Source organism: Dendrobates tinctorius, unplaced genomic scaffold (assembly GCF_039654945.1).
Source record: "Dendrobates tinctorius isolate UK_male_01 unplaced genomic scaffold, ASM3965494v1 ptg000011l, whole genome shotgun sequence".
Classification (NCBI taxonomy): Eukaryota; Metazoa; Chordata; class Amphibia; order Anura; family Dendrobatidae; genus Dendrobates; species Dendrobates tinctorius.
The window spans coordinates 11,036,913-11,109,001 of record NW_027361679.1 but is presented as its reverse complement, the minus strand read 5'-3'; positions in this window follow the sequence as shown (position 1 = coordinate 11,109,001).

The following is a 72,089-nucleotide window of genomic DNA, read 5'->3' as shown; positions in this document are numbered from 1 at the left end:
TTACCGCTCTTTGAATTTTTTTCCTGCTATCCAGTGCATCATATGGTAAAATAGATGGTGCTCAAAATTACAGCTCGTCCTGCAAAAGACAAGCCCTCACATGACTATATTTATGGAAAAAAATGTTATGGCTACAGGAAGAAGGGAAGCAAAAAACAGAAATGAAAAAATGGAAAATGGCATGGAAGGGAAGGCTTTAACATGATAGCGCAGATGATTTTTCTGCCACTGTACTAAACTGATCCACTCCAGCAAACAGGTAAAAACTGTCTGGACAGGCAGGTTCACTCATTTCTGGACTGTGTTCTTTCTCCGGCAGCTACCCATAAAACCATTGGCAATAACCAGTGTATTGTCAGAGAGTGTATTCAATGTAATCAAGTGGGCATTTTCTTCTGCATATCAAAATGAATGAGGCATGGCTCAGTGCAGACTTCCATTTATGTAGAGCTGATGCTATTGACATAATCAGTTGTAGCCAGTATCATGATGGTCATTTCAGGGGTTAACTTTTCTCACCCTCAGTTTGGTTTCAGGTTTGCTATTTAGCTCCGCTGCATCATGCAGGCAGTGTCAGCTATAGTTCTGCCTTAGGCGTGTGTATCTGACTCTGGTATATCCTGATTATTCCTGCTGTGATCCCTGACTTGCCCCGTGCCTGTTTATTCCCTCCGTCTGTCCTAACTCAGTGTTTCTCTGTTAGTTTATTGACTCTCTGGTTTTGACTTGGCTTGCATTCAGACCTGCTTCTATCTTCTGTCTTGCCTTATCCGCTTCTGACCTTTGCTGACCCCCTGGCTTGTTCCTGACCACGTGTACTGCTGTGACTTCTGGTACTTTTGCCCCTGACTGTTTTTTGACTTGGCATGTCTGACCATTCTTTCACCACCTACTTGCACTTTTGCTACTGCTCAGTGTTGCTATGCTGTGTGTGCAACCTCTCTTCCCTCACCAACACCTTCTGGTGAAGGTTGCGTTATACTGCACTGCAGTAGCATGACAGCCGGTAGGTCCGTTGTCTTCTACACTAATCTGCTATCACCAGTGCCATTTTCCATATCCAGCAGGGCACTTACCACTTTTACATCATGTTATTTATAATGTACTGCTGCTGCCTGAACAGACAGAGCTAGATCTACACCACCTTTACCTGCTCCACCATATTCTAAACTGTGAGGTTGCACCATTGACACTTCTGCTGCCACTTCTGTTAGATGCCCACAAGCATCTCCTTTGCTTGTCCAAAACAGTGTATAGCTATACTGTACTGCTGATGGGAAGCATTGCCCTTCAGATTATAGAAACATGAAAATGCTCTCAATATAGGGATCATGCTTAACGATTAAGTCATTGCTTCTTCATTTTGAAAACAGCTTAACTTTTCCTGAACATTAACTTAAGTTTTAATTTTGGGATAAAAAATAATTGTAATTGTTATTCATGTTATTATTTACAAGCCTGTTCCACATTTAGTTGAGAATACATTGCTCCTTCCCCCGTTTTCCTGCTTTCCAAATGAAAGAATAATTTTTACATGACTTCACAAAATTCTCTTTTTTTTATATTGCAAATGGCAAATCCCTGACGTATCTCAAAATAGGTATCACTTTAACACGACTTGCTAAAAATTAGCCCTATCTTCCTCTCTTTCTAAGCAGTGAAGAGGTTGCTGTCTGCTGGTCCCAAAACAAAGATTTTTTTAGGATGGCTTGTGAAGTTCATTTCGTGAAGAACCAATCTCGATATAAATACCCAAACAGGCATTCATTTTTCCCCTCCCTTGTGAAAAAGCCATGGCTTCTTCCATGTGCCCTGCCTGAATATTAACACTTGCTTTGCAGGCACTTGCCCTCCAAAATAAATATTTTTTACACCAATTTTAAAAATCTAAAAGCAAACAAAGACTTTTACTGCTATATATGTGCAACAGACTGTTGATGTATTAAAAAAAATCATGGCCTCTGATGAATGCCAGCTGCAGGCTACCTTTCATAGGAGTAGCATTGTGACAGGCACCAAGGTCTTCAGTAGAATTCCACCAATCATGACAACCCATTGGCGCCATGATCAGCGCATAGAATGATGCACCTCCCTGCTGGTGCACAATAAATGCTGCTGCAACAGATTAACAGCAGCATTTAATAGATTAACTGTTGTGAGCGGAACTCTGTTCCACTCTCGGTTGTTAAAGGCGGGCAATGGCTGAATAACACAGACATAATCTTCCAGGTAAGACGCAAGCTCGGTATTTGTATTATTATTCAAAGGGTGACTACCACTCCCATTTTAAACCTGCTTCAACACTACTGCAATCCAGTATGGGTCTTTTGCTATCCTTTTGTGAATTAGATGTGTTCTCTGACCTCCTATCTCTACCATGCAAAGCATAAAATGATGTTTTTTGGCTATCCCACAACATTTGTACTAGCTGTGATAGTTCCTGCTGATTGGCTGCACTAGATCAGATTATGCGATAGCTGCAAGTTATTATGGGAAAGCCCATCTGGCTGCCACTGATGTCACTAGCCCTCTCAGCACTATGTAAAATGGTGTTGACTTTTTAAAAATTTTTCTTCTTGGATGATCTGTGAGAATCGAATCACAAACTATTTGAATTTCAGAAGCTTCTAATTTCAGGAAATTTGACACAAAGGCAATTCTGTGCAGATGCACACAGACACACACACTCACATAATAATTATTTTTTTTCATTTAGAATGTTCCTTAACAGATAATATATGCCTCTCTTTTTGCATATACCTAAATAATACCAAAACATCTCCAAATATGTAAAGTTCATTTAACAATTTTCCACTCGTAATTTTTTCACTTTGAAGTGAAAATTTGGATCCCTTGGAAAAAAAGGATAGCAATTGTTTTGTCCTGAATACTCTAGTACCCGGACAGAACAATGAGCCCAATGTAAGTCTATGGGAGACCCGAGCATTTTCACCGCGATCCCCCTCGGGGGTCCACTTAAGGTCTAAAAAAAAGTCTGAAAATGATGGAAACACTGCTCAAATGACACGGGAACATCATGGGGATCACCTCTGGAACCATTTCTGACTCCTAGTTCACAGTTTTAATCAATGTGGTCAGAGTTTCATGCCATTTTTACCGGTGCACCAAAAAAATACCAAAACGAAACCAAAACTGATCTCAACCCAATTGAGCATGCATTTCACTTGTTAAAGACTAAACTTCAGACGGAAAGGCCCACAAACAAACAGCAAACTGAAAACCACTGCAGTGAAGGCCTGGCAGAGCATCAAAAAGGATGAAACAGCGTCTGGTCATGTCCATGAGTTTAAGACTTCAGGCAGTCATTGCCAACAAAGGGTTTTCAACCAAGTACTAGAAATGAACATTTTATTTACAATTATTTAATCTGTCCAATTAGTTTTGGTCCCTTTAAAAGCAGGGTGGCACATGTTAACCCCTTCACGACCAATGACGCCACATAGGCGTCATGAAACCTGGATCAAATCTGACCAGTGACGCCTATGTGGCGTCATGACTTTAAAGCCCCCCTGCGGGTCGGGCGACCTAGGTCACTGAAAGGTCACCCGACCCGCAGATACAGGAGGCTTTGTAATTCACCACAGGGGGCGTGGCTTCACCCCCACGTGGCTACGATCGCTCTGATTGGCTGTTAAAAGTGAAACAGCCAATCAGAGCGATAGTAATATTTCATCAATGAAAATTGATGAAATATTACAATCCAGCCATGTCCGACGCTGCTGTAGCATCGGACATGGCTGGAGACACCGATTCCACCCCCCACCGGCGATCGCCCCCCCGCAACTGAATGACAGCGGCGATCTGCCGCCGCTGTCATGATCTGCCCCCCTCCCATTCCCTCTGCTCCCCGCCAGCCTCCGATCCCCCCCTCACCCCCCCGGTACCTCCTGAGTCCCCCTGTCCCCCCCGGTGTCCCTTGGGTCTGGATGATGGGCGCCGCCATCTTAGAAAATGCGCAGTGCGCCCGCCCGAATCTGCCGGCTGCAGATTCCATTCTTTCATTTTGATCACTCTCACAGTGATCAAAATGAAAGAAAAAGTAAATAAACCCCCCGATTATCACCCCCATAGGTAGGCAGAACTAATAAAATAAAGAAAATATTTTTATTTTTATTTTTCCATTAGGGTTAGGGTTAGGGTTGAAAAGAGGGTTAGGGTTGAAAAGAGGGTTAGGGTTAGGGTTGAAAAGAGGGTTAGGGTAAGGGTTGGACAGAGGGTTAGGGTTGGAAAGAAGGTTAGGGTTGGAATGAGGGTTAGGGTTAGGGTTGGAAAGAGGGTTAGGGTTGGAAAGAGGGTTAGGGTTAGGGTTGGAAAGAGGGTTAGGGTTAGGGTTGGAAAGAGTGTTAGGGTTGAAAAGAGGGTTAGGGTTAGGGTTGGAAAGAGGGTTAGGGTTGGAAAGAAGGTTAGGGTTGGAAAGAGGGTTAGGGTTAGGGTTGGAAAGAGGGTTAGGGTTGGAAAGAGGGTTAGGGTTGGAAAGAGGGTTAGGGTTAGGGTTGGAAAGAGGGTTAGGGTTGGAAAGAGGGTTAGGGTTGGAAAGAGGGTTAGGGTTGGAAAGAGGGTTAGGGTTGGAAAGAGGGTTAGGTTTGGAATTAGGGTTAGGGTTGGAATTAGGGTTAGGGTTGGAATTAGGGTTATGGTTAGGGTTGGGATTAGGGTTAGGGGTATGTTGGGGTTAGGGTTGTGGTTAGGGTTGGAATTAGGGTTAGGGATGTGTTGGGGTTAGGGCTGTGTTTAGGGGTGTGTTGGGGTTAGGGCTGGAGTTAGAATTGAGGGGCTTCCACTGTTTAGGCACATCAGGGGGTCTCCAAACGCGACATGGTGCAACCATTGATTCCAGCCAATTTTGCGTTCAAAAAGTTAAACGGTGCTTCCTCCCTTCCAAGCCCCGACGTGTGCCCAAACAGTGGTTTACCCCTACATATGGGGTATCAGCGTACTCAGGAAAAATAGCACAACAACTTTGGAGGTCTAATTTCTCCTGGTATCCTTGGGAAAATAAAAAATTGGGGGCTAAAAAAATATTTTTGTGGAAAAATTTTTATTTTTTATTTTGACGTCTCTGCGTTATAAACTTCTGTGAAGCACTTGGGGGTCCAAAGTGCTCACCAGGCATCTAGATAAGGTACTTGGGAGGTCCAGTTTCCAAAATGGGGTCACTTGTGGGGGGTTTCTATTGTTTAGGCACATCAGGGGCTCTGCAAACGTAATGACGACCGCAGACCATTCCATCAAAGTATGCCTTTCAAAACGCCACTACTTCCATTCCGAGCCCTTACGTGTGACCAAACAATAGTTCCCCCCCATATATGGGGCACCAGCGTACTCAGGACAAACTGTACAACAACTTTTGGGGTCCAATTTATCCTGCTACCCTTGTGAAAAAAAAATTGCTGGCTGAAAATCATTTTTTTTGAGGAAAAAAAATATTTTTTATTTTCACGTCTCTGCGTTATAAACTTCTGTGAAGCACTTGGGGGTTCAAGGTGCTCACCACACATCTAGATAAGTTCCTTGGGGGGTCTAGTTTCCAAAATGGGGTCACTTGTGGGGGGGTTCCACAGTTTTGGTACATCAGGGGTTCTGCAAATGTAACATGATGCCCGCAGACCATTCCATCAAAGTCAGCATTTCATAATGTCACTACTTCCCTTCCGAGCCCCGACGTGTACCCAAACAGTGGTCCCCACCCACATATGAGGTATCAGCGTACTCAGGACAAACTGGACAACAACTTTTGGGGTCCAATTTATCCTGCTACCCCTGTGAAAAAAAAATTGCTAGCTAAAAATCATTTTTTTGAGGAAAAAAAAATATTTTTTATTTTCACGTCTCTGCGTTATAAACTTCTGTGAAGCACTTGGGAGTTCAAGGTGCTCACCACACATCTAGATAAGTTCCTTGGGTGGTCTAGTCTCCAAATGGGGTCACTTGTGGGGGGGTTCCACAGTTTAGGTACATCAGGGGCTCTGCAAATGTAACATGATGCCCGCAGACCATTCCATCAAAGTCAGCATTTCAAAATGTCACTACTTCCCTTCCGAGCCCCGACATGTGCCCAAACAGTGGTTCCCCCCCACATATGGGGTACCAGCATACTCAGGACAAACTGGACAACAAATTTTGGGGTCTAATTTATCCTGTTACCCTTGTGAAAATAAAAAATTGCGCACTAAAAAATAATTTTTTGAGGGAAAATTTTTTTTTTATTTTCACGGCTCTGCGTCATAAACTTTTGTGAAGCACTTGAGGGTTCAAGGTGCTCACCACACATCTAGATAAGTTCCTTAGGGGGTCTAGTTTCCAAAATGGGGTCATTTTTGGGGAGCTCCAATGTTTAGGCACACAGGGGCTCTCCAAACACGACATGGTGTCCGCTAACGATTGGAAGTAATTTGCATTTCAAAAAGTCAAATGGCGCTCCTTCCCTTCTGAGCCCTGCCGTGTGCCCAAACAGTGGATCCCCCCCACATATGGGGTACCAGCGTACTCAGGACAAACTGGACAACAAGATTTGTGGTCCAATTTCTCCTGTTAGCCTTGTGAAAATTAAAAATAGTGTGCTAAAATTCTTTTTTGAGGAAAAAAAAATATTTTTTATTTTCACTGCTCTGTGTTATAAACTTTTGTGAAGCACTTGGGGGTTCAAAGTGCTCCCTACACATCTAGATAAGTTCCTTAGGGGGTCTAGTTTCCAAAATGGGGTCACTTGTGGGGGAGCTCCAATGTTTAGGTGCACAGGGGCTCTCCAAATGCGACATGGTGTCCGATAACGATTGGAGCTAATTTTCCGTTCAAAAAGTCAAATGGAGCTCCTTGCCTTCCGGGCCCTGCCGTGCGCTCAAACAGTGGTTTATGACCACATATGAGGTATCTGTGCACTAAGGAGAAATTGCTCAACACATTTTAGGATCCTGTTGCCCATGTGAAAATGAAAAAACTGAGGCTTAAAGAAAATTTTTGTGAAAAGAAAGTATTTTTTTTTTTTTAAAGATCAATTTGTGAAGTACCTGGGGATTCAAAGTGATCACTATGCATCTAGATAAGTTCCTTGGGGGGTCTAGTTTCCAAAATGGGGTCACTTGTGGAGGAGCTCCAATGTTTATGCACACAGGGGCTCTCCAAACACGACATGGCAACCGCTAAATATTCCAGCATATTTTCCATTCAAAAAGTCAAATGGCGCTCCTTCCCTTCTGAGCCGTGCCGTGCACAGAAACAGTGGTTTATGACCACATATGAGGTATCGTTGTACTCAGGAGAAATTGCCCAACAAATTTTAGGATCCATTTTATCCTGTTTCTCATGTGAAAATGAAAAAATTGATGGTGAAAGAAAATTTTTGTTGGAAAAATTAAAATATCCATTTTTTCTTTCCACATTGCTTTAGTTCCTGTGAAACACCTGAAGGGTTAATAATCTTCTTGAATGTAGTTTTGAGTAGCTTGAGGGGTTCAGTTTTTATAATGGTGTAACTTTTGGGTATTTTCTGCCATATAGACCCCTCAAAGTGACTTCAAATGTGAGGTGGTCCCTAAAAAAAATGGTTTTGTAAATTTTACTGTAAAAATGAGAAATCGCTGGTCAACTTTTAACCCTTATAACTTCCTAAAAAAAAAATGTTTTGTTTCCAAAATTGTGCTGATGTAAAGTAGACATGTGGGAAATGTTATTTAGTAACTATATTGTGTCACATAACTCTCTGGTTTAACAGAATAAAAATTCAAAATGTGAAAATTGCTAAATTTTCTAAATTTTCGCCAAATTTCTGATTTTTTGACAAATAAACGCAAAAATTATCAACCTAAATTTACCACTATCATGAAGCCCAATATGTCACGAAAAAACAGTCTCAGAATCGCCAAGATCCATTGAAGCATTCCTGAGTTATTACCTCATAAAGGGACACTGGTCAGAATTGCAAAAAATGGCCTGGTCATTAAGGTCAAAATAGGCTTGGTCATGAAGGGATTAAGGAGCTGAAACTCCTAAACCCTTTATCCAATTTTAATGTACAGTGGGGCAAAAAAGTATTTAGTCAGTCAGCAATAGTGCAAGTTCCACCACTTAAAAAGATGAGAGGCGTCTGTAATTTACATCATAGGTAGACCTCAACTATGGGAGACAAACTGAGAAAAAAAAATCCAGAAAATCACATTGTCTGTTTTTTTTTCATTTTATTTGCATATTATGGTGGAAAATAAGTATTTGGTCAGAAACAAGCAATCAAGATTTCTGGCTCTCACAGACCTGTAACTTCTTCTTTAAGAGTCTCCTCTTTCCTCCACTCATTACCTGTAGTAATGGCACCTGTTTAAACTTGTTATCAGTATAAAAAGACACCTGTGCACACCCTCAAACAGTCTGACTCCAAACTCCACTATGGTGAAGACCAAAGAGCTGTCAAAGGACACCAGAAACAAAATTGTAGCCCTGCACCAGGCTGGGAAGACTGAATCTGCAATAGCCAACCAGCTTGGAGTGAAGAAATCAACTGTGGGAGCAATAATTAGAAAATGGAAGACATACAAGACCACTGATAATCTCCCTCGATCTGGTGCTCCACGCAAAATCCCACCCCGTGGGGTCAGAATGATCACAAGAACGGTGAGCAAAAATCCCAGAACCATGCGGGGGGACCTAGTGAATGAACTGCAGAGAGCTGGGACCAATGTAACAAGGCCTACCATAAGTAACACACTATGCCACCATGGACTCAGATCCTGCAGTGCCAGACGTGTCCCACTGCTTAAGCCTGTACATGTCCGGGCCCGTCTGAAGTTTGCTAGAGAGCATTTGGATGATCCAGAGGAGTTTTGGGAGAATGTCCTATGGTCTGATGAAACCAAACTGGAACTGTTTGGTAGAAACACAACTTGTCGTGTTTGGAGGAAAAAGAATACTGAGTTGCATCCATCAAACACCATACCTACTGTAAAGCATGGTGGTGGAAACATCATGCTTTGGGGCTGTTTCTCTGCAAAGGGGCCAGGACGACTGATCCGGGTACATGAAAGAATGAATGGGGCCATGTATCGTGAGATTTTGAGTGCAAACCTCCTTCCATCAGCAAGGGCATTGAAGATGAAACATGGCTGGGTCTTTCAACATGACAATGATCCAAAGCACACCACCAGGGCAACGAATGAGTGGCTTCGTAAGAAGCATTTCAAGGTCCTGGAGTGGCCTAGCCAGTCTCCAGATCTCAACCCTATAGAAAACCTTTGGAGGGAGTTGAAAGTCCGTGTTGCCAAGCGAAAAGCCAAAAACATCACTGCTCTAGAGGAGATCTGCATGGAGGAATGGGCCAACATACCAACAACAGTGTGTGGCAACCTTGTGAAGACTTACAGAAAACGTTTGACCTCTGTCATTGCCAACAAAGGATATATCACAAAGTATTGAGATGAAATTTTGTTTCTGACCAAATACTTATTTTCCACCATAATATGCAAATAAAATGAAAAAAAAACAGACAATGTGATTTTCTGGATTTTTTTTTCTCAGTTTGTCTCCCATAGTTGAGGTCTACCTATGATGTAAATTACAGACGCCTCTCATCTTTTTAAGTGGTGGAACTTGCACTATTGCTGACTGACTAAATACTTTTTTGCCCCACTGTATATACCCTCAAATGAAAGCTGAAAGTCTGAACTTCAACTGCATCTGAATTGTTTTGTTTAAAATTCATTGTGGTAATGTCTAGAACCAAAATTAGAAAAATGTTGTCTCTGTCCAAATATATATGGACCTTACTGTATATTAAGGTACATTCTTTCCTGGTTAATGACTTGTATATAAGGTAAAATAATTAACCTCAGACCAAGATGTTCCTCCCCCACTTGGGCTATGTTCAGACGCAGGGTTTTTGAAGCATTTTTCAACTTTAACATTGCTTTCAACCAATACAAATGCATTTACTTGGAAATATCATTGTAACATTTAACAACCCTAGCTGGCCATGTGGTGTGTGACACATAAGCAGACACATCTTGTTTCATTTATGGAGGGACTCTTAAAGTTACAGAGCCTATTTTTACCAGGGCATCAGGCGGCATTAATATTCTTAAAGGGCCATTATTAAACAGTGTGTCTCCTAAACTGTTATTGCCTATGCAGTGTATGGATGGGCTGCCAAGAATTAAGACCCACCACAATACTACTTTCACGAGAGATACAGGAGGGCTTCCAGAAAATTTTTTGCATTGAATGCAAGGCCTGGCTTGCCCCAAAGTTACATGCACCCCAATAAGCTTTTCAAGCCACGTTGTTGTGAGTTCATTCTCTGGTTCACCAGTTGTGAGTTCCCCTTCTGGACTTCCTCTGGTGGTGACAGGAGGTGGTGTGGCTGGTTTGATCGGTGGAGATATGCCACCTGAGAATGAGGATGACAATTGGATCTCAGGATTCTCAGATTGGATTTAAGACAGCCGACGCCCTATTCCGTTGCTGGTGATTCCTTCTGGCTTGTCAGCTCTTGGTTTTCAGCTCTGTTCCAGTCATCTAAAGCTAAGTTTTTCTGCTAATGTTCACACTTGATTTTGTTGGTCTATTCAGTTTTTTGTGTGGTCTGCCAGCCCCGGCTGGGGGCTGAGCTGAATTTCCACTCTTATTTATCAGTATTTTGCCAATTGGCTTTTTGTCCATTACCAGTTTGGTCTCTTTTTGCTCTGTCTCAGAATATTTCAGAGTGCTGATATAGTGGGAGAAGTCTAGTGACTTCAGGGTTAATTTTGCTATCAGAAGTGTTGGACATTATTTTTGTAGGGTTTCTTTGCAGGTTGCAGACAGTGTCTTCCCTTTCCTTTCCTGTCTAGTTACTTTGGGCCCCATCATTTGCTCAGCTTATTTTCCTGCCTGTGTTTGTGCCTTCATCTTGTTTCACCGTCAATACATGTGTGGGGGCTATCTATTCCTTTGGGGTCTGCTCTGGGGCAGTTAGCTCTCGCTTTTCTTGCTTTAGGCTTATGTAGTCCTCCAGCCGTGACGAGGCATCTAGGTTCATCGTAGGCATGCTCCACAGCTACTGCTAGTTGTGTGGTAAGATCAGAGATCTACAATCTGCATAGTTACCAACCACTCTGGTTTTCTGTGGGTTAGCTTGTTTTGCCTTTTTCTCCTTGGTGACCCATTCATAACAGAATCACCAACCATACCGCAGATTCTAGGGTACTCAAAAGCAGGAAAGAATTGTAAAAAAAAAAAGTGTCAAAATTTTTTTTTCTTTGTAGATTTTTTCCTCTTTTTCTCTGGGGCCGTAGGAGGATTTTTTTTTTAAATGGAGATTAGGCAATTGTCTGATCGTGTGGAGCAGCTCACTGCTGAAGTGCGGGGAATTTCCGCCTATCTCACTCATTCACATGCTGCTGAACCAAGGATCCCTACTCCTGATGTGTTTTTTGGGGATCGGTCTAAATTTTTTAAATTTTAAGAATAATTGTAAATTATTTCTTGCTTTGAAGCCTAATTCATCAGGGAGCTCTGCGCAGCAGGTTAAAATTGTCATCTCTTTGCTGCGCGGCGATCCCCAGGATTGGGCATTTTCTTTGACACCTGAAGATCCTATTCTGACTAATGTGGATGCATTTTTTCAAGCCTTGGGGTTGTTGTATGATGAACCTAATGCTATTGATCAAGCTGAGAAAGCCCTATTGGCATTGAACCAGGGTCAGGATTCTGCAGAGTTATACTGTCAAAAGTTCCGAAAGTGCTCGGTCCTTACTACATGGAATGATGGTGCCTTGGCAGCTCTCTTTCGGAAGGGTTTGTCAGAAACCGTAAAAGATACTATGGTGGGATTTCCTGTTCCCTCTGGTCTTGACGATTCTATGTCATTAGCCATTCAAATTGATCGGCGTTTACGTGAACGCAAAATTACACAAGAGGAGTTGCCACCTTTTGGACAAATGTCTGAACCTATGCAATGTGAAACAACAATTCCAATTAACCTGGTTATAAGCAATACCACAAAAACACGGTAGAAAATAAATAATATGATAAGATAAGTTACCATTTCTAACGTGTTTAAGTGGGTGCTAATGGAAGAATGGTTAACCATTCGAGAAAGACTTCCATACTGAACCAAAAGAAAACCCGAACTTGTGGTCAAGATAGAAATAATAATAAAATAAATAAAAGATTAAAACATAAATGAGATTAAAATACCTTTATTAAACAATAGTGGTACATATACATATAGAAAAGCATTGTGTGCTCAAATTATTCAAAATGTATACCTATATTGGTTTAATAAAAAACACAGTGGTCCTCATGTATCTAACATGTGATTACACCCTCTATATATCCGCCCTATAAGGAAGTGACATAAGGTATAAAGAGCCAAATCTACTATATCTATGCTCAAAAAAGTGTCTGTGCACTAAAAACAAAATATATAAGGGTGTAATTTAAACCAACAATGATAAAGTTTCACCCAATTTTATAAAGTGCAAGGTGCTGAGTGCAAAATAGCAAAAGAGGTGAAAGAGGACAAATGAGGATATATATCTTTAAGGACCGCTGGTAAATAAGCAACACAGCCCCGACGCGCGTTTCGGAGTAAATCCTGATGAAGGATTTACTCCGAAATGCGCGTCGGGGCTGTGTTGCTCATTTACCAGCGGTCCTTAAAGGTATATACACTCATTTGTCCTCTTTCACCTCTTTTGCTATTTTGCACTCAGCACCTTGCACTTTATAAAATTGGGTGAAACTTTATCATTGTTGGTTTAAATTACACCCTTATATATTTTGTTTTTAGTGCACAGACACTTTTTTGAGCATAGATATAGTAGATTTGGCTCTATATACCTTATGTCACTTCCTTATAGGGCGAATATATAGAGGGTGTAATCACATGTTAGATACATGAGGACCGCTGTGTTTTTTATTAAACATATATAGGTATACATTTTGAATAATTTGAGCACACAGTGCTTTTCTATATGTATACGTATCACTATTGTTTAATAAAGGTATTTCAATCTCATTTATGTTTTTAATCTTTTATTTATTTTATTATTATTTCTATCTTGACCACAAGTTCGGGTTACCTATGCAATGTGATAGAGTTTTGTCTAGGGCGCAACATCAGGAGTTTAGAAGGCGTAATAAGCTGTGTTTTTTCTGTGGAGACGTCTCTCATACTATATCTGTCTGCCCAAAACGAGAGAAATGTTTTGCACACACATTTGCTGTGGGCAGTATACAACCTAAGTTTCTTTTGGCAATTACTCTGATCTGCTCCTTATCCACGTTTTCCACGAAGGCTTTTTGGGATTCAGGAGCAGCGTTGAATCTGATGGATTTGGACTTTGCTAAGCGTTGTGGTTTTTCCATGACGACTCTGCGGACACCTATTCCTTTGAGGGGTATTGATGCTACTCCTTTCGCGGAGAATAAACCTCAGTTTTGGACCCAGGTGACGATGTGGGTTGCCACAGACCACCAAGAAAATTGTAAATTTTTGGTGCTGCATAATTTGCATGATACTATTGTTCTGGGTTTTCCTTGGTTGCAAACTCATAATCCAGTTTTGGATTGGAAATCTGGGTCTGTGGTGAGTTGGGGTTGTCAGTGTGTTCTTAGGGACACTCCTGCTTTCTCCACCTCTCCTCAGTCTCATGATATTCCTGATTATCTAGCCGATTTTTCTGATGTATTTAGTGAGAGCAAGTCTGTGTCTTTGCCTCCTCATAGGAGTTATGACTGTGCAATTGAGTTGATGCCTGGGAGTAAATTTCCCAAGGGTCTGCTTTTCAACTTATCAGTACCCAAACATGATGCTATGCGATCCTATATTAAGGAGTCATTGGAGAAGGGTCATATTAGACAATCCTCGTCACCTTTAGGTGCTGGGTTTTTTTTGTAACCAAGAAAGATGGTTCATTAAGACCGTGTATTGATTATCGTTCCCTTAACAAGATGACGGTTAAATATCAGTACCCGTTTCCTCTGATGTCTTATTTATTCTCCAGAGTTAAGAGTGCCTGCTGGTTTACTTAGCTTGACCTCAGGGGGGCGCATAATATTATTCACATCAAGCACGGGGATGAATGGAAGATGGCGTTTAATACTCCGGAGGGACATTTTGAGTACATGGTGATGCCTTTTGGGCTCACTAATGCCCCTTCTGTCTTCGAGTCCTTTATGAATGATATTTTCTGTGACTTTGTGGATAAGTTTTTCATCAACTATCTGGATGATATTTTGATCTTTTCTAGTGATTGAGATTCTCATGTGGAACACGTCCGGACGGTGTTCTGGATTTTGAGGGAGAATTCCCTGTTTGTTAAAGGATCGAAATGCCTCTTTGGTGTACAGAGTATTTCATTTTTGGGATTTATCTTATCTCCATCAACTATTGAAATGGACCCGGCCAAGGTACAGGCCATTTTATGATTGGGTTCAGCCTACTTCTTTGAAGGCCCTCCAGAAGTTTTTGGGTTTTGCTAATTTCTATCATAAATTTATAGATAATTTTTCTGATATTGTCAAACCACTGACTGATCTGACCAAGGAGGGCGCTGATGTGCTGAATTGGTCTCCTGAGGCTATCTCAGCATTTCAGGAGCTTAAGCAGAGATTTACTTCAGCTCCAGTTTTACGGCAACCTGATGTCTCACTTCCATTTCAGGTGGAGGTAGATGCTTTTGAGATTGGTACATGAGCTGTTTTGTCCCAAAAAGACACTGTGACTTCTAAGATGAATCCCTGTGCCTTCTTTTCTCGAAAGTTCTCCCCATCTGAACGCAACTATGACGTGGGGAATCGGGAATTGTTAGCCATGAAGTGGGCATCTGAGGAGTGGAGACATTGGTTGGAGGGAGCTAGACATCAAGTTGTGGCCCTTACCGATCACAAGAATTTGATTTATCTGGAGTCGGCCAAACGCTTGAATCCTAGACAGGCTAGATAGGCCTTGTTTTTCACGCGTTTTAATTTTGTGGTCTCTTTTCTTCCGGGCACTAAGAATGTTAAGGCAGATGCCCTTTCTAGGAGTTTCTTTGCTGATTCTCTTAGTGTGACCGAGCCTACTACCATCCTAGGTGAGGGGGTAGTTCTTTCTGCCATTTCGCCCGATTTGAGATGCGTCATGGAGGAATTTCAGGAGGGTAAACCTGAGCGTTGCCCTATGGGAAAATTGTATATTCCTGACCAGTGGAGAAAGAGAGTGATGTCTGAAATTCATTGTCTGGTCATCCAGGTATTTTTGGTACCAGAGAGTTGATGAGTTGGTCCTTTTGGTGGCCTGCCTTATCTCGTGACATCAGGAATTTTGTACAGTCCTGTAGGACTTGTTCTCGGTCTAAACCCTGTTCTCGTTCTAGTGGGTTGCTGATGTCCTTGCTTGTGCCCAAGAGCCCATGGACCCATATCTCAATAGATTTTATTTCTGATCTTCCTGTCTCTCAGAGAATGACTGTTATCTGGGTGATTTGTGATAGATTTTCGAAGATTGTCCATCTTGTACCACTCCCAAAGTTGCCATCTTCTGCTGAGTTGGTGCCCTTGTTTTTACTACAGGTGGTTCGGTTACATGGGATTCCTGAGAATATTGTGTCTGACAGAGGAGTCCAGTTTGTTTCCAGATTCTGGAAAGCCTTTTGTTCCAATCTGGGAATTCAGTTATCCTTCTCCTCCACGTTTCATCCCCAGACCAATGGACAGACTGAGAGAACAAACCAGACCTTAAAGTTTTCTTTGAGATGTTTTATATCTGCTGATCAGGATGATTGGGTCTCATTTTTGCCCTTGGCCGAATTCGCACTGAACAATAGAGCTAGTTCTGCCACTTTGATGTCACCCTTTTTCTGTAACTTTGGGTTTCATCCTCGATTCTCTTCAGGGCAAGTGGAATTTTCATCCTGCCCAGGTGTGGACACGGTGGTTAAGAGAATGCAGCAGATATGGGACCAAGTGGTGGATAAGTTGTCACTCTCAGGAAAAGGCCCAGCGATTTTCCAACCGGCATAGGACCATTGGTCACCGGTTTAAAGTGGGTGATATGGTTTGGTTGTCGTCTAAGAATATTCCTATGAAGGTTGCATCTCCTAAATTTAAGCCAAGATTTATTGGTCCTTATAAGATTTTGGAAATTCTTAATCCTGTTTCATTTCGATTGGCTCTTCCAGTTACGTTGAAGATCCATAACGTATTTCACAAATCTCTGTTGAAGAGGTTTGTTGAGCCAGTGGTTCCTATGGCAGAACCTCCTGACCCTGTGTTGGCCGAAGGCAATGTGAAATATGAGGTAGAGAAAATATTGGATTCTTGTTTAGTTAGACGGAGACTCCAGTACTTGGTCAAATAGAAGGGTTATGGTCAGGAGGATAATTCTTGGGTCTCTGCCTCCGATATTCATGCCAATAGATTGGTTCGTGCTTTTCACCGGACCCATCCTGATCAGCCTGGTGGCGTGGATGAGGGCTCGGTGACCCCTCCTCAAGGGGGGATACTGTTGTGAGTTCATTCTCTGGTTCACCAGTTGTGCGTTCCCCTTCTGGATGTCCTCTGGTGGTGACGGGAGGTGGTGCGGCTGGTTTGATCGGTGAAGATCTGCCACCTGAGAATGAGGATGACGATTGGATCTCAGGATTCTCAGATTGGATTTAAGACAGCCGATGCCCTATTCAGTTGCTGGTGATTCCTTCTGGCTTGTCAGCTCTTGGTTTTCAGCTCTGTTCCAGTCATCTAAAGCTAAGTTTTTCTGCTACTTAATTTTGTTGGTCTATTCAGTTTTTTGTGTGGTCTGACAGCCCCGGCTGGGGGCTGAGCTGAATTTCCACTCTTATTTATCAGTATTTTGCAGACAGTATCTTCCCTTTCCTTTCCTGTCTAGTAAGTTTGGGCCCCATCATTTGCTCAGCCTATTTTCCTGCCTGTGTTTTTGCCTTCATCTTGTTTCACCGTCAATACATGTGTGGGGGCTATCTATTCCTTTGGGGTCTGCTCTGGGGCAGTTAGTTTTCCCTTTTCTTGCTTTAGGCTTATGTAGTCCTCCGGCCGTGACTAGGTTCATCGTAGACACGCTCCACGGCTGCTGCTAGTTGTGTGGTAAGATCAGGGATCTGCAATCTGCATAGTTACCAACCACTCTGGTTTTCTGTGGGTTAGCTTGTTTCGCCTTTTTCTCCACGGTGACCCATTCATAACACCACGTACTGGATGGCCACCAGAATATCCACTTCACATTACTCATTTCACAATCCCAAACTCTTCATTAATGCATTGACTGCAAGGCCTGACCTGCTACCCAGTAATATGCACCCCAATAAGCCTTTGAACCCACATACTGGATGGGCCCAGGAAACTCCACTTCATATTATTCATTTTGTACTCCCATTCTGTTTTCTTATGCATTGACTACAAAGCCTGCCCTGCTACCAAGTTATATGCACCCCAATAATCCCAATCCCCCCATTGGAAGAAACATGTAGGAGGGCTTCTTAACAAAAAATGTCCCATTAAAAAGGAGCGGGTCTCCTAAACTTGTAATGCCAATACACTAAGTGTATTTGGCTGACAAACATTTTCCCCTGTGGCGTACACCTCAACCTTTTCCATAGCAATTCTTTTATGCCCAGGAAAAACACACACCCTTGTTAGGATTTCAACACTGGCTGCAGCAGCACAGAGCACGTTAACCCTGTTGATCTAGTGGCGGTGGTCATGGATAATGAGACGTGGCGGAAGGTCTGATTAACCCAATTTCTAGGAGTGGGTCTCATAGACTTTTAATGCCCATGCACTAAGTGTGTTGGCTCTCAAACATTTTCCCCTGTGGGGTACACCTCAACCTTTTCCATAACAATTATTTAATGCCTAGCAAAAACACCCACCCTTTTTCAGAATTCAACACTGGCTGTAGCAGCATGAAACATGTCAACCCTGTTGATCTAGTGGCGTTGGTCGTGGATGATGAGACGTGGAGGAAAGCCTGATTAAAAACTATGCCCAATTTAAAGGAGCGGGTCTCCTAGACTCGGAATGCCATACGCTAAATTTGATGGCTGTCAAACATTTTCCCCTGTGGGGTACAACTAAAGCTTTTACATAACAATTCTTAGATGCCTAGCAAAAACACCCACCCTTTTTCAGAATTTGACACTGGCTGTAGCAGCATGGAACACGTCAACCCTGTTTATCTAGTGGCGGTGGTCATGGATGATGAGACGAGGAGGAAGGCCTGATTAACAAATAGGCCCAATTTAAAGGAGCGGGTCTCTTAGACTCGGAATGCAGATACACTAAGTGTATGGGGTGGCAAACATTTCCCCCTGGGGGTAGATATCAACATAGTGTGGCCTTTTTTGGGGAGCATCATAAACACCTTGCAAAACTGTTCCGTGGTTTCATACACAGTTGCTGCTGGGAAGGTGCAGGTTTTTAGTAAAAATATGGCGGACGAATCGTTGGATGAAGTGATCTGGAAAAGGGGCATGGTGATGACAGGAATGGGAAAGTACATGATTAATAACAGCAGTGGCTATGGGAGGTATGAGATAGAGGATACAGCCAACAATGATTCGTCTTTTAGCCACCATCAATTACCATCATCGGTTTCATGCTCGTCATAAGATCGGTGTACCAGATGCGCATGTGAGACTTGCGCCAGGAAATGCCTGTCCAAAATATGTTGCCAAACACGCATGTGTCTGTATAAAGGGCAAAGTGCAACATGTTATCAAAATGCTGAATTATAGAAAGCAGATCAGTGTAGGAGGAAAACCATAGAAACTGATGCATGCTCATGAAAAACTGAGTTTAAAGAGGAGTGACCGACCATAACTATAAACACACCCGTGCAACAAGCTTCTTCATCTTCACCCATACATATTACCAATAATATACAAAGGTCACAGTCTAAAATTATTTGTCTGAGTGTAACCAACACTGCTAAAGGAATGCCACAAAATGTAAATAACCACGACCCTTGGAAAAATCTCATTCCTCTTTACAACATATGGACGATGATGGTATTGATGACAACTTAGAAATTTTATATATCCACACCTAGAAGATGAAGAACACAGCTGCAAAAAATGTTCCAAAAAGGCAGTGAATGTCTTGAAAATCATTTTCTCTAGGTCAAAGTTTACCTCTTACTACTATTCTTACCTCTTTCTCCGCAGTGACCCATTCATAACAGAATCACCAGCCATACCGCAGATTCTAGGGTACTCAAAAGCAGGAAAGAATTGTAAAAAGAAAAAAAGAAAAAAAGTGTCAGAATTTTTTTTTCTTTTATATGTATATTTTTTCCTCTTTTTCTCTGGGGCCGTAGGATTTTTTTTTTTTTAATGGAGATTAAGCAATTGTCTGATCGAGTGGAGCAGCTCACTGCTGAAGTGCGGGGAATTTCCGTCTATCTCGCTCATTCACATGCTGCTGAACCAAGGATCCCTACTCCTGATGCGTTTTTTGGGGATCGGTCTAAATTTTTGAATTTTAAGAATAATTGTAAATTACTTCTTGCCTTGAAGCCTAATTCATCAGTGAGCTCTGCGCAGCAGGTTAAAATTGTCATCTCTTTGCTACGCGGTGATCCTCAGGATTGGGCGTTTTCTTTCACACCTGAAGATCCTATTCTGACTAACGTGGATGCATTTTTTCAAGCCTTGGGGTTGTTGTATGATGAACCTAATGCTATTGATCAAGCTGAGAAAGCCCTATTGGCATTGAACCAGGGTCAGGATTCTGCAGAGTTATACTGTCAAAAATTCAGAAAGTGGGCGGTCCTTACTACCTGGAATGATGGTGCCTTGGCAGCTCTCTTTCGGAAGGGTTTGTCAGAAACCGTAGAAGATACTATGGTGGGATTTCCTGTTCCCTCTGGTCTTGACGATTCTATGTCATTGGCCATTCAAATTGATCGGCGCTTACATGAACGCAAAACTACATGAGAGGAGCTGCCACCTTTTGGACAAATGTCTGAACCTATGCAATTTGATAGAGTTTTGTCTAGGGCGCAATGTCAGGAGTTTAGAAGGCGTAATAAGCTGTGCTTTTTCTGTGGAGACGTCTCTCATACTATCTCTGTCTGCCTAAAACAAGAGAAACGTTTTGCACACACATTTGCTGTGGGCAGTATACAACCTAAGTTTCTTTTGGCGATAACTCTGATCTGCTCCTTATCCACATTTTCTACGAAGGCTTTTTTGGATTCAGGAGCAGCGTTGAATCTGATGGATTTGAACTTTGCTAAACATTGTGGTTTTTCTATGACGCATCTGTGGACGCCTATTCCTTTGAGGGGTATTGATGCTACTCCTTTGGCGGAGAATAAACGTCAGTTTTGGACTCAGGTGACGATGCGGGTTACCCCAGACCACCAAGAAAATTGTAAATTTTTGGTGCTGCATAATTTGCATGAAACTATTGTTCTGGGTTTTCCTTGGTTGCAAACTCATAATCCAGTTTTGGATTGGAAATCTGGGTCTGTGGTGAGTTGGGGTTTTCAGTGTGTTCTTAGGGACACTCCTATTTTCTCCACCTCTCCTCAGTCTCAAGATATTCCTGATTATCTAGCTGATTTTTCTGATGTATTTAGTGAGAGCAAGTCTGTGTCTTTGCCTCCTCATAGGAGTTATGACTGTGCAATTCAGTTGATGCCTGGGTGTAAATTTCCCAAGGGTCGGCTTTTCAACTTATCAGTACCCGAACATGATGCTATGCGATCCTATATTAAGGAGTCATTGGAGAAGGGTCATATTAGACCATCCTTGTAACCTTTAAGTGCTGTTTTTTTTTGTGGCCAAGAAAGATGGTTCATTAAGACCGTGTATTGATTATCATTCCCTTAATAAGATGACGGTTGAATATCAGTACTCGTTACCTCTGATGTCTGATTTATTCTCCAGAGTTAAGAGTGCCTGCTGGTTTACTAAGCTTGACCTCAGGGGGGCGTATAATCTTATTCGCATCAAGCATGGTGATGAATGGAAGACAGCGTTTAATACTCCGGAGGGACATTTTGAGTACCTGGTGATGCCTTTTGGGCTCACTAATGCCCCTTCTGTCTTCCAGTCGTTTATTGAATGATATTTTCCATGACTTTGTGGATAAGTTTTTGATCATCTATCTGGATGATATTTTGATCTTTTCTAGTGATTGGGATTCTCAAGTGGAACACGTCCGAACTGTGTTCTGGATTTTGAGGGAGAATTCCCTGTTTGTTAAGGGATTGAAATGCCTCTTTGCTGTACAGAGGATTTCATTTTTGAGATTTATCTTATCTCCATCGACTATTGAAATGGACCCGGCCAAGGTACAGGCCATTTATGATTGGGTTCAGCCTACTTCTTTGAAGGCCCTCCAGAAGTTTTTGGGTTTTGCTAATTTCTATCATAAATTTATAGGTAATTTTTCTGGTATTGTCAAACCACTGACTGATCTGACCAAGAAGGGCGCTGATGTGCTGAATTGGTCTCCTGAGGCTATCTCAGCATTTCAGGAGCTTAAGCAGAGATTTACTTCAGCTCCAGTTTTAAGGCAACCTGATGTCTCACTTCCATTTCAGGTGGAGGTAGATGCTTCTGAGATTGGTGCAGGAGCTGTTTTGTCCCAAAAAGACACTGTGACTTCTAAGATGAATCCCTGTGCCTTCTTTTCTCAAAAGTTCTCCCCATCTGAACGCAACTATGACGTGGGGATTCGGGAATTGTTGGCCATGAAGAGGGCATTTGAGGAGTGGAGACATTGGTTGGAGGGAGCTAGACATGAAGTTGTGGTCCTCATCGATCACAAGAATTTGATTTATCTGGAGTCGGCCAGACACTTGAATCCTAGACAGGCTAGATGGGCCTTGTTTTTCACGTGTTTTAATTTTGTGGTCTCTTTTCTTCCGGGCACTAAGAATGTTAAGGCAGACGCCCTTTCTAGGAGCGTCTTTGCCGATTCTCTTAGTGTGACCGAGCCTACTACCATCCTAGGTGAGGGGGTAGTTCTTTCTGCCATTTCGCCCGATTTGAGACGCGCCCTGGAGAAATTTCAGGAGGATAAACCTGAGCGTTGCCCTATGGGAAAATTGTATGTTCCTGACCAGTGGAGAAAGAGAGTGATGTCTGAAATTCATTGCTCTGCATTGGCTGGTCATCCAGGTATTTTTGGTACCAGAGATTTAGTGAGTCAGTCCTTTTGGTGGCCTGCCTTATCTCGTAATGTCAGGAATTTTGTACAGTCCTGTGGGACTTGTTCTTGGTCTAAACCCTGTTCTCGTTCTAGTGGGTTGCTGATGCCCTTGCCGGTGCCCAAGAGACCATGGACCCATATCTCAATGGATTTTATTTCTGATCTTCCAGTCTTTCAAAGAATGACTGTTATCTGGGTGATTTGAGATAGATTTTCGAAGATGGTCCATCTTGTACCACTCTCCAAAGTTGCCATCTTCTGCTGAGTTGGTGCCCTTGTTTTTGCAACAGGTGGTTCGGTTACATGGGATTCCTGAGAACATTGTGTCCGACAGCGGAATCCAGTTTGTTTCCAAATTCTGGAAAGCCTTTTGTTCCAATCTGGGAATTCAGTTATCCTTCTTCTCCATGTTTCATCCCCAGACCAATGGACAGACTGAGAGAACAAACCAGACCTTGGAGTCTTATTTGAGATGTTTTATATCTGCTGATCAGGATGATTGGGTCTCATTTTTGCCCTTGGCCGAATTCGCACTGAACAATAGAGCTAGTTCTGCCACTTTGATGTCACCCTTTTTCTGTAATTTTAGGTTTCATCCTCGATTCTCTTCAGGGCAAGTGGAATCTTCATCCTGCCCAGGTGTGGACATGGTGGTTAAGAGAATGCAGCAGATATGGGACCAAGTGGTGGATAAGTTGTCACTCTCTCAGGAAAAGGCCCAGCGATTTTGCAACCGGCATAGGACCATTGGTCCCCGGTTTAATGTGGGTGATATGGTTTAGTTGTCGTCTAAGAATATTACTATGAAGGTTGCATCTCATAAATTTAAGCCAAGATTTATTGGTCCTTATAAGATTTTGGAAATTCTTAATCCTGTTTCGTTTCGATTGGCTTTTCCAGTTATGTTCAAGATACATAACGTATTTCACAAAACCCTGTTGAAGAGGTTTGTTGAGCCAGTGGTTCCTACGGCAGCACCTCCTGACCCTGTGTTGGTCGAAGGCAATGTGGAATATGAGGTAGAGAAAATATTGGATTCTCGTTTGGTTAGACGGAGACTCCAGTATTTGGTCAAATGGAAGGGTTATGGTCAGGAGGATAATTCTTGGGTCTCTGCCACCGATAGTCATGTCAATAGATTGGTTCGTGCTTTTCACAGGGCCCATCCTGATTGGCCTGGTGGCGTGGATGAGGGTTCGGTGACCCCTCCTCAAGGGGGGGTACTGTTGTGAGTTCATTCTCTGGTTCCCCTTCTGGACTCCCTCTGGTGGTGTTGGGAGGTGGTGCGGCTGGTTTGATCGGTGGAGATCTACCACCTGAGAATGAGGAAGACGATTGGATCTCAGGATTCTCAGATTGGATTTAAGACAGCCAACACCCTGTTCAGTTGCTGGTGATTCCTTCTGGCTTGTCAGCTCTTGGTTTTCAGCTCTGTTCCAGTCATCTAAAGGTAAGTTTTACTGCTAATATTCACACTTGATTTTGTTGGTCTATTCAGTTTTTTGTGTGGTCTGCCAGCCCCGACTGGGGGCTGAGCTGAATTTCCGCTCTTATTTATCAGTATTTTGCCAATTGGCTTTTTGTCCCTTACTAGTTTGGTCTCTTTTTGCTCAGTCTCAGAATATTTCAGAGTGCTGATATAGTGGGAGAAGTCTAGTGACTTCAGGGTTAATTTTGCTATCAGAAGTGTTGGATATTATTTTTGTAGGGTTTTTTGCAGGTTGCAGAGAGTGCCTTCCCTTTCCTTTCCTGTCTAGTTAGTTTGGGCCCCATCATTTGCTCAGCCTATTTTCCTGCCTGTGTTTTTGCCTTCATCTTGTTTCACCGTCAATACATGTGTGCGGGCTATCTATTCCTTTGGGGTCTGCTCTGGGGCAGTTAGTTTTCCCATTTCTTGCTTTAGGCTTATGCAGTCCTCCGGCCGTGACGAGGCGTTAAGGTTCATCGTAGGCACGCTCCACGGCTGCTGCTAGTTGTGTGGTAAGATCAGGGGTCTGCAGTCTGCATAGTTACCAACCACTCTGGTTTTCTGTGGCTTAGCTTGTTTTGCCTTTTTCTCCTCGGTGACCCATTCATAAAACACCGCTCTAAATACCCATTTTAGAAAGTCAGCTACAGCTTCATCCACCCTTGCTGTGATTCAGCAGTGCTTGCAGCTTCTGGCTCACCGACTGGTGTGATGCCCCCAGGCCTTGGAACTCTACACTGCAGATGTTGGAAAGGATTTGTGAGCAGAAGAGAGCAGTTGGTGACTATTCTATCAGCATCAACAAGGTTGTTGGAATTCGGTTCTGTCTTCACACATAACATCTGAGGAGAGGACATGGATGTCTGACATATGTTACATCCTCTAAAACTTTGAGGAATCCACCAAGAGGGTGAGCATTAATGACACCATAATTAACAACTCCATCCTGCTTATCTGTGTTCTCATTTGAAGATTGAGAGTTATTATAGAGAGAAAACATGTTTACAGTTTAACAGTTTCAAACACAACAGTCCTATGTAACAATGATAACAATAATCCAATTATTAAACCAAATAAAATTACCCTGCTGGTGACAGCTTACAATCTACACTAAGTAACAACGATAACAATAATTAAACCCAAACAAAACAATCCTGCTTGTGACAACTTACAATCTAAAATGAGGTGGGGGAGATAAAATAATACAGTGGTGTATTTGCAAGAAGGTATTTACAATGCTGTTTGTACAATGATATTACTGAGGTTAGTTCTAAGTGTTGGAGGACTGAGGACAAGGAGGAGTAGGAGAGCATGGTCAGTTGTCCTCTTGGTGAGGACATGAAAGTATTGACTGTTAGCAGTCTTGCACGCATGGCTAAGTTTATGCTATGCTGCTTTTCCCATCACCCTCGCGTTATCAAAATTTTGGGTGACGGGCAATACTGATTGGTGACACTTCAAGACCCATGCTACAAGGAGAACTTTACGTCTCTTATTCCAGAGGCAGACAGGTGTACTAAAATGTTGGAGGAACAGAGGGCCCTTCTAGTGGAATTATTTAAAAAAATCATATCTAAAAACGCTGGCAGCAGAGGTCAAAGTTTTTTCGCCAAGCAAGGAGTACAGGTGAGAGAGACACAGCTCCAAGCCAGCAAAGGCAGTGGAACACTGGCAAAGTTTGGGGAGAGTTTTCTCAGACCCTCCCATCACCCTTTCCCTGAGGCATGGGAGACACTCACATGGAGTGCAACGTTTTTGAAAATGCTGAGGGAGCACCTTGCTGACCTTACCAATGTCCTCTGTTAGTCCTCTGTACATTATAATTACTCACGTGCAAGGAGCGCACGGCGCCTCGCTCTCTGGCGGGTACTGGGCAAACAGCGCCTTAGAAAATGGCAGTACCACTTTTAGTGGCGAAATACAAGAAAACAGTCCTTTCCAGCGCCACTGCTCTAAGGACGGAGCACACTACTCAGCCTCCTATGTGCTCTTTGTCCACGCCAAAAATCTTTGATGTCTTGCCCGCTTTCTCTTAAGCTTGTCCCATGCCTCTAGGTTACTGGGTCTGTCTGCTGCATTTCGCCACAGCGTCGGTGCTTCGGGTGCATAGTGCACTGCCCCCTTGCTGCTCACATGGTCACAGCTGGGGACTCACTTCTGCTTTGCTTTTTTTTCCCTCAGCTTCTGGCCAGGTTCCCTGTTTAAACATGACCCCTCTTCCTGTGTAATGGGGCATGTCCATTACTCTATTCCTTCCTTCGGGAAACAGGGGACGCAGCCTTGACAGTTCCGGACATGGTGTTTCATAGGTACCCGCAGCCCGCTCATTCTGACTCCGTACATATCTAGCAAATCAGTTCTTTAATGCAAGCAGCATAGAAGGCATGTACTTCCATTTTTCTAGAGAACATTGTACAGCACATCCAGAGCAGTTTCAATTTGAAGGACTTTGTGGCTCATATCATTCCACAGGATGACACTAGTCTCATACTTAAAATTTTTGGTGGAAAATAAGTTCCCAACTGATAGTTTGTGTATGTTTAGAATTATGTAACATCATTTGTGTGATTAATTATTAATACCTATTTGCTTCACAATGTATTCATCTTTTTCTTTAAGGCTTTGTAATATAATGTTGTAAGAGTTAAAGCAACTTGTTGATGTGTGTTTTACCTCAAATGTGAAACTTGTCAATTGTCATCTTTACTATTTCTCCATTCCGTTCACGGCTAACCACCTCATTGATGTTATTGAGTTTCTTTGTCAAGAAAACAACAGCTACACCAATACTACGTGATTTTCCTATTAATTCATCATGCTGCTGAAGTATAGGTAAGATTAGGGACCTACATAACATCTGGGGATTGTAGTCAACATGTAGTCAAGGTATAGCTATCAAGTTGACATAGTTTGTGCACAGCTGAACAGAGTTGTCAGAAAAAATCCTTCAATAACATGTTTGATGGATTGTCTAGTGGAAACACCCATATAATATTACTATTATTATTATTTAGTTATTTATATAGAGCCATTAATTCCATGGTGCTGTACATGACAAGGGGTTACATACAAAGTAACAAATATCCTTTACCAAAAAAAAATTACAATGACTGACTGTTACAGAGGGGAGATGACCATGTCCTTGTGGACTTTCATTCTGCGGGATAATGAGAAAGAGACAGAAGGTGGGGGGTGCGGCAACTCGGGTGGTGGAGAGGCGGCAGCTCGTGTGGTGGTGTAGAAGTCAAATCTCCAAACACCACGCTCTCCAATTGACATCTCTTGAAATGCAGCCGAAATGTCAAAATCTCTAGGTTCAGTTATAGAAAATGCATGGGCTCCTTTTGAATGTCATCATCCAACCAGTTCAGTATTAGTAGGTGAGAGCTTGTCCGACTCCTGCTCAGGAACACCAGGCTTCCATAGTTGCAAGTCCTGTCCCCGTGATCTTCAACATTATCTTGCTCTGGCTCTTCCAGGTATGATTTCATCAAGAAGATTTAGCCTTCGTAATACAGACAGAGTACAACACCGCCTAAGCGTTCACCGTCTGCTACTCAGACTTTCTATCTCTGCAGTGACTGCCTCTAGGCTGAAGATGATGATGATGGTAGTAGTTGGAGCATTTAACACAGTCATGAAGCTGCCATAACAAATTGAAACAGAATTCTTTTTACCAAGATACCCAACCGTAAAAAAATTATTTTTTTTGGTATGCAAAAGAGTGCTCAATATAATGAGAGTGAAAGACTGCACAAAAAAGGGAATTTAGGCCTAAAATGCCTCAATTTTGGGCACAAGGATGTATGAGGCGTGTCAGACCCCACTGTAAAATGTGGCCTGTTTGTTAAAATAATACGACATAGTGGTGTATATAGCTTGAGTAACAGACAGGAAAACACTGGAATACCAGCCTAAAATCCACAAATTGTAATAACATGGATGTATGAAGCATGTCAGAGATATACCCCACTGTAAAATGTGGCCTGTTTTTTTATGCAACATTGTGCTGTATATACAGTGGGGAAAAAAAGTATTTAGTCAGTCAGCAATAGTGCAAGTTCCACCACTTAAAAAGATGAGAGGCGTCTGTAATTTACATCATAGGTAGACCTCAACTATGGGAGACAAACTGAGAAAAAAAAATCCAGAAAATCACATTGTCTGTTTTTTTTTTCATTTTATTTGCATATTATGGTGGAAAATAAGTATTTGGTCAGAAACAAAATTTCATCTCAATACTTTGTGATATATCCTTTGTTGGCAATGACAGAGGTCAAACGTTTTCTGTAAGTCTTCACAAGGTTGCCACACACTGTTGTTGGTATGTTGGCCCATTCCTCCATGCAGATCTCCTCTAGAGCAGTGATGTTTTTGGCTTTTTGCTTGGCAACACGGACTTTCAACTCCCTCCAAAGGTTTTCTATAGGGTTGAGATCTGGAGACTGGCTAGGCCACTCCAGGACCTTGAAATGCTTCTTACGAAGCCACTCCTTCGTTGCCCTGGCGGTGTGCTTTGGATCATTGTCATGTTGAAAGACCCAGCCACGTTTCATCTTCAATGCCCTTGCTGATGGAAGGAGGTTTGCACTCAAAATCTCACGATACATGGCCCCATTCATTCTTTCATGTACCTGGATCAGTCGTCCTGGCCCCTTTGCAGAGAAACAGCCCCAAAGCATGATGTTTCCACCACCATGCTTTACAGTAGGTATGGTGTTTGATGGATGCAACTCAGTATTCTTTTTCCTCCAAACACGACAAGTTGTGTTTCTACCAAACAGTTCCAGTTTGGTTTCATCAGACCATAGGACATTCTCCCAAAACTCCTCTGGATCATCCAAATGCTCTCTAGCAAACTTCAGACGGGCCCCGACATGTACAGGCTTAAGCAGTGGGACACGTCTGGCACTGCAGGATCTGAGTCCATGGTGGCGTAGTGTGTTACTTATGGTAGGCCTTGTTACATTGGTCCCAGCTCTCTGCAGTTCATTCACTAGGTCCCCCCGCATGGTTCTGGGATTTTTGCTCACCGTTCTTGTGATCATTCTGACCCCACGGGGTGGGATTTTGCGTGGAGCACCAGATCGAGGGAGATTATCAGTGGTCTTGTATGTCTTCCATTTTCTAATTATTGCTCCCACAGTTGATTTCTTCACTCCAAGCTGGTTGGCTATTGCAGATTCAGTCTTCCCAGCCTGGTGCAGGGCTACAATTTTGTTTCTGGTGTCCTTTGACAGCTCTTTGGTCTTCACCATAGTGGAGTTTGGAGTCAGACTGTTTGAGGGTGTGCACAGGTGTCTTTTTATACTGATAACAAGTTTAAACAGGTGCCATTACTACAGGTAATGAGTGGAGGAAAGAGGAGACTCTTAAAGAAGAAGTTACAGGTCTGTGAGAGCCAGAAATCTTGATTGCTTGTTTCTGACCAAATACTTATTTTCCACCATAATATGCAAATAAAATGAAAAAAAAAACAGACAATGTGATTTTCTGGATTTTTTTTTCTCAGTTTGTCTCCCATAGTTGAGGTCTACCTATGATGTAAATTACAGACGCCTCTCATCTTTTTAAGTGGTGGAACTTGCACTATTGCTGACTGACTAAATGCTTTTTTTCCCCACTGTAAGTACTGTGACACCCATGACAAAAAAAGGAAAACCGGCCTAAACTGGCCAACCTTTGAGCACACAGAGATATGAGCTGACACGGAGATACCACACCAATAAATGTGTGGCCTGTATTTTTTAAAAATTTTTTCTAAATACTGCTGTATATATGCACAGTGACACCCAGGACAAAAAAAGAAAACTGCCATAAACTGGCCAAACTTTGTGCACACACGGATATGAGCTAGCACGGAGATACCACTATGACACATGTGTGGCCTGTTTTTTTTGTATAGTGCTGTACATAAGTACAATGACACCAAGGAAAAAAAAGGAAAACCGGCCTAAACTGATCCAACTTTGAGCACGCACAGATATCAGCTGGCACAAAGATATCACACAGAAAAATGAGTGGCCTGTATTTTTTTAAATTTTTTGCTAAATGCTGCTGTATATAAGTTATATACAGCACTATTTAGCCAAAAAATAAAAAAAAACAGGCCACTCATTTGTCGTAGTGGTATCTCCATGCCATCTCATATCTGTGCATTCTGTATATAAGTACAGTGACACCCAGAACAAATAAAGAAAACCACCGTAAACTGGCCAAACTTTGAGAGTGCACAGATATGAGATGGCATGGAGATACCACTACGACAAACGTGTGGCCTGTATTTTTTTTAATTTTTTGGCTAAATAGTGCTGTATATAAGTACAGTACCAGACAGCAAAAAAAAATAGAATTTAGGGCTAAAAAGACCAAAATTTTTAGCAGATGGATGGATGAGGCATGTCACAGATATACCATACTGTAAAATATGTGGCCTGTATGTATTTTTTTGGGGGGAGTTCAGCAAAATGGTGTCAAGAAATTGTGTAAGACACTCAAAAAAAATCAACTCAACCATCCTACATAAAAATTAAACATTTCTCTGCGCACTCAAAAGGATGTTTGGGAACCCTTTAAAATTGCTGGATTTTCACGCTGTGCTAGGAAAAGGATCTGGCTGTATTGTGCACTGTCAAAAAGCAAATGGAGGAAAAAAGGGCTCTGGATTGCTTTAAAATAAAAAAAGCTCTATTAGCCCTGGCCCAAAAATTTTTCTAAGCCAATTACACCTGGGGCTAGGTATATACGGCCAATATGTCCTACAGGTAGCAGCAGCAGCACCAGAACACAGGAAGGGAATGGACCCTCTTGAAGTATTCAATGAGATGTATATACACACATACAGTGCCTGCAGGCCTTGCACTGATGTATGTAGAGTGACGTACACTACCCTGCCTACCTAACCCTGGAACCTACAGTATATACTCTGGAATTAGTCCTTAGAAAGGCTGTTGGTAGTAGTTTACAATGGTAGACCCCACACTGACTAATAAATTCCCAAATCTGACCCTATCTTGGCAGCAGCTCTCCCTACACTATGTAAATCCGGAACTGAATGCACCGAGCAGGGTGGTGTCTGGTTTCTTATACCCCTGATGATGCTGTGTGGCCAGCCAATCACTGCATAACCACAACAAAGATGGCTGCAGCATTTCATTGCCTGGCAGACAATCCCTGCATCGTGATTGGGTCTGTAAAGTCCGCCAAAAAAGCTGGGTGGAGACCCGAGTTCCTGCCGGGTAATCCCGGAAATGCTCGGTGCTCACGGGCGAGTAACAAGTAGTGGTGAGCACATTCGCTCATCACTAGTGTTGTACTAATATTCAGTTAAGTCTTAATTTATACAGTGAGATAACTTTACTGTAAAATATTACATTTCTTTGCGTGATATTACACTATATTAATTAAAAAATGAATAACAAATGTAAATAAATTACAAAATAAATATTTGCATTTCCCATTCATTCCCACTTTGCTTTGACATGTTGCATAACACTGACATTAAAATGCACACATTATGACTTATCTATAATAGTGCCAATAGCACTATTTGCCAGCATGAATATTTATGGTATATCAACAAGAAATTGCAGAATTATCGGATTTTTTGAGTGTCCTACCTCTGGAAAACCCCAACCTTCAAGGTCCAATACCCCAAATGTACCAGTGTGATTGCATATGGCCACTGAATTCAGAGATAGACTAAGGAAGGAGGTTGGTGCACATGTTAATTTTTCAAATTAAATGGTATTGATAAAAATATCCAAACAAATTTACCTGTGCTTTCTTTGGAATCCCCATAGCTTGCATAGGGCCTCAGAGGTCAGACTTAGAATACATTTAGTAACACCATAGCATTTAACAACATACAACTAGATAAGTTGAGAGACGTCAACTTGTAGAATTATTATGCATTAATGCCTATTTTTGTATAAGTCTAATATATTTTTTCAGTTTCCTAAATCTGTGCTATTTAAGATGTCTTTTAACACAGTGTATACAGTAATGTTTCATTGAAATAATATGGTCCTTATTGAACATATGTCAAATGGTCACATCCATTTTGAATAGACATTTAAATTAGCCATAGAATAGCAATATAAAGTGTTTATTTCATAATTGACTTTTGGAACAACTATGTCTGCGCTCCGTTTACTGCAATAGTGGGAAATGAAAATTATTGGAGGGGTGTGATGAATATTGCCTAGGTTGCAGCTGCTTAAAAAGACATTTTTCAAACCAGATGCTGCTTGACATTGAGTTCTATTATTGTATGTCTTATGGGACCTGAGGCAAATCTGCTGATGGTGGTCTGGGGAGATATCTATGACACCAAAATACATTTTTCTATGATATCGGCTTCGCTGATAACACTTGAAGGTTATTTGTACCTTGAAGCTCAGTTTCATATAAATCATTTGGTGAATAACATATGAAATTTCTTTCATTCAATCGCAATGCTAAATGGCATTTTATGAAGGGATCTTGAAGTCACATTTTGGTTGTAATTTTGTTGGATGGATATATTCCCTATATTAATATTATTTGGATATGCTATGATGATAGCAATGTTATTTAAATAGGTAAAAAAAAAATCTGAAAAACATGTGCTTCCTTGTGAATAATTAATGTGCAAATAAGAAATAAAAAATGCTAAAAAATATTAAAAGGATAGCCCAAGTATATAATTAAATCATTTAGTTGGCTATTTTTCACATGACTACATATATAACAAATAAGTTCATGTTACACAGAGGGATGATAAATTGATAGATAGATAGATAGATAGATAGATAGATAGATAAAAGGATCAAAATATCGCCACTACCACTATGGGATATCAAATACTTATTCTATTTTCCTATATAGCAGTGCTGTCTCTATTTCTGCATAGATAGATAGAGAGAGAGAGAGAGAGAGAGAGAGAGACAATGCTCAACCCAAGTAATGAGTATAATGGAAGTCAAAGTGAAACTCGATCATTTTTCCGGCGGGCCCCCCCCTGGAGGTCTGAAGGGGGTCTAAAAATTGTTGAAACCGATGGAAAGGGCTCTGAGATTGTATGCGAACAGTATTACGCTACTCTTAAGGACTGGATGTAAAACATACAAAACCTCAGTTAAAATGGATTTGATTGGAAAAAATGTTAAGAAACATTCTTTCCAGGATAATGACATGTATAAAAGCCAAAATAAATAAGAGAAAAAAATGCACCTCGACGCCTAGGGCTATGTTTATAAGTAGTGCTTTTGCTGCATTTTTGCACATTTGTAGTGCTTTTAATGGTGAAAAAAACCATTCCACACAAAATGTAATTTTAGCATTTTAATACCTTATCTGTCCATGTGGTGTGTGAGACATGATCAGATACATCTTGTTTCATTTATGAAGGAGGGACTCTGAAAGCGACATTTGTTATTTTTCAGGGCAATTTGGCAGCCATCACAATTTGTAGAGGGCTATCAGGTAGCACTCACTATTGTCAGAGGGCCATCCCGCAGCTCTCATTCTAATTTTAGAGGACCAGCAGCCAGCCCTCATTAAGCATTTCTCAAAGGCCAACAGATGGTTATGCTTTGCATATCCGTATATTGCTACTGCAATATAATGAATCCATCTGGGGTGGGTACATTTTCTCTTTCGTATAAATACTTAAAATATTAAACCTTGGAGGGCCAGCAGCAGGCCCTCACAATTTATAGAGGCACAGAAGGCAGCCTCCACTATTTTTAGAGGGCCAACAGGTGTCTTGTGAACAGATGAGACCAAGATAGAGTTTTTTGGTAAAGCACATCATTCTTCTGTTAACTGTAAATGGAATGAGGCATACAGATAAAGAACTCAGTAGTTACAGACAAATAAGCTGGAGATTCAAAGAAATTTTTCGGTTGTGTTGCTGCCTCTGGCCCTGGGTGCCTTGACTGGATGCAAGACATCATGAAATGTAAAGATTAACAAAGGATTTTGGGTTGCAATGTATTGCCCAGGGTTTGCACTACATTGGTTGGGTTTGCATCCTAGGTCATGAATCTTCCAGCAGGAAAATGACCCCCAAACATGCTTAAAGAAGCACCCAGAAATAGAAAAAAAATAAAGCACTCAAGATTTCAGAAGTGGTAATTCCAGTTCCAGTAGAGTAAAGTGTCCCACCACTACCTCTTACATACAGATGCTAGAGAAAAACTGTGAACTAACACATTAAATCAGTAAGTTTTGACTGCTTTGATGAATTTCTGAGTACAGAACACCATAAAAAACATGAATTGGTCAATGAAAAAAGCAGCAGCAAGGCATAGATTTTTTAAGGCAGTAATCCCTGACTAGTTGCCTGTCATATGATATGTCTACTGAAACACCTCACTATTGATGAATTGCAGATAAGAGATGTAGTATTATAGAATATAGAAGGGATTTGTACCAGCCCTGAAAATACTTTTTCTTACGTGGCAGCAACAAACTGTTGTAGAAAGGCAAGTAACACTGGCAGTTTTCATGAATTTCTGAGAACAGATCATCATAAAAACATGAATACGTCAAAGAGTCCATGGAGAAAAGCAGCAGCAAGGCTTAGACTTTTAAAGGCAATAATCCCTGACTAGATGCTTGTCACATGCTATAACTAATGAAACACCTTACTGTAGATGAATTACAAATGAGAAATAGCCCTTTGAAGAGATGTAGTTGAGGGCCTCAGAAATCATTTTTTCCTATTTTTACAATGCAAGCAATATTTTCCCACTTCGGATGGATGTCTTAGACTGCAGTATCAATATAGCAATGCTTTTTCTAACCAAAAAATTTTTTTTGTGTTTTCAGGCACAAATGGAGTATGATAAATGCAGTATAAAATTTCACTGCTGAAAAAAATTGCATTATTAGTATTGCAGGATAATTTGCACACCTCAGATTGACTGGATACGCTAAAGGAGCAATTCACAATGCTATTGAGATCCAACCAAGTCTGGCTGTATGCCTCTGAAGCACAACTGCCATATTAAAAATGGTATATAATATTTCCTTGCTAAAAAAAATTTGCAGGACTAACAGCAAAAAGAATATCACTGGTCAACACAAAAAAATCATTAGCAAAGGTAATATGTCTGCTTTATGGAGTTTGATGTGCTGATTCCAAAAATATGCTTATTTTTGCTCTATCACATACAGTTTCTGAGATAGAAGTATTTTTATTATTACGTTATTTCTGCATTTTCAATGAATGTGGTTTTTCCTGTTATTCCCATTTCTTTGCTTGTCTTACTTAATTGTGAATTTTCTTACAGGGACAACATCAGTAAAGGTTTTAGTGAGTTTTATGGGGAAGGAGTATTGACAGTGCAGTCAACCAATGAATGCTTATTGGAAAGTCACATATTATGGGGAGGAGTTAACTGTTAGGAGGCAGTAAGATTTGAGTCTGTCAGAAAAGGATGGTGATGGCAGCAAGGATTGGTATGTGAGATCTGACAGGAGACAGGCCTCTACAAGCATCTGAGCCCTGCCACAGGGAGATAGAAGGGAAGGCAGTGGATAGCCACCATTGTGAGAGGATTTTCACTGTATTTCTGGGAGAGCAAGTCGCCTCATAAGGAAGAAAACAGCTCAGCCACTAAGGTGTAACTGAGTGAGCGAGAACCTGAAAACAGCCAATATCACACTGAGAAACTGCCTGTTTACAAATCTTCATCTGTAAGGAATAGGATGACCCATTTACCTCACAACTGTATATAGTTATCAGTTCTAAATACAAGCTGCCTCTCATCCCTGGGGAAATATCTGCATATAGTCAGTCGGCACATCTCTTTTTTTGAGTTTGTCACCACCATTGAACTGAACTTACTCTACTGTTTGATCTGATTTAAAGAAGAAAACTTCCCCAACAGCGTATCAATCATCCAAACAGATTATACTATGTGTGTGGGTCTTTTACATCAAGAGGCCAAGTACGTTCAATAACTCATGATATTAAAAGATGAACCAGATGTACTTTAAGTGTCCACATGGAGACCAAGACAAAAGCTGGGCCCCTCATGTGATATGCTCAAGTTGTTCAAATGATCTTCGTGACTGGTTGAATATGAAGAAAGTGGCTATGCCATTTGCTGCTCCCATGATTTGGAGAGAACCCAAAAACCATAGTAATGACTGCTAATTTTGTTTTGTCAAACTGAAGGGCTTTCTACAAAGAACAAACAAGATTAATTACGCTGAACTTGAATCTGCGATTAGGCCAGTTCCACATTATGGTACCTTGCCAGTTCATGTACCACCGTTGTCTGGATTGGATGAAAATGAAGAATATGATGACTATGGATATAAGACTACTGGCAAAGACATGGAGACCTCAAGTCAAGATGAGTAGGTATCTCATGGAGCAGCCAGAACACTTTACTCACCATGAATTAAATTATCTCATCAGAGACCTTTCATTGTCAAAGGATAAAGCTGAACTTCTTGCATCTAAGTTGAAACAGAACAATCTTCTTCATGATGATGTTAAAGTGTGTTATTACCAAAACAGAAGTAACAATTTAACACAATTTTTCACAGTTGATGGATTAATGGTGTACTGTAACAAAGAGAATGGCCTCTTTAAAGAACTGAATCAAGAGTATTTTGTTGCAGACTGGAGATTGATTATTGACTCATCCCAGAGAAGTTTGAAAGTAGTGTTGCTTTACAATGGAAATATGAAACCATCAATCCCTATTCCTCACTCATGTCATCTAAAAGAAAGTTATGAAAATCTGTTAGTTGTTTTGGATAGATGCTATACAATATAAGCATCATTCAATGGAATATCTGTAGAGATTTGAAAGTGATTGGTCTGCTAATGGGAACGCAAGGAGGGTTCACAAAAGTTTGTTGCTTCTTTCTTTCACAGAAATTCTCCAGCATTTCACCAGCAAAACTGAAGGAAGGGTTATTTGTTGGTCCCCAGATCAGAGAGCTTATGAGAGATGATGTGTTTGAAGCAACTCTAAATAATAAGCAATTGAGATCTTGGAAAAGTTTCAAGTGGATCTGTGAAAACTTCTTAGGAAAACAAAAATCTCCAGAATATGTTGAAGGTGTTGAGGAACTGCTAAATGCATACCAGTGTCTTGGATGTCGCTTGTCTCTGAAAATGCACTTTTTGAATTCACATTTAGATTTATTTCCCTCAAAATCTTGGGGATGTAAGCGATGAACAGGGCGAATGGTTTCACCAGGACACTAACTAATGGAACACCGCTATCAGAGTTTTTGGAATTACCCAATGATGGCAGATTACTGTTGGATGCTATACAGTGGGGAAAGAAAGTATTTAGTCAGTCAGCAATAGTGCAAGTTCCACCACTTAAAAAGATGAGAAGCGTCTGTAATTTACATCATAGGTAGACCTCAACTATGGGAGACAAACTGAGAAAAAAAAATCCAGAAGATCACATTGTCTGTTTTTTTTTCATTTTATTTGCATATTATGGTGGAAAATAAGTATTTGGTCAGAAACAAGCAATCAAGATTTCTGGCTCTCACAGACCTGTAACTTCTTCTTTAAGAGTCTCCTCTTTCCTTCACTCATTACCTGTAGTAATGGCACCTGTTTAAACTTGTTATCAGTATAAAAAGACACCTGTGCACACCCTCAAACAGTCTGACTCCAAACTCCACTATGGTGAAGACCAAAGAGCTGTCAAAGGACACCAGAAACAAAATTGTAGCCCTGCACCAGGCTGGGAAGACTGAATCTGCAATAGCCAACCAGCTTGGAGTGAAGAAATCAACTGTGGGAGCAATAATTAGAAAATGGAAGACATACAAGACCACTGATAATCTCCCTCGATCTGGTGCTCCACGCAAAATCCCACCCCGTGGGGTCAGAATGATCACAAGAACGGTGAGCAAAAATCCCAGAACCACGCGGGGGGACCTAGTGAATGAACTGCAGAGAGCTGGGACCAATGTAACAAGGCCAACCATAAGTAACACACTATGCCACCATGGACTCAGATCCTGCAGTGCCAGACGTGTCCCACTCCTTAAGCCTGTACATGTCGGGGCCCGTCTGAAGTTTGTAGAGAGCATTTGGATGATCCAGAGGAGTTTTGGGAGTGTGTCCTATGGTCTGATGAAACCAAACTGGAACTGTTTGGTAGAAACACAACTTGTCGTGTTTGGAGGAAAAAGAATACTGAGTTGCATCCATCAAACACCATACCTACTGTAAAGCATGGTGGTGGAAACATCATGCTTTGGGGCTGTTTCTCTGCAAAGGGGCCAGGACGACTGATCCGGGTACATGAAAGAATGAATGGGGCCATGTATCGTGAGATTTTGAGTGCAAACCTCCTTCCATCAGCAAGGGCATTGAAGATGAAACGTGGCTGGGTCTTTCAACATGACAATGATCCAAAGCACACCACCAGGGCAACGAAGGAGTGGCTTCGTAAGAAGCATTTCAAGGTCCTGGAGTGGCCTAGCCAGTCTCCAGATCTCAACCCTATAGAAAACCTTTGGAGGGAGTTGAAAGTCCGTGTTGCCAAGCGAAAAGCCAAAAACATCACTGCTCTAGAGGAGATCTGCATGGAGGAATGGGCCAACATACCAACAACAGTGTGTGGCAACCTTGTGAAAACTTACAGAAAACGTTTGACCTCTGTCATTGCCAACAAAGGATATATCACAAAGTATTGAGATGAAATTTTGTTTCTGACCAAATACTTATTTTCCACCATAATATGCAAATAAAAGGAAAAAAAAAACAGACAATGTGATTTTCTGGATTTTTTTTTCTCAGTTTGTCTCCCATAGTTGAGGTCTACCTATGATGTAAATTACAGACGCCTCTCATCTTTTTAAGTGGTGGAACTTGCACTATTGCTGACTGACTAAATACTTTTTTTCCCCACTGTATAGGGACAACTTTGAAAAATCCTATCAACGACAGTCTAATGTCATGCTGTCAGGACAGGCAGAATGCACCAAATCAAAAATTATAATAAGGTGCATTCGCAACCCAGGGTCCACCATGCCGTGATGGAGAAACCGCAGCTAACACAATGGTGGAGAAAGACTAATTGTCACCATGTGCTTAGCTGGAGGGCCAGCAGTAATTACACCTGCAGCATGAGCCTGGACAAGTCTCTGAGACTGAAGTCTGTGCTGAGCAGTCATCCCAGTGGTCGAGCCTGAAAGGGAGACCACAGCACCAGACAAGGCTTGAGATCCATCCTGTGCAGTGGGAGAATCCTAGTGCCTAACAAAAGCACTTTTAATTTCTGCTCATATTTTGGTTTCTATTTTGCATGTGCAGCAGGAGAATCCTGGTGCCTAACATTACCCCCCTCTAACACACCCTCCCTGGCGACGTTTGCCACACTCAGATGTCACCATATGCTGGGAAGCATGGAAGTGTTTTTACAGATCGGCTGAAGTTCTAGATGGTACGAAGAACTTGCCGGGGGGTACAGAGGATTTTAGACACAAGCTCTCACAGAAGCTACCCAATTTTAGTATGCTCCCTGTTGCCCAATCAATCTGGGGGAGTGAAGACGCAGCCAGGGTATCCCCAGAAGTACCTCATCCTTACCCTCAGAGAAAACTAGAAAGGAGATTATCCCCTGATGCTTCGTAGACACGTTGAGGGTAAGGGTACAGTCCAATGCAAAATTGGCTTGGCAAAACGGACGTGTTAGCTACCCGAAAAGACATCAGCTCAGGTAGCATAACTAATGGGATAGCGTGCCGTTGGGTGAAAGTAGCAGTCATGAAATTGCCCTCAGCCCTGGAGTCCACACAAGCCTGCACTGTAAGAGTAGCCAACCCAAACGTCAGAGAAACCCCAAAACCCAACTTGAGTGACACCTCAACAGGAACTAGTGAACCCCATGGCCACTTGAGGCTGAGACGCCTTCTGATGCTTGGTACATTTATTGGCAAAGTGACCGACTTGCCCGCAGGCAAAACAAGTCAGCTGCGGACGTACAGAGCGGGAGATTGGCTCCGCTCTATAGACGTCCATGGGCTCTACAGTGCCATCACCCTGAGTTAGAGGACACATGGGATTGGCAAAATTTGGAGCCAACTGAACCCAGGGTTTAGTATGAGCTCGCTCCAAATCATGTTCAACATGCCACAGATCGATGTGGGTGGCCACTGATATTAATTCATCCAGGGTAGTTGGAACATCCCTAGTGGCCAAAGCATCCCTGACATGATCTGTTAATCCCCTCCAGAAAATTGGTATTAGGACCTTATCTGGCCATTCCAACTTGTTAGCCAGGGTACGAAACTGAATGGCAAACTGGCTAACCAAGCACGAACTTTGATCAAAAGCCAGGAGTTTTAGTGTGGTATCATGAGTTGCTTGTGGCCCCCAAAAAAACTCTTTCAGGGTACCCTGAAGACGAGAGACGCAAAGGATCAGGTGGTCAGCTTGTTCCCATAATGGCGTAGCCCACTCCAACGTCCCTGTCTGACAGAAGGGAAAAAATAAATCCTACCTTGTTACACTTTGTTGGAAAATGAGAAGTCAGCAACTCCAGGTGGATTGAGCACTGATTCATAAACCCTCTACAAGCCTTGCTGTCCCCAGCAGAAAATGTGGCACAGAGGAAACAGGAACTGCAGCAGTAAACTTAGTAGCGGCTTCGGTGGCTGCTTGTGCTACCAATGCACCAAGATCCACAGATGTAAACGCCCGCTCGAGAGTGGTGACCCTGCTCTCAAACTGTGGATATTCCGCTGAAGACGCTGATCGTCCACCATTGCTAGCCAGACCCTGGTGCTAGAATACTGTTAGGATTGGCAGAATGCACCAAATAAAAAATTATAATAAGGTGCATTCACAACCCGGGGTCCACCGTGCGGTGATGGAGAAACCACAGCTAGCACAATGGCGGAGAAAGACTGCGAGAAAACACTTAAAGCCCAATGAGTTAAATGTCACTCAGTGTGCACGGAGCACAAAGTAACAAGCTCTGTAGACCATAGAGTGGTACTATGAAGCAAAGCAAAGGACTATCCCATTAGACTGCACAGGCATATAGAAAAATACTATTTGGGGTCCCTATAACTTAACCCCCCAGGGAAGACTAAGCTGGTGGTTGACCCTGCTCTGACACACGGTGTGCTTTAGCAAGCGTGCCTGAGGATGCCCGGTGCAGAAGCTAAGTTCAAGCAGGAGTTCCCACCCTATAATGCCTGTCTAGACCAACACTCACAGTGCAACAGCGGCACATGCGCACACATGGTGGTAAGGTAGCCACCAACACACCAGATACTAGCGCACAGGCGTGCACCATTGAGAGCTTTTTATACCTTGCTCAAGTCCAGACAGACAGGACCTTGCCTGTGGGCCAATCTGAAGTTGCCACATCATCCAAACACCTGGCGTCCGAGCACCAATGGGAAGGCACCATATCATGGACATGCTCAGTAGGTTGAAATATGGACTTAGGCTCCAGAGCACAGCACTGCACGTTTAAACTAGTAGTCACCATAGGCTTTTCTGGAGGGCCAGCAGTAACTACACCTGCAGCATGAGCCTGGGCACGGCGCTGGGACCAAAGTCTGTGCTGAACAGTCATCTCAGTGGCTGATCCTCAATGGGAGACCACAGCACCAGACAAGGCTTGAGATCCATCCCGTGCAGCAGGATATTCCTGGTGCCTAGCACAAGCACTTTTAATTTCTGCTCATATTTTGTCTTCTATTTTGCATGTGAAATTATTTTGGTTCAATAAAAACTATTTTGCAAGGTGAAGCATTTTTTACGATATGTAGATTGTTTTCTTAATGTCGCCAGTATATTTCCTTTATCTTGTAATAATGATGCTGCTCCATGGAAACTATACGTGCTACAGAAAAAAATATATATATTTTTAAATCAGAACAAAAAGATGATTCAGAAAAGTACAAAGTCACCTGCAATGATTACAAAAAATATTATTTGTAGACCTGTGTATTAGCCCTGTGAAGGGGTTTGGTATGAGTTTCAGGCTGCAGGATAAAGGTCGTGCAAATCACCATATCTTATCCTACACTAACTCTTCTGCACAATCTCTCACTAAGTGCCTCTAACAGCAGTATTACTAGTGATTATTATTAGCCATAGGAAGGGCTGTTGTTGTACTTAAAAGAAATTTTAATGTGGTTGAATCTCTGGCTAAAATGCAGGTGCAATTCTGTCCCTCTTTCACCAGCACCTCTCCCTGCTCTGCTTGCTTGTGGGGTACAGTGAGACAAGTGGGTCTTATATAGACCAGCCAATCACAGTGATGCCACAACCAAGATGGCTACAACATTACAGTGACTGGCAGACAATCCCCACATGTTTATTAGCTGTCTAAAAACCGCCAGACTTGTAGAGTGGGGACTCAACCTTCCGTTTGAACATTAAAAAATTACTCACCGTGTAACAAGCATTCCAATAAGACTGATGCTCGATGGAGTAGCAAGCAGTGATGAGCATGGTCGCTCATCACCACAGAGGACAAATACATCAGGGTATTCAGGACAGTAAATGTGCAAAGGGAGCTAGAAGCCCTAAATGCAAGTGAACCACATGTACAGAGAAATACTCTACTTCCTGAATATAAAGACAGTGTATGGTTTCCTGGACTGGCCTTAAAAGGTCTGGGATAATGAGTAATGACATCAGAGGTGACTTCTAAATTGTGCTTGTAACCCTGGCAGACAAGCACAGAGGAAGTCATCCATAGGAGAAGGAAGAAACCCTCTGGGACAGATTAGTAAAAAATAAAAAGACAAAAAGATAAATAGATATATAGATATGTGATGTAAAGATGGATAGATAAATAGACAGATAGAGAAACAAATGAGTGCTGCTTTTTATTTATTTTTTAATGCAATATGGTATCATTACTGTAGATGTTGTAGATAGACAGTCTCTAAAGATGAAAATAACACTGTACAATTCCACTAAATTACATTGTTCAATGACTGTCTTTTTGCAGAAACCTAAAATGTTTCTCAGTGCAATCATTGGTGATTAGCCTTTTGTGTGTAATGATTTCTGCTGGTACTTGTCAGTCTTATTGTAAACTGATAACTTAATGGAAAAATACAAAATCATGTACCAAATGAAGCGATCATCATAAAATGGTATGATGCTCAATTTTCAAGGGTGATTTGACAACCTGAGACTCATAACCCCCGAGGTGAATTCCCCTGAAAATTTTGTTGTCATTTCTTGCCTTAGGAGTAGACCTTGAACACTGACAGCTCTGCATCGATTGTGTTGTTTCCATAAATGCCATGATGATTTTTATATTTTCATCTATTTAAGCATATAAAATAGTTAATATTGCATGTTGCTATTAACTGTTTATTCATTTGCAGTGGGTACGGAAGGTATTCAGACCCCTTCAAATTTTTCACTCTTTTTTTCATTGCAGCCATTTGGTAAAATGAAAAAAGTTCATTTTTTTTACATTAATGTACACTCTGCACACTATCTTGACAGAAAAAAACAAAAATGTAGAATTTTTTGCAAATTTATTAAAAAAGAAAAGCTGAACATGACCACTGACATGGTCATAAATATTCAGCCCTTTGCTCAGTATTGAGTAGAAGCACCCTTGTGAGCTAGTACAGCCATGAGTCTTCTTGTGAACGATGCAACAAGTTTTCACACCTGGATTTTGGGGATCCTCTGCCATTCTTCCTTGCAGATCCTCTCCAGTTCCGTCAGGTTGGATGGTGAACGATGGTAGACGGCCATTTTCAGGTCTCTCCAGAGATGCTCAATTGGGTTTTGGACAGGGCTCTGGCTGGGCCAGTCAAGAATGGTCACAGAGTTGTTGTGAAGCAGCTCCTTGGTTATTTTAGCTGTGTGGTTAGGATCATTGTATTGTTGGAATGTGAACATTTGGCCAAGTCTGAGGTCCAGAGCACTCTGTAAGAGGTTTTCATCCAGGATATCTTTGTACTTGACTACATTCATATTTCCTTCAATGGCAACCAGTCATCCTGTCCTCGCAGCTGAAAAATACCTTCATAACATGATGCTACCTTTATGTGTTTTTATAGCAAACTCTATGCGGGCTTTCATATGTCTTGCATTGAGGAAGGGGCTTCTGTCGGGCCACTCTGCTACAAAGCCCAACTGGTGGAGGGCTGCAGTGATAGTTAACTTTTTGGAACTTTCTACCTTATCCCTACTGCATCTGTGGAGTTCAGCCACAGTGATCTTTGGGTTCTTTAGCTCTCTCACCAAGGTTCTTCTCCCATGACAGCTCAGTTTGGCTGAATGGCCAGGTCTAGGAACACTTCTCGTGGTCCCAAACTTCTTCCATTTAAGAATTATGTAGGCCACTGTGCTTTAGGAACTTTGAGTACTAAAGAAATTCTTTTGTAACCTTGGTCAGATCTGTGCCTTGCCACAATTCTGTCTCTGAGCTCCTTGGCCAGTTCTTTTGACCTCATGATTTTCCTTTGGTCTGACATGCACTTTGAGCTGTGAGGTATTATATAGACAGGTGTGTGCCATTGCAAATCAAGTCCTATCAGTTTAATTAAAAACAGCTGGACTCCAATAAAGGAGTACAACCATCTCAAGGAGGATAGCAAGGAAATGGACAGCTTGTGACTTAAATATGAATGTCCTAAGACTCATGGCTGGACTAGTTCAAAAGGGTGCTTCTACTCAGTACTGAGCAAAGGGTCTGAATACTTATGACCATGTGATATTTCAGTTTTTCTTTTTTAATAAATTTGAAAAAAATTCTACATTTCTGTTTTTTTCAGTCAAGATGGGGTGCAGAGTGTACATTAATGAGAAAAAAAATAAACTTTTTTGAATTTATCAAATGGCTGCAATGAAACAAAGAGTCAAAAATTTAAAGGGGTCTGAATACTTTCCGTACCCGCTGTATCTGTGTAATTTTTTTTAAGGAAGCTCTACACCACCAAATTCAACACATGCACCATACAAGGGAGGTGTGTCAAACTGGCTGGGCCCAGAGCTACTGGGAAATTTTGCCCCCCACCAGACCAAGCATAAGGTTTAGCAGCAAAAACAGCACTTCTGCCTGTTCTTTGATCCCTATCCACAGTGTGGGACTTCTCCCACAAACAGATGAGTTTCAGAACAGCCTGCTGCAGTTTCCACTGGCTGTGATGAGGTGGGTGGTGCAGGTGTTACGCTTACTAGATGAGGAAACATTGAAGGAAATGGAGTAGGAGGAAGAGCAGCATGGACAGAGAAACATCCCAAAGTCATACAGCAATCCTCTGCGGTGGTAGAACATGCACCAAAAAGCTTTCTTCTTCAGGCCCGAATGCCAGAAATTTTTTTAGCCAGTGGGACTTTAGAGAAATATAATGTCCCTGTCAGGGCTTACTTGTCCATGTATCGGTGATTATTTGGATGTTTACACTGATTGCATTGCACAGTGCACCCCTGATTTTGTATGCAACATGCTCAGACAGAGCAGGGATGGTCTGCTGGCAAAGTAGTGGTGGCTAGGAACCACGTACTGCAATTCCATTGATCTCAATGTATTGTTAGCCCTTTAGAAATCACTTGTGAGGCCACATGTAGAATATGGGATTCAGAGTTTTGGTAATGTACAACTGAATGCTTCAATGAGAAGGAGTGTAGATGCTCTATGACACTGATGGTGGAGTGCTGCCACATTCCTTCCTTGTCGGGAGCAAGGTAGCCCTATTGATCAATAGACTGGGTGGAAGACAAAGCAAAGGAACTAAAGGCACCATTCTTCCAGTGGCATTCGTGCCTGCGAAATTAATTAGAACATCCTGATGCCTGCGTGCACCAGAGGATGATGTTTCATTTGGTTGCATAACATTCACAGATCTACCATGTCCTCTCTCTACCTGCAAAAGCTACACCACCACCAACAGCAGCAATGTCACTTCCCCCATTTGAAGCTTTCCTTAGTGTTGTTTTCAGCCCAAAAAAGTGCAGAGTGTTACACAGCCTGTATATAGAGAGAAAGTGGCCATCAGATTACTGCATTACCTGTTTTCTAGTGCCTCCACCCCCAAAAAAATAAACACAAAGCCAGTATTGGCTACCTCCTCCTACACATCTTCTATTTACACCTCAACCTCCTTTTCCACTACATCTTCCCCTCCACTTGGACCTCCGCATCCTGGTTCTAAATTATTTATTTTTTTAATTCTATATTCTTTTAAGTCAGTTTCCTAACAAAAACAAAAAACTCACAAAAACAGTTGGATACCTCCTACAGTGCTGTGCAAATTAATTGGGACAATGCATTTTTTTAAGTTAAATCGTAATTTGGTTGCCAGTCAGTGATTCAAACCAGTTTTAACTGCTTTGAACAGGCACTCACACCTGTTCAAAGCAGTTAAAACTGGTTTGAACACTAACTGGTAACCAACTTACGATTTAACTTAAAAAAATGCTTTGTCCCAATTAATTTGCACAGCACTGTATCCTGCCTTTTCCACCTATACCTCCACATCCACCTTGTCTCCCACTTGGACCTCCACCTCCTGGTTCAAGATTATTATTTTAAGTCATTTCCATATCCACATTTGTTTGAAAGGCAATTATCCTGGTTTTACCCCCATTTTGCTCCTTTTGTAGCCACCTAGTCCTGACTATGACCATTTTACAGCCATTTTGGAGCACCAAAATTCAGGTCCCCATTGATTGTGAACTCGGTGAAATCGACCGAACATCCACAGGTCCACTCATCACTAGCCCTAAACCATTTTGCTTATACACTGTATTGCCTCAAGTTTGATCATCTTTACTGGTACTGCAACTCATTGCCCTTATTACTCTGGTTGTCATGCTTTGTAGTTGTTCCAATCTAGCTCTGTCCTTTCAATATACAATTACATTAGTAGTTCGTCAGCTTTTTTCTTTGGCTTGCCCCACAATAAACTATGACCCAGTCAGAATATTTAATTTAGACACTCATAACACAATGAAATCCAAAATAACCAAACAATCAACACAAAAATAATTACAGGTACATATATTTGATTCTTGTGGAAATTGGGATCAGATGAAACATGTGTTGAAGACCATTGAAAAATAATTGTGAGTGTGTCAATTATGCTCTTAAATAGAGATGGGTGAACACGAACAGTAAAGTTCGGTGTCCGTAGAGAACACCTACTGTTCAGGCACGGACACTGAAAACAGACTTATCCAGGAATTCTGTGTTACTGTTTAAGTTCGGCTGCCCGAATACCGGGTGTTTGTCTCATTGTCATGTGCTTGGCAGTGTGGAAAACACCGTTCTGATCGGCGGTGAAATCATCTCCCTCGGTCAGAGAGCAGCGGTTCCCATGCTTTCAAAAGACAGCGTGAGCACTCAGCTGGGTTCAGAGGTATAAAATTTACCTCTGGTCACTGGTGTCACCTGATGGGACTACTGATCCCAACATCCAATGCTTTCTGCTGCTAAAAGACTGAGAGCAGGAGTGCGGATGGGCGTATTCATCAGCCACCTGTGCACTGTAAATAAATAATTTAAAAAAAAGTGGTGTGGGTTCCCCTGTATTTTTGATAACCAGCCAGGCAAAACTCACAGCTGGTGGATGCAACCCTCAGCTGTCAGCTTCAACAAGGCTGGTTATCAATAGTATAGGGGTCCCCATGCTGATTTTTTTAAATTATTTAAATAAATAATTTAAAAAATGCCATGTGATCTCCCACATTTTTGAAAAACAGCCTTGCTAAAGCAGACAACTGAGGGCTGGTGTTCTCAGGCTGGTAAGGGGCCATGGATATTGGCCCCCAGCCTAAAAATAGCAACCTGCAGCTGCCCAGAAAAGGATCATCAATTAAATGTTGCAATTCTCACTCTTTGTCTGCCTCTTCCCACTTTCCCTGTAGTGGCAGCAAGTGGGGTTAATATTTGTGGGGTTGCTGTCACCTTTATATTGTCAAGGCATCTAAAATACACCTATTCATTACTAATCCTATAGTAGTATTGCAAATAATGACACAGTCAGAATAAAGTCATTTATTAGAAATAAAACAAAGCACACTTTTACGATTTTATTTAGAAATAGCAAGCTCTCACGCTGCTAGCCGGGATCTCACTGAGGTCACCACAATTCAGCCCAGCTAGGAACGCAGCCTCAGTGACCAGAGGTAACCTCAATGATGTCACCATCGATCATTAAGGCTGCGCTCGCAGCCACTCAGTCACCAGTTGTTTGCAGCCTGGACGGTCGCATCTTGGCACCGTCCAGGTTGAAAACTGTTTATCCCCAGACATGGATTACAGCATGGGACAGAACAACAGACAGGTATGGTATATAGTTGTTTTTTAATTTTAGTCTTATTACAGGAGAATGAGGGCTTCGGTGGAAATACGGGTTTGGTGAGTATAACTCTGTTACTTATTTTTAAATAAAAAAGGAAAAGTGTGTTTTGTTTTATTTCTAATAAAGTACTTTATTCTTGCTGTGTCTTTATTTATCATACCACTTACATACATTTATTCTTTCACTACAGACTTTCACTAAATCCTGTTTAAAAATGTTGTGGTTAAAAATCTGACCCTAACCCTAAATACATTTTTTATTGTGGGTCTAGTTTTCAAAATGCCTCTTCTGCAAGCTCTAAGCCTCTTTAATCATCAAATGAACAAATTATGCAAAATAAAGGCCATTAAATTTAATTGCTGATGCTTCCATTCCTTGATTTTGCGAAATTTTGCCAACTTTGATAGAATTTCTGAATTTTAGAAAAACAGACCTATAAATTTTAGGGTATAGTTCTCCATTTTAAAGCTCTATATTTTAAAGGTTTTTTTATCTTTAAATTTCCATTAAATCTTGCATAAAAACTGTGAGGTTAAAAAGCTGATCATATGTGGAGATATATTCCTTAAAAGGTGTAGCTTTTAAAATGTGGTCAATTATGTGGGTATTCTTTCAATCCGGCATCTCATTTTGGTCTACAATTGTGGCTAGATGCATAAAACAAAATAAAGACTAGACATTTTCAAAATTGTTTTACTTCTTTAAACCGTAGTGATATGATCAAAATGTGGAAAGCAAGCCTTTAAAATTGATATCAAAATGAAATAGTCAAATGACATAACTGATAACATATTTATACAATATAATGTACATGTACTGTATGTTGTAGGTCGGGGTTAAAGGGATAATAATTTTGTTTCATTTTTTGATGTTCACCTTCTCTTTTGAAGTTTATATTGCAGAAATACTGTATATCCACCAGATTTATCAAAAAGTGCAGTGTTTGTTGAAAAAAACTAGGTTAGATCTATTTGGCTATATTAAACGATAGTCATAAGTTAATTTTAATGAACTGACAAATACCACATATCTAAAATCTGGATTCATCTTTAAGCTCTAAAATGTCTAAATCCTAAAGAGGATAAAGCCTTAGCATGTGACACTAGAGGACTGTACCAAGTTAGTAAGTTAGTAATGTCATGATAGGGGGTTATGACCTTTGGCCGCACACAGCTATCACATGTGCAGGGGGGCTTATCTTAGTTATCCCACCACTGTCACACTGTGATGAAAAAACAGCAAGCCTACCAATTTACCGGAGGGGGGCTTATTTTAGTTATCCCACCACTGCCAACAATGAGTTACAAACTGCGGGGATTTATGTATATACCACTTTCCAGTTCCGCTTTGGAACTTGCATCTCTCCGGCGGCCCCCTTACCCTCAGGTCAGTCAGGGAATTGCACCTAGGTTAATTAGTCGCCGGATGGGCTACTTGTTGTGCACTGGCTATTAGGTCCGCTGCAGCAAGGGAATTATAAAGGCTCTGGCTGCAGCCAGACAATCAGCTTATAAAACCTCTTTTGTCACTGCCAGCTAGCACACCTAGCCCAGAGCACACTTCGCTGCCACCAGCTTCCGCTTTCTCAATTAATATTTAAAATTAATAAAGAGAGTCCGAAGCCAACCCAAATTAGTAGCATAATTAACTTTAGGCACGTTAAGATTCATGATAGAACATGGAGACAAACTAGTAATTTTATATTTTGCTCCAAAAGGTAGGCAGTGTTTACAGAAGGTATAAAAAGATTTTACAATATGAGAAAATTAAAAGTGTGTACAAAGTAATTACAAATAAAGCAGGGTTAAAGAAGAAAAACACTCTTATTTTGCTTAGATCATCTTAGGCAACAATGCTGGTGGGAGGGGCCAGGCATCACAATGCATCAGAAGGTCTGGTTGCAACAGCTTCTCAGGCAAGACTGAGGCTGGTCTGAGGGAAAGTAACTTATACTTTTGGGCTTGTGACATCACTAAAGGGGCGGGTTTACTAGCACCCTCCCCTATCTCAGCGTTACAGATTTGGTTCTGAAAACTTATAACAATCATAACTGGGCTTGAGAACCTAGCAGAATATCAGCAGAACCATCATTCATCTTATTTTGAAATTAGCTTTCTAATGAGTCCAAACTCAGACTACCTATTCCCCTCTGTTCAAGAGAAAATCAATTCTCTCGTTCTGTTGGTGCTGGAATCTGGAAAAACACGGGTCACGAATCTTCATCGACACATGTTCCAGATATGTCATTTTCATATTTCTGTCACTGACCGGGCCCCGAGTTATGCCCTCTTTACTATCTCCCATATATATATATATATACAGTGGGGCAAAAAAGTATTTAGTCAGTCAGCAATAGTGCAAGTTCCACCACTTAAAAAGATGAGAGGCGTCTGTAATTTACATCATAGGTAGACCTCAACTATGGGAGACAAACTGAGAAAAAAAAATCCAGAAAATCACATTGTCTGTTTTTTTTTCATTTTATTTGCATATTATGGTGGAAAATAAGTATTTGGTCAGAAACAAAATTTCATCTCAATACTTTGTGATATTTGTTGGCAATGACAGAGGTCAAACGTTTTCTGTAAGTCTTCACAAGGTTGCCACACACTGTTGTTGGTATGTTGGCCCATTCCTCCATGCAGATCTCCTCTAGAGCAGTGATGTTTTTGGCTTTTCGCTTGGCAACACGGACTTTCAACTCCCTCCAAAGGTTTTCTATAGGGTTGAGATCTGGAGACTGGCTAGGCCACTCCAGGACCTTGAAATGCTTCTTACGAAGCCACTCCTTCGTTGCCCTGGCGGTGTGCTTTGGATCATTGTCATGTTGAAAGACCCAGCCACGTTTCATCTTCAATGCCCTTGCTGATGGAAGGAGGTTTGCACTCAAAATCTCACGATACATGGCCCCATTCATTCTTTCATGTACCCGGATCAGTCGTCCTGGCCCCTTTGCTGAGAAACAGCCCCAAAGCATGATGTTTCCACCACCATGCTTTACAGTAGGTATGGTGTTTGATGGATGCAACTCAGTATTCTTTTTCCTCCAAACACGACAAGTTGTGTTTCTACCAAACAGTTCCAGTTTGGTTTCATCAGACCATAGGACATTCTCCCAAAACTCCTCTGGATCATCCAAATGCTCTCTAGCAAACTTCAGACGGGCCCGGACATGTACAGGCTTAAGCATTGGGACACGTCTGGCACTGCAGGATCTGAGTCCATGGTGGCGTAGTGTGTTACTTATGGTAGGCCTTGTTACATTGGTCCAAGCTCTCTGCAGTTCATTCACTAGGTCCCCCCGCGTGGTTCTGGGATTTTTGCTCACCGTTCTTGTGATCATTCTGACCCCACGGGGTGGGATTTTGCGTGGAGCACCAGATCGAGGGAGATTATCAGTGGTCTTGTATGTCTTCCATTTTCTAATTATTGCTCCCACAGTTGATTTCTTTACTCCAAGCTGGTTGGCTATTGCAGATTCAGTCTTCCCAGCCTGGTGCAGGGCTACAATTTTGTTTCTGGTGTCCTTTGACAGCTCTTTGGTCTTCACCATAGTGGAGTTTGGAGTCAGACTGTTTGAGGGTGTGCACAGGTGTCTTTTTATACTGATAACAAGTTTAAACAGGTGCCATTACTACAGGTAATGAGTGGAGGAAAGAGGAGACTCTTAAAGAAGAAGTTACAGGTCTGTGAGAGCCAGAAATCTTGATTGCTTGTTTCTGACCAAATACTTATTTTCCACCATAATATGCAAATAAAATGAAAAAAAAACAGACAATGTGATTTTCTGGATTTTTTTTTCTCAGTTTGTCTCCCATAGTTGAGGTCTACCTATGATGTAAATTACAGACGCCTCTCATCTTTTTAAGTGGTGGAACTTGCACTATTGCTGACTGACTAAATACTTTTTTGCCCCACTGTATATATATATATATATATATGTAGTTTCTTTTGGACAAAGACTGCTCTGGCTCATTAACATTCCTGAGGGGGGAAGGAGCCAGGAAGGAGTGAGGAGAGCTGTAGTCTCATGTTACAGGCTGAGAGTGAATATGCAGGCAGGGGAAAGGAGGGGGGTCAAACCCTCACAACTGGTATAGCAGAGTTCAGTATGTGAGTAGAAGATGGAATGCTCCAGAAGGTGTGATAATAGGGAAAATCATACATGATATTTTACATTATCGTAACAAGTAAGGTTAATTGATATATGCCAGAGCAAAGGGAGCTAGCCTCCTGGAAAGAACACAGAATCTGGTGCTGGAGCCAGTACAGGTAACATGGTAAAAAAGATACTTTCAAGAATCACTTGTCATTTTCATGAAAGGGATTATCTTTTTTTGACCAATGCCTTATATTCAATTAGGACACATAGAAGTAATAAAGTCCCTTTCCAAAAAAAACAAAAAATAAATTTGAATACATATTTAGGTCTTTACATTATTATAGCTTAATTAATATTGTACATTGTTTTATAAGTAAATTACTCTTCCAGATCATATTCACAACTACGGATAACCTGGGGCACAAACATTGGGGTCCAATGAGCCATAATCATTTGTATCTGTAAGCACCAGTGCACCAGTGTGTGCAGATAGTGTTTAAAATACAAAGTGTCAGGAAAATATGAATAATTTTCGATGGTTTCCATTGCACATACAGCGCTTTCTGATGCATCTCCTTAGTCTTATGGTAAGGACATGCGGCCCCTTCCCCCATTTGGTTTCAGCAGGCATATAGCTGCAGTTCTCGCTCCCCCTGCAATGTGTAATTCTATCCCACTCTACTTCCCCTTATGACCAGCTAAATCAGGCTTTGTTTGAAAGCACGTCTCTTTGTTTATTAAAACTTGAATATATTAATACAGAATAATCATAAAGGCAGGAAACTTATATTTTTGGAACCTGCATAATTAAAGCTATTTTTGAAGATTGTGCGCCCACCAGAAACCAGAACCGGGTATCTGCCTCCCAATAATGCCTAGATATATGATGTTCTGTCTTAAACTAAAGATAATTTTGTAAGAAGACAGATAATACTCATGTCGTCTCTCTGGGAGCCTCGCAGCTTGAGATATAGCCCGCTGAAGTTTTTAGTAATTTTCAAAAGGGGAGTACATTCCCTAGCTCCACCTACGCTGTGAGGTCAGCCAGGGAAAGGCATAAAACTTGAATGCTCAATTAGGAATTTGTCTTTTGCCTGGGGTGTCAGCTTGTAGCCAGTTGTGCATTTTTACCCTTTGTTCTGTGAAGATTCCCCTCCCCCACATCCACATGGCATACCCATGACTAAGATGTGTAAGTTCTTATTTTAATTCCTTTTATTTCTAACTGTTTCCATATACTGTATTTTGTCTCTTTTTTAAAATCTTTTTGTATTTTTGTAAACACTGCCTATAATTTCTGGAATAAATCTATAAAATTTACTAGTTTTGTTTTGGAGTAAATCTATAAAATTTTACTTGTTTGTTTTCCTTGCTCTAAGAACGAACTGCCATGACATCTGCACTAAATTATGCTACCCTGTGGTGGGGTCCTAGTGGCAGCAAAGTGTTCTGGGGGATTTTGGGAGACTCTGGCAGTGATGGAACGGAGGCTTATGTGTGTATTTCCTGCCTGAGAATGGGGATTTACATACTGCCCTCACTGCAGAGTGCCCAATAGCCAGTACACGGCAAGGAGCCTTTCAGGCGAATAGTTTTCCTGGGTGTAGTTCCCTGTCTAACCTGAGGGTTAGGGGGGCACCAGAGAGCTGCAAGTTCCTAACGAGAACTGGAAAGTGGGATAAGAAAGTACATCCCTGATATATAAGTGGGATCGCAAAATTGGATTCCTGACAGGAAGAGTTAGTAAAAAAAGTCATAATCTATTAAGAGAATTAATAGAAAGAGAAATGTGAATTATCTCTGGAATCTATATCTGTCATATATCTGATATTAAAAGCCATTACTCAACTCATATTATTGCTTTTTTTAATAGTAAGATATAGTCTGAAGCATGCTATACCAAATGAAATTTATAATGCTTTATGTGTTTGACCACTTCATAACCCGGTCATTTTACATTTTTGTCATTTTTGTTTTTTCCTCCCTTTCTTCCAAGAGCAATAACTTTATTTTTCTGTCTTTATTACATATTCACTTTACGGTAAAACTGACCTGGAAATATGATTCTCCAGGTAAGTATGATTACACACATACGAAACATACATAATTTTTTTTCTTTCATTTAAATAGTGACAAAAACATTTTGAAATTTGTAGAAAAAAGTGCTTGTGTCGCCATTTTCCGAGACGTGTAATGATTTACATTTTTGGAATATGGGGCTGTTTGAGGAGTCATATTTTGATCATCTCACATTGCATTTTATTGCAATGTTGTAGGACCTAAAAAAACTTAATTATGGTGTTTACATTTTTTTCATTATGCCATCTACTAATCATAGTATTTTATTTGATATTTTAATAGATCAGAATTTTATGAATGCAGCGATACCAAATATGTGTATTTTTTATATATTTTTTCATTGTCTCAACTTCAATGGTGTAAGAGGGGGGTGATTTAGCATTTTTTCAGATTTTTAAAAACATTTTTTGCTCACTTTTAAGTGTATTTGTTAGTCCTCTTAGTGGACTTGAAGCTGCAATCATCTGATGGTTGTACTATAAATAGCAGTTGCTATGTATAGTGAAAAATCACGGTGCCTTAGGAGCTCAAGCTAAATGCTGGCTTTCACATGAAAATTGTCATGACAAGCATGAAGGTCTTCAACAGGGTCACAGTTGTCATAGTAACCCATCAGTGCCCCGCGAACAGGTCATTGGGCTCTATTAGCAAGAGTTAGATGCTGTTGTCAGGGAATGACAGCAGCATTTAACAGGTTAAAAGCTGCGTGAAGAGCTCCATTCTACCCACGGCTGTTAGAGGCAGATGATGGTTAATTAAATCAGCCATCATCTGCCAGGAAAGATGTGCGCTCAATGTGTGATCCCTCATAAAAGTTAGGTACATGGCATACAATGTAAATTTATGCCATATGTCATGAAAGATTTAAATGTTATTAGATTTAAATGTAATCATGTAACTCTGTGTTTGCTCCTTACTATTACATGAAAGTAATCAGTATTGTCATTATTTACATTAGGATTGGGCTTAAAACTTGAGTACTAGGAAAATCAGAATGTGCCGATCTTGCAGTATCAGGCACAGACAGGTAATGGACAAGACTACTGCTGTACACCCTATTTTCAAAAGCAAGATCATGCAGAGATTAATTTGTTAGTGTATTGTTTACATTGCTTAAAATTGAGGGTCTGTCCACATGAAGATTCTTTTTCTGGAAGAATAGGCCAAAAATCAGACCTGAGCAATGCATGCAACAAGTTTCACCATACAGGAGGCGTCTCGAAGCTGTCAACACCAACAAAGGCTTTTGTACAAAGTATTAATTAAATTTTATTAAGCATGTTCAGCACTTTTTACCTATGTAATTTCTCATTATTGCCGATAAGATAACTTACCGTAATTGATGAACTTATATGGTTTGATTCCTTTGTTTGTGTGGATTTTATGTTTTTATACCAACATCTGGTGAGAATTTCATGTCAATCGCACATTTAGATATATTTACTTAGAAAACTGATGATGTGTTCAGTAATTTTTTCACCAGCTGTATATGATTGTGATGGAAATACAGTATATAGAACTTACTAATTTTCTAGTGTTGGCCCATGAGTGGTGATGTATGTGAATGGAACTGACTGAAAGGCTTGTTTCAAAAGCTAAGTTGACATCTAGGCATCAGCTGTGATTGTTTGCTTCCTGTTTCTGCATGACATACCGGAGAACTATTTGTGCATAGCAGGTTTAGCTGTGTTGGACATTCTCTGCATGATCTTAAGTCTTGTAGGGTATGTGCGCATGTTGAGTATTTGCTTGCTGAAACTTCTGCATCTCTTGGCAGCAAAAATGCTGCGGAAAATCTACAGCGTTTTTGGTGGGTTTTTGCATCCGTTTTTTGCATGCATTTTTTTTCCTGTGCATTCAAAGGGTTGAAAACACAGTCAAAAATTCACAAAGAATTGACATGCTGCAGGTTTAAACACACTGAAAATCCTGAAATTAACAATGCTGATCATGTGCACAACACTAGGATTTTCATTGACTTTGCTGCCATAAGAATTCCCTAGCATTTTTGGGTTTAGCAGAAAGAAGACAGCAAGAACATATAAAAAATGCTCCATATCTACACATCCTACAAGATATTTTGATGTCACTGCACAATTATATTAAGTGAGCTCATTCGACTTGCTGCCCTGCATTTAATATTTTTTGCAGTTTTACACTTATCGGGCATTGTAGTTTTCTTTTCTTTTCCACCCATTTTAAAGATTTCAAGGAAATTCAAATATATTACAACCTAGGGTCCTGTCAAAAATTAACCCCTTTCCTACATTGGACGTAATATTCCGTCCATGTAACCTGGGCCCTAATTCCCATGGACGGAATATTACGTCATAGAGATCAGCGGCGCCCGCGTGGTGAGAGCCGCTGATCGCGGCCGGGTGTCAGCTGATTATCACAGCTGACACCCGGCACAATGTGTCAGGGGCGGTCACGGACCACCCCCGACACATTAACCCCTTGCACACCGCGATCAAACACGATCGCGGAGTACCAGGGGTTAAAGGGAAGCATCGGCAGGGAGGGGGCTCCCTCCGTGCTTCCCTGAGCCTCCCACAGCAGCGCAATGTGCAGCGCTGCTGAGAGGGGCTGTTTCCCTGCAGGTCCCCGGATCCAAGATGGCGACGGGGACCTTCGGGGGCCTGCAGGGAGCTGCTTCCTCAGTGCCTGCAAAGCGCAGGCATGAGGAAGTCTGCGTCTATGTCTGTGACAGATCGCTGATCTGTTACAGTGATCTGTGATGTGACAGATCAGCAATCTGTCACAGGACAGTTATGTCTCCCCTGGGACAATGTAATAAAGTAAAAAAAAACTGTGTAAAAATAATTTTAAAAAAAATCGCTAAATAAATAAAAAAAAAAATATTCCCTAATAAATTCATTTTTTGGAAGTAAAAAAAACAATAAAAATACACATATTTGGTATCATCAATAACGACCCGCCCTATAAAACTGTCCCATTAGTTAACCCCTTTTGCGAACCCCTTAAAAAATAAAAATAAAAAACGAAGCAAAAAATAATGATTTATTATCATACCGCCGAACATAAAGTGAAATGATGCGCGATCAAAAAGACGCATATAAATATCCATGGTACCACTGAAAATGACAACTTGTCCCGCAAAAAACGAGCCATGGTACAGCATCATCAGCAAAAAAGTAAAAAAGTCATAGCTCACAGAACAAAGCAATGCAAAAATAATTATTTTTTATATAAAATTGTTTTCATTGCATAAAAGCGCCAAAACATAAAAAAAGACCTAAATGAGGTATCGCTGTAACCGTACTGACCCGAAGAATAAAACCGCTTTATCAATTTTACCGCACGCGGAACGGTGTAAACGCACCCCCCAAAAGAAATTCATGAAGCGCTGGTCTTTGTTCATTCTGCGTCCCAAAAATCGGAATAAAAAACGATCAAAAGACGCCACGTGCCCGAAAATGATACCAATAAAAACGTCAACTCATCCCGCAAAAAATAAGACCTCACATGACTCGGTGGGTCAAAATATGGAAAAATTATAGCTCTCAATATGTGGTGATGTAAAAACTATTTTTACAATAAAAAGCGTCTTTTAGCATGTGACAGCTGACAAAAATAAAAATCGCCATAAATAGTAAATCAAACCCCCCATTATCACCCCTTTAGTTAGGGAAAAATAACAAAATTAAAAGAAAATGTATTTATTTCCATTTTCCCATTAGGGTTAGGGTTAGGGCTAGGGTTAGGGTTAGAGTTAGTGCTAGGGCTAGGGTTAGGGCTAGGGTTAGGGCTAGGGTTAGGGTTAGGGCTAGGGTTAGGGTTAGGGCTAGAGTTAGGGCTGAGATTAGGGTTAGGGGTGTGTTGGAGTTAGGGTTGGAGTTATAATTGGGGGGTTTCCCCTGTTTGGGCACATCAGGTGCTCTCCGAATGCAACATGGCGTCTGATCTCAATTCCAGCCAATTCTGTGTTGAAAAAGTCAAATGGTGCTCCTTCCCTTCCAAGCTCTGCCATGCGCCCAAACAGTGTTTTACTCCCACATATAAAATATCAGCCTACTCAGGACAAATTGCAAAACAACTTTTGGGGTCCAATTTCTCCTGTTACCCTTAGTAAAAAAAAAATTGGGGGTGAAGAGATCATTTTTGTGGAAAAAATATGATTTTTTAATTGTACGTTATAAACTTCTGTGAAGCCCTTGGGGGTTCAAAGTTCTCACCATATGTCTAGATAAGTTCCTTGGTGGGTCTAGTTTCCAAAATGGGGTCACTTGTGGGGGGTTTCCACTGTTCAGGTACATCAGGGGCTCTACAAATGTGACATGGCATCCGATCTGAATTCCAGCCAATTTTGCATTGAAAAAGTCAAACGGCGCTCCTTCCATTCTGAGCTCTGCCATACGCCGAAGCAGTGGTTCCCCCCCACATATCAGGTATCAGCGTACTCAGGACAAATTGCACAATAACTTTTCCAGTCTAGATTCTCCTGTTACCCTTGGTAAAATAAAAAAAATTGAACCTGAAGTATTTTTTTTGTGAAAAAAAGTTAAATGTTCATTTTTTTAAAATATTCAAAAAAAATTCCTGTGATGCATCTGATGGGTTAATAAACTTCTTGAATGTGATTTTGAGCACTTTAAGGGGTGCAGTTTTTAGAATGGTGTCACTTTTGGGTATTTTCTATCATATAGACCCCTCAAAGTGGCTTCAAATGTGATGTGGTCCGTAAAAATAAATTGGTGTTGCAAAAATGTGAAATCGCTGGTCAAATTTTAACCCTTACAACTTCCTAACAAAAAAAAATTTTGGTTCCAAAATTGTGCTGGTGTAAAGTAAACATGTGGGAAATGTTATTTATTAAGTTTTTTGTGTGCTGTATCTCTGTGATTTAAGGGCATAAAAATTCAAAGTTGGAAAATTGTGAAATTTTAAAATTTTTTGCCAAATTTCCATTTTTTTCACAAATAAACGCAAGTTATTTGAATGAAATTTTACCACTAACATGAAGTACAATATGTCATGAGAAAACAATGTCAAAATCACCAGGATCCATTGAAGCATTTCAGAGTTATTACCTCATAAAGGGACAGTGGTAAGAATTGTAAAAATTGGCCCGGGAGTTAACGTGCAAACCACCCTTGGTAGTGAAGGGGTTAAAAAAAACAGAGTGCAATAATTTTAAAGCTTCTTATAGACATTTTCTGCACAACAGAGCATAGAATACACATCAGGAGTTGAAAATTAGAAATAATATTCGTTAATTTGAACAAAATTATCTCATTTAGAAATTGATGGCAGTAACACACCTCTTTAACAACAGTCTGTAAATGTCTGGGAAATGAGAAGGCCAATTTCTGGAGTTTTGGAGGAGTAATGTTGTCCCATTCTTGTCTTGATTTAGGATTCTAGCTGCTCAACAGTTCTGGGTTTTCTTTGTTCTTGATTTTCTTTACCAGATTTTTCATTTCATAAAGTTCCATGTGTTTTCTATTTGTAAAAGAATTGCAGGTGAGTCAGTTTATCATCCAAACTCTTGTTTTGTGAAGCTATGCTGTTGTTATAGATGCAGTATGAATTTAACATTGTCCTACTAAAATATGCATGAACTTACATGAAATAGACATTTTCTGGATGGCGGCGTATGTTCTGAAACCTCTAAATAATGCTCAGCATTAACAGCGCCTTTTAATAAGTTTAAGCTGCCCGAGCCATAGGCACAAATGCAGCACCATACATTAAGAGATGTAGACTTTTGATCTGTGCTCTGATAACAAGCTTGACTGTCCCTTCATATTTCAGGTACTGACACACTTAGCGATGCACCAGCGATCCCGACCAGCGATATGACGCAGTCAGAATCGCTGGTGCATCGCTAAGTGGTCGCTAGTGAGCTGCCACACAGGCAGATCTCACCAGCGACATAGCAGCGGTCGGGGGTCGTTACTTACCTGTAAGACGAGGCGATCCTGACGTCCTCCCACCCGCATCCACGCATCGCTCGTCGGCACCACAGGAAGCCCAGCAGGAAGCTGATGACGAGAAATGGCCCAGGACGTTCTCGCGCGATCAGCGATAATCAGCGGGGGAGCCGGTCAGAGGTAAGTATCACACATAGCGATATCGCTAGCAATATCACTGCTGCATCACAAAACCAGTGACGTTATAGCAATATTGCTAGCGATATCGCTTAGTGTGAGAGGCCCTTTAGATTCATCTGACTTTAGAGCAGTTTTCCAATTTTCCACCGGCCACTTTAAATGAGATTGGCCTAGAGAAGATATCAGCATTTCTGGATTGTATTGATGTATGAAGGATAGAGCTTTAACTTGCATTTGCAGATTGTATTCACAGACAATGATTGGCCTCTACATTTTTGGCTCTTGGCCTCTATATTTTTCAGCGGTGTGTAAAATGGCATCAAGCATTTGTTTTCTTTTAATGATCCTTACAAATCAAGCTGCAAATATTTAGAATTTGGAAAAACCTAGAAATGTAAGGAAATTCGACTGGAAATTTATCTGCAGTAGTTCCATTTCCTCTTCTTTACCTATCTATAATGATCGCTAGTAAAATGGGAACATCAACATTTTCATCACAATCATGTATGCGTAAATAATCTAGCACATAGTATATCTATGCTTTCTTAATACAATAAAAGTAAGCATGTAGCATTCTACATGCATCGGAGTAGTAGCTTGTGATCTGTGATGTTACTGCAGCACAGGTATGATGACTGCACTTCTCAGTCATCCTTCTGTGTTTCTATAATGATGCCACCAAAAGTTGATTCTGATAAGACTGAGTCCAAATCCTCAGCCCTGATTTCTACGTCACACACAACGCAGAAAAATACGAACCGTATTGTACGGCTGTAATACGCATAAATGGTCCCTAAATAGTGATCCGTATGTTATCCGTTGTCAGGGTGTGGCCACGTATTTTTCTCATGTAAGCATCCGTAAGTAATCTGTATGTGATCCGTATAGCGTTTTTTTTCTCGCAACCTTGAAAATTGGACATTTAATGTTTTTAAGGCCTGCACATAATTTAAATCTTCATCACCAACCCTATTTATTGCCTCTACATCAGGTGGCAGCCTCCAATCTGCCCATTTTGGTGCTGTGCTTGTGTTGGTGTCTTGGTGGTTGTTAGCAAACATGTCAGACACACCTCAGTTCACCCCAACTGACCGTGTTCTGTTCAACTGGGTTTTGTCCCGCCGCTTTGACCAGCCATACCCAGTGATGGTGGATCCGAGGAGGAGGAGATGAATGTGGGTGTATCCACATTTGAGACAATGCCTCAATAAAGGCCATTTTCACAGGCTTTATGCAGCTCTGAGGACACATCCTGACAAGTTTTTCCTCTATTGCCGGATGACCGCTTCTACCTTTGATGTTTTGTTGGAGACAGTGCGCCCAGGGATCACATTCCAGGACACCCGGATGCGCAAATGTATCTCTGTGGAGGAGCGGCTTCTCCTTACGTTACGGTATGTATTCCTCAGCTACAGAATGTATGTAGATGATTCGTTTCCAAAATATTTCTCTCACTCAGCCACACCTTTTTGGCTGAGTGACATTATGAATGGTTCCCAAATATATGCTCTAAGTAAGAAGACTTTGATGTGTTATTACACATTACATAGCCGTGTTACATGTGTATATAAATTGTTTGCTTATCTTCTTACTTACCCACTGTTCTGGTTTTCAATATGTAATGTGTGCATCCTTTAGCATGCAGTAATGTATATATTTTCTCCATTTGTTTAATTGTAGGTTCTTCACAACTGGCCTTTCTTATGCCGCACTCCATCTGGAGTTTTTGATTGGGCGATGGACAATATCTGGCATCGTTCGTGCTACATGTTCGGAAATCTGGTCCAGACTTAATCAACTGGTCAAGCCAGAGCCCAAGATGGTTGACTGGTTGAGGATGGCCAGGAGATTTGAGTCACACTGCCAATTCCCCAATTGTATTGGAGCCCTGGATGGGAAGCACATCCGAGTGCGTAAGCAGCTGAACTCAGGGTCCCAATTCTATAATTATAAACAATATTTTTATGTTGTTCTGTTGGTTGACAGTAACTACAGGTTTATAATTGTAGAAATTGGGGCTTATAGAAGAACTGGAGACTCTTGAGTCTTCAATTCTTCCATTATGGGTCGGCGGCTGCGCAAAAACCAGTTAGACCTACCACCACCACGTCAGCTGCAAGGCTCAAATCAAGAAGCGGTTCCTTATGTCCTAGTGGGGGATGAAGCCTTCCAATTGACCAGGCATGTAGTGAGGCCATACCTGCGCAGAAACCTTGACCACCGGCGCAGGATTTTTAATTTGCGCCTTTCACGTGCCCAAAGACTGGTGGAGTGCGCTTTCGGCATTCTTTGTGCCAAATGGCATATCCTCCAGTCTGCCATTCAGCTGTGTGAAGCCAACGTCAATGAGGTCATCAAAGCTTGTGTGGTCCTCCCTAACTTCACTAGACTGCATGATTGATCCTCATCTGATGTGGCTGAAGGTGTGGTGGACAATGGGGATAGGCCTAGGCCACATGTGCTCCCTTTACGGCATCCTCTCTCAGGACTCAAAGTACGTGATGTGTTCACCCAGTATTTTGTTTCACCTCAGGGTGCTACTACAAGATCAGGCTTTATCTATGTTGTGATGTTCTTATGTGTGTGTATATAAATAGTATTTTTTACTGTCCTAAGATTTGTGTTTTCTGTTTATATGGCCTAAAGTTGTCTTACTTATTCGAATGCCTAAAATAATGAAAGTTGCATTTTCTAATTTTTCATAAATGCAAAAAATAACTTAGAATACTGTTTACCATATTTTTGTCAAATGGCAGATATTGCCCTGCCTATTGGGGCTTTTCTGTATAGCACATTATATTATTTGGACACCCAAATAGGTAACAAGAAAGAAACATTTGCTAACGCAAAAACATAAACAACTTTTTGGTTTTATAACTGCTGGTAGCTTGGCGGACATGATGGTGGGAGGCCTTCATCTCTTTGTTGGGGGTTGAGGTGCCCAGCTTGACCATCACCCTGTTGGGGTGGATGTTCTTGGCTCTGTGGCAATATGTGGCTATGGTCATGTAGCTGTGCACCAAAGAGACCATAAGGATAATGGCGATAAAACTCCTGTGGCTGATTGTAGCCATGTCCATCATACCCCTCAATATGACCATGTTGTCCAAACCCAGGTTGGGGCCAGCCTCCAACACTGGGTCTGTACAAGTGGCCATATTGGGCAGGTTGGTTATAGGCTGCCATTTGGCCATTTTGTGGCCAAGGTTGGTTTGGGGGGAATGGGTGGTGTTGGCACATGTGCAGGCGGAACTTCAGATCCGAATTGAGCATGCGCATCTGGTTGTCCGGCAAGGCGGAGATGGTTATGGGGTGAGAGCTGCCACCTCTCAAGATACTCAAACAACTCATATGGGTCATTGGGGTGTGTGCATGCATCAATTAGGATCTGAATGGATCCTTGCACACGTAGCCTCACCTCACGGGGTAGGGGACGTAGGTACCGGGCCAGGCTTCGGGAATATGCCTCTTCACCCTCATCCTGGGCAGCCCTGGACAGGTAATTGAGGACACCTGTGTCTACATGCTTCTGGGTATCAGAGGCAGTGTTGTCTCTTCTCCGTCTCCCACGGCGGCCTACGGCTGCAGGCTGGGGGGACCCCTTAAGATTGCCAGTAGGGCTTCTGCTGTTGCTGGGATCTTCGACATTGCTGGGTGCTGTTGGCTCTTCTGGTTCTGGACCAGGTCCAGAACCTGATGCTGGTCCTGGTGCTAGTGGAGCTTGGGGGTTGCAAATGCTCAGGTCAGTACATGGGCCAGCCACCTCTTCACCTCCTCCGGCCGGGTCTATAGTGGCCTCAGAATCCGACCCTGTCTCCCTCTGTGTGAGGTTGGACTGAGTTCTGTTAGGAAATGCAAAAAAAAAATGTAGCTCTGACCCTAAGCAACATATGTGTCATGTGGCGTGATGTTTGTATTTACGGTCTGAGATCCATAATGGGTGCCAAAAATTACAAGCGGTCAAAATATATGTATTTCTGCCCCACTCCTGGCGCTCTGCTGTCTTTCCCGCCGCTAATGGTCAAAGATGCTGCTCCAGCGTCTCATCACATCCTCAACTGCAATGTGAAGGGAAAATGGACTTTAACCTTTGGGTAATGTGCCAAGCAATATTCCTAACATTTCACATAGTCATGTGGCCTAGTAGGGGGTGCTTTTTAGCAAACTTTTTCGTTTGCAAACAGGGATACTTACATACACAGTATAAGATTTTAGGGGCTACTTTAAAAAAGCTCACTTCTGGCCTTTAAGATGATTGGTAAAAAAGGCAATTACTTACGAATATGTTGTTGCTCTTTACGTGGCCGTTGGGCAAAGTCAGGAAACATCTGCACACAGACGGGCCTCCATGCCACCTCTTTTCTGGCCCTGTCGGAATAAGGGGCATCCCGTTGGTCCCAAATTTCGGGCCTTTCCTGGACCAAAACAATCAACAGCTCCACATTAATGAGGGTAGACATGCTGCTGTACTCCGTGGAGGTGTATTTCCTGGATGTCTGGAGTGCTTTATGAGCTAATTTGCATGTCTAAGCTTCCTGATGATGGATTGGCCCATTTCTTGTCACCAGGAGAAGTCTTGCATATTTCTTGCAAGTCATACATGTGTTCCATGTTGTGATAAAACACTCCGGGGTCGCCTTTGCTGGGGTCAAAGGTCACGAGCGTTCAGCATGAAACTCAGGCACAGAGCTGGGATTCGGGTATAACTGACACTGGGTCAGGTTTATTAAAGGTGAAAGCAATACATAAAAGAAATGAAACATAAAACAAATCCTTGCCTGTCCGGCACTAACTAAACAAAGTACAACCTAACTACCAACTGGCGGGCTTCTCCCGTCCAGCCAAACCACAGTTGCAGTGGGCACTGCTTCCACTCACGTGTGTCTCTCACACAGACAGGCTCTCTGTGTTCCCAGGCTGAGACACTCACACAACCACCTTGCATCCTTTTATATCCACCTCCCATTATTCATTAGCAAGCAGGTGCGATACTGACCAGACTAGGCCACATAGGAAAGGAATCTGGGCGAGATATACCTGCCCTCATCCACTATTCCCACATGATTCTCACATATCCCCCCCCTCTGCTCAGACCACTCCGGTCGAGCAATGACACCCGCCAAACAGTGCACTCGGGACAGGGCATCTGCATTTCCCATCTGTACCCCTGGGCGGTGCTCCACCGTAAAAGTGTAGGCCTGCAGGGCAAGGAACCACCGGGTCACCTGGCTATTCCGTTCCTTGTTCAAGTGCATCCACTTGAGAGGGGCATGGTCAGTGATCAGCCTGAACTTTCTGCCCACCAGGTAATATTTGAGGGCCTCTAGAGCCCACTTAATGGCGAGGCACTCTTTTTCTACGACTGCATACCTTTGCTCGTGTTTATTCAGCTTCCTGCTGAGATAGAGGACTGGGTGTTCCACTCCGTCCCTCACTTGTGAGAGTACGGCCCCGATACCGGTATCAGAGGCATCCGTTTGTACCACAAACTGTCAGGATTTGTACCGGGGTCTAGTCTGTGTTCCACAGCAAGTCTCGCTGCCTTACTGGCTGTGCCACACAACCAGTCTTAATATACAGTTTCTGATCAACTAGTTCTTTTTCGTTCATCGTTCTTCCTCCGTTCTGGTGATTGGCTGCTTCACTGTTTCCTGTGCTTATGTACCGCCTTTTTCCTATTTAACACTCCACAGGGCTCTCACTCCTTGCCGGTGATTCTTCTGTGGTACGGATTCCTGTCTTCCCTACAGCGCTGTCCGGTACAACCTCTGACAGCCTCCCGGTCTCTCTTTCGTTGAGTACCTCTGGGACTCCAGCTTTCCACTTTTGTCTTTGCTGAAATCTTAGTAGTTTTTGTGGTAGCTTGGGGTTTCGTGGTTTTACCCTTCAGGTTCATTCACTCTTTAGTTTCACTCTAGGAGTCCTCCTTGCTGCTGCTTGTCTCCCTTAGGTTGTCCTGCACTCATTCCACCCTCGGTTTACCCTCACTGTAGCTCCCTGCACTTACGCCGAGGTAGGGACCGCCGCCCAGTTGTCGCCCACCGGCTAGGGTGGGACCGGCAAGTAGGTAGGGTCAGTGGTGGGTGGAGCTCAGTGGCACCTTCTTCCCCTGCCGTGTGGTGGAATCATAACAGAATCACCGGCCTTCCCTATGGACGCTATGACCTCTTTAGTCAATCAAATGCAGGGTCTTACTCAGCTGGTGCAAGATCTTGCTGCGCAGGTCCAGCGTCAGGAGCAAATTCAAGCAGCTGCCGTTGCAGGGACAACTAATTCTGAGCCTAGAGTTAACTTACCCGAGCCATTTTTCGGAGATAGAAGCCAATTTGCTTCTTTTAGAGAAAATTGTAAATTATATTTTCAATTACGACCTATTTCTTCTGGCCCCCCAGCTCAAAGAGTCCGTATCATAATCTCTCGCTTACGGGAGGGACCCCAAGAGTGGGCCTTCTCTCTGCCGCCAGATTCAAATCTCCGTGATTCAGTAGACAACTTCTTTCAAGCCTTAGGGAATATTTATGATGAGCCTGACCAAGTCGCTCTGGCCGAGGCAAACCTTACCTCCCTGACCCAGGGTGATCAGGAGGTAGAGGTTTATTGCACCCAGTTTCGTAGATGGAGCTTAGCTACCCGTTGGAATGATCCCGCCCTTCGGAATCAATTTCAGCGGGGTCTTTCACCAGCCCTAAAGGATGAATTGGTACACTACACTCTGCCCCAGTCTCTGGAAGAGCTGATGGCTTTAATGGTCAGAATAGATCGCAGGTTAAGGGCGAGGAGATCGGAGCAGGCAGCAGCACAAGTTTCCGTTTTCTCTAGGGTCACTCCGGCTGTTCCGAATCTGCCAGCTGCCGAACCTATGGAATTGGGAGCCATGCAGCAAGCTACCACAGATCCAAGTCCTTGCCGTCCACGCCACGCACCTGGAACCTGTTTTTACTGCGGAGATCCTCGGCACTGGATAAAGGATTGCCCGCGGTGCCCTGGCACTCCACAGGAATCTTCTCGGAATACACCACCTAGGCCTGTGGGTGGACAGGTAATTCCTTTAAGTTCTAAGAGACTCTTAGTGCCAATTTCTATTGCTTTCACCTCCTCTAAGGGAGAAGGAGTTGCCATGATTGATTCAGGGGCTACTGCTAATTTTATGTGTTTTGAGTTTGCTGTCTCATTGGGTATTTCTTTAATTCCTCTCGCTCACCCCACTAAATTAGTTGGTATTGATAACACCCCACTAGCAAATGGGGAGATTAGTCTCTGTACTCCATTGCTATCATTTCAGGTTGGTGTACTGCATGTGGAACAGCTGTCATTTTTTGTTATGCATGACCTCCCAACTAGTGTCATACTGGGGCTTCCATGGCTCCAGCTCCATAACCCCAACATTAACTGGGTTTCTGGTGAATTGGTGAAGTGGGGTGCACATTGTTCACAGAAATGCTTGTTAACACACGTTTGTGGTATCGTCTCCGTACAAGCTTCTCTTCAGAATCTTTTGGGCCAATTCGCAGATGTCTTTTCTATGAAGGAGTCTGAGCGGTTGCCACCTCATCGCTCCTATGACTGTACTATCAATTTGGTTCCCAATTGTAAATTCCCTAAGGGACGCCTATATAATTTATCACCTCCTGAAAGAGAAGCTTTACGTGAATATGTACAAGAGGCTCTAAGAAAGGGGCATATCCGTCCGTCCACCTCACCCCTGGCCGCAGGTTTCTTTTTTGTCAGTAAAAAGGATGGAGGACTTAGGCCGTGTGTAGACTACCGAGGTCTTAATGAAATAACTGTCCGTAACCAATATCCACTACCGTTGATTCCGGACCTGTTTAACCAGGTTCAGGGGGCTCGATGGTTCTCGAAGTTGGACCTGAGAGGGGCGTATAATCTCATTCGTGTAAAGGCTGGCGATGAGTGGAAGACCGCCTTCAATACCCCCGAGGGCCACTTCGAGTATTTAGTTATGCCCTTTGGGCTGTGCAATGCTCCGGCGATTTTTCAAAATTTCACCAATGATATTTTCCAACATGCTATTGGCCGCTATGTAATTGTCTATCTGGATGATATTTTAGTGTTCTCTCCTGACTGGGACTCACATTTAAATCATGTAAGGGATGTTCTCCAGGTACTTCCGCAATAACCAACTTTTCGCCAAGCAAGAAAAGTGTATTTTCGGGGTCCAAAGTCTATCTTTTTTGGGTCATATTTTGACACCCCAGGCCATCACAATGGAGCCGGAGAAGGTAAAAGCGGTTCTTAATTGGGCTCGTCCTGCATCTTTGAAAGCTCTTCAAAGATTTCTGGGGTTTGCCAATTTTTACCGCAAGTTTATAAAAAACTTCTCCATTGTGGTGAAACCTCTCACAGATCTTACTGTGAAAGGTTCCGACTTGGTAAACTGGAGTAAAGATGCAGTGGACGCCTTCACGTTTCTTAAGGAGAGCTTTGCCACTGCTCCTGTTCTTACCCAGTCCGATCAGGAGTGACCCTTTGTTGTTGAGGTTGACGCCTCAGAGGCAGGGGTGGGGGCAGTACTTTCACAGGGGACTTCGTCTTTGACTCATTTGAAACCCTGTGCGTTCTTCTCAAAGAAGTTTTCCCCAGCTGAAAAAAATTATGATATTGGGAATAGGGAACTGCTCGCTATAAAATTGGCCTTTGAGGAATGGCGACATTTCCTGGAGTGGGCCAAACATCCTGTTACTGTCCTCACCGATCATAAAAATCTTGAATATCTCAAAATGGCCAAACGGCTTAATCCAAGACAGGCAAGGTGGGCGTTGTTCTTTTCACGTTTTAATTTTGTGATTTCTTTCAGACCCGGCTGCAAAAACGCCAGAGCAGACGCGCTATCTAGAAGCTTCTTGCCTGGACAACCGTCAAACATCCCACCTGTTCCCATTTTACCTGATAAAGTATTTTTGGCTGCTAATTCCTCTGATTTGTTTGCTGAAGTTAAGCAATTTCAACATTTGTCTCCGTCCGGCTCTCCTGATAATAAATGGTTCGTTCCCTGTCATTTGCGTTTGAGACTGCTGAATGAACACCACAACTCTCCTCTTTCAGGTCACCCTGGTATCTCTGGTACTATGGAGTCAATCTCCAGAAATTTTTGGTGGCCGACTTTACGCCGGGATGCCACTGCCTATGTCAAGGCGTGTGACATTTGTGCCCGGTCTAAGGTTAACCGCTCACGGCCTTTGGGTGAACTATGTCCTCTACCTGTTCCCTCCAAGCCATGGACCCATCTTTCCATGGACTTTGTTACTGATTTACCTTCCTCCCTGGGAATGACTACCTTGTGGGTTGTGGTGGATCGCTTTAGTAAGATGGCGCACTTTATTCCTTTACCCAAATTGCCATCCGCCAAGCAATTGGTCCCCTTGTTTCTAAATCATGTGGTGCGGCTGCATGGAATTCCTTCTAATATTGTGTCAGATAGGGGTACCCAATTTGTCTCCAAATTCTGGAGAGCTTTCTGTAGTAAAATTGGCGTTTCCCTTGCTTTCTCATCGGCCTTTCACCCGGAGACCAATGGGCAGACAGAACGGGCCAATCAAGCCCTTGAACAATTCTTACATTGCTATGTGGCTGATAAGCAAGAGACCTGGGCATCTTTTATTGCCCTGGCAGAGTTTGCCATAAATAATAGGGTGAACTCTTCCACAGGGATATCTCCCTTCTTCTGCAACATGGGATTTCACCCTAAATCCAGCTCTTTCTCTGAGGACCCCTCGGACAATCCTGAGGTAGAGATTGTTTCCTCTGATCTGCGGTCAGTTTGGGAGCAAGTCCAAAGCAACATCAAGAAGGCTCATGAGTCACAATGCCACTTTGCTAATATGAAAAGGAGGAGAAGTCCTTCCTTTGAAGTTGGGCAGAAAGTGTGGCTTTCTACTAAAAATCTGAAACTAAGAGTCCCCTCTGGTAAACTGGCTCCCCGGTACATTGGTCCTTTTAAAATATCTCAGATAATCAACTCTGTTTCTGTCAAATTGGATCTCCCCCAGGCGATGAGAGTGCATAAGGTATTCCATGTCTCTCTCCTAAAACCTTATGTACCTCCAGTTTGTCCAGCTGACACACCTCCTGCTCCTGTTGTTGTACTTGGTCACCCCGAGTTTGAGGTAAAAAAGATCTTGGATTCCAGGAAAGTTCGTGGGGTCCTGCAGTACCTGGTGGACTGGAAGGGGTATGGCCCTGAGGAGAGGTTGTGGGTGTCTCATTCTGAGGTTCATGCTCCCAGGTTATGTAAGAGGTTCCATATCAATTTTCCTGAGAAGCCTTCCCTGTGTGAGGGTCCAGGGGCCCCTCATAAAGGAGGGGGTAATGTCAGGATTCGTACCGGGGTCTAGTCTGTGTTCCACAGCAAGTCTCGCTGCCTTACTGGCTGTGCCACACAACCAGTCTTAATATACAGTTTCTGATCAACTAGTTCTTTTTCGTTCATCGTTCTTCCTCCATTCTGGTGATTGGCTGCTTCACTGTTTCCTGTGCTTATGTACCGCCTTTTTCCTATTTAACACTCCACAGGGCTCTCACTCCTTGCCGGTGATTCTTCTGTGGTACGGATTCCTGTCTTCCCTACAGCGCTGTCCGGTACAACCTCTGACAGCCTCCCGGTCTCTCTTTCGTTGAGTACCTCTGGGACTCCAGCTTTCCGCTTTTGTCTTTGCTGAAATCTTAGTAGTTTTTGTGGTAGCTTGGGGTTTCGTGGTTTTACCCTTCAGGTTCATTCACTCTTTAGTTTCACTCTAGGAGTCCTCCTTGCTGCTGCTTGTCTCCCTTAGGTTGTCCTGCACTCATTCCACCCTTGGTTTACCCTCACTGTAGCTCCCTGCACTTACGCCGAGGTAGGGACCGCCGCCCAGTTGTCGCCCACCGGCTAGGGTGGGACCGGCAAGTAGGTAGGGTCAGTGGTGGGTGGAGCTCAGTGGCACCTTCTTCCCCTGCCATGTGGTGGAATCATAACACAAACTTGCTGCGGAAGTCCAGAGTCACCAGTACGGGCTGAGAGCAAAGTGCCCGTTTTAGGCTATGGAAGGCTTCTTCAGCCGCTAAACTCCATTTAATCATGACGGAGTCTTTCCCTTTTGTAAGATCCGTCAGGGGGGTAGCGATGGCTGCAAAATTGGGTATGAACCGGCGATAATAGCTGGCGATCCCCAGAAAGGCTTGCACCTGCTTCTTGTTGACAGGTTGCGGCCAGTCCTGAACCGCCTGAATCTTATCGAGCTGGGGTTTAACAACACCCCTCCCAATTACATACCCCAAATACCGGGCTTCTTCCAGCCCGATATGACATTTCTTGGGGTTCGCGGTTAGACCTGCCTCCCACAGGTCGTCAATCACAGCTTGTACTTTCTGGAGATGAGTCTCCCAGTCCAAGCTGTAAATGACAATGTCATCCAAATAGGCCGAAGCGTACTGCCTATGTGGCCTCAGGACTCGATCCATCAGTCTCTGGAAGGTCGCCGGTGCTCCGTGCAGTCCAAACGGCATATACACATACTGAAATAGACCTTCTGGGGTAGCAAATGCCGTCTTTTCTCTGACAGCCTCCGCCAGAGGGATCTGCCAATACCCCTTTGTTAGGTCTAGGGTCGTAATATACCGGGCTTTTCCTAACCGATCTATTAACTCGTCGACCCGGGGCATAGGGTAGGCATCAAATTTTGAGACCGCATTCAGTTTCCTGAAGTCATTGCAGAACCGGATGGTGCCGTCCGGTTTAGGAATTAGCACAATCGGGCTGGACCAAGCACTGTGCGATTCCTCAATGACACCTAACTCTAACATTGCCTTCACTTCTCGGGAAACGGCTTCACGGCGCGCTTCCGGGATTCGGTAGGGCTTTACGTGAACTGTGACACCAGGTTCCGTTACAATGTCATGTTTCATTAGCGTAGTCTGCCCTGGTTTTTCTGAGAAAAACTTTTGG